A 72,089-nucleotide genomic window follows, 5' to 3' on the forward strand; every position below is an offset into this window, starting at 1 on the left:
GGGGGACGCATGGTCTTCCAGGCAGCAGCAGCATCTCGCGACCATCGTGGAGTTCACCTGCACAATCAAGTACCTCCCCGGCAGAAAGAACCCTGTAGCAGACACCCTCACGAGGATCGAGCTCAACGTGGTGCAGCTCGGGATCGACTACAATGACCTCGCCCAGGAGCAGACCACCGACCCAGAGATCCCAGCCTACCGCACCGCCATCACGTCGCTCAGGTGGAAGGACGTGCACCTCGCCCCCGGGGAACCATCACTGCTGAGTGACATAAGCACCGGCCACCCCCGCCTGCTGGTACCTGCCTCCCGCCGCTGGCTGGTGTTCGATGTTATCCACGGGCTGTCCCACCCCGCCAGCAGGATGACGGTGAAGCTGTTGGCAGAGAAGTTCGTCTGGCACGGTATGCGGAAGGACGCAACGGCCTGGGCGAGGCAGTGCATCCGGTGCCAGACCAGCAAAGTAGAGTGGCACACTGAGTCAGGGGTGGGCGAGTTTCCCCAGCAGGGGAGACAGTTCGGACACATACATGTCGACGTGGTAGACCCCCTTCCCCATCAGGCGGGGCCAGGTATCTCCTGATGGTTGTCAATCGCTCCACCAAGTGGCCTGAAGCGACGCCCATGCAAGAAGCCACCACCAGTGCGTGCACCGGGGCCCTCCTCTCCAGCTGGATTAGCTGGGTCGGTGTCCCAGACCACATAACCACCGACAGGGGTCCTGCTTTCCTGTCTGAGCTGTGGACTGCCCTGGCACGCCTGCTGGGGACTTCTCACCACAGCACCACCGCCTACAACCCCGCAGCCAACGGATTGGTGGAAAGGTTCCACAGGTCCCTGAAGGCATCCCTCATGGCCTGCTGCACTGCTGAAGATTGGAAATATCAGCTGTCTTGGGTCCTCCTCGGGCTGAGGACCGCCCCCAGAGCAAACGGCGACCCATCCGCCACAGAAAAAGTCTACGAGGAGCCCCTCGTAGTCCCAGGCGAACTCATCATGGAAGATTGCCACAACCTGACAGTCCAGAGGCTCCGTGACACTGTCAGAAAGTTCGCCCCCTGCCAGCAGACGTATACCGATAAGACGTCGTCTTTCACGCCTCCTGGCCTGTCCTCCACCACCCACGTCTTCGACACTGTCCGCCCGACCTTAACCAGGCTTTACAAGGGGCCCTTCTGCGTGCTGGAGAGGAACGACAAAGCATTCCGGCTGGCCATCCACGGGATGGACGACTGGGTGCCTGTAGACCGCCTCAAGCCCACCCTGTTGGAGGAAGACGTCAATGGTACCACGCAGCGCCCTCCGCAGGAACCGTCACCCCCACAGCCAGCCCAACCCAAAAGAAAGTCATGGCCGCTCCCGGAAGGACCCGGACCCAGACAATGCCAGCCAGCCAGCTCTCACTGCACCCCCCAACTGACTTCGCAGAGCCGTGGCACTCTCCAGTGGCCCAGTAGATACCTAATTTGATCAGACGTTACTTACGTCTTGGTTGGGGGGGGGGGAGTATTGTAAAGTCCCCGCTCAATGGGTTTTCTGTAGTGAACCTCCCGTTTTCTACGGTGCTTTTCCCACAAGCTTAGGTCAGGCTAAATAGCCACATTTTTATCTATGTAAAAACGTATCTGTTATTGATTCATTTGTGCCTGTTTACGTTGTACATGTGTCAGAACATTATTGGTCAATTCTTGTAATTATATCTTTACATGTTATTTGTATTTATCTGTCCTGTTTCACATAGAGAACAATTGACTTCGAGTCACCTGTATCCTATTGTATGCCTTTGTATGACGTCCGCACACCGCTTTATAAGCGGCCTGCTTTCTTAATAAACCAGCATTACATGTCCAACCTGCTCTCTTTTTTGCACCCCTTGCAATTCTAGTGTATATGCAGTGGCATATATGTTTCCACAGCCTTTACGTTTACTGTGGCATTTTGATTTCTTTTGAAGTGCCTTTTATCATTTCCTGAAAGTAAGTTCGTTCCTTGTTACCTATTGTTCTGAATGGGTTAAACCTTCAGTCAAGAATAACAAGCTACACAAATAATCCAAAAGAAAAGTTATAATTGAATAGGAAACATGTCGAATTAAACAATCATCATGTCTCTAAAATATGTGACCAGTTTGGAAACTTTTAAAATCGTGAATGTTTTTACAGATTCCAGTGACTATATACAAAGAAGTCTGCAATTCAGACAGTGACTCAGTTTTCATGGAAAGACGACACTGTCACATGAGATGCATTCCAGCGAGTGTCTCAAGCACGACCCTCCGTGGGGAATAAATTCGTTTAGCCTCTCTTGTAAATGCCATATGAAATGGTTTCTGAAAACAGCTGACTTTTTTTATATATAAGTCTTGCACTATAATTTTCTCATAGAAAATATAGCCAATGAGAACATTATTTTCAATTTCCAAAAAACTGACCATTTAAATAGATCATTAGAGACTATGTTGTTAAGTCTGCGATAATGATTCCAAGGAAAAACAAGTAAAAAATGAGCAGAAGTTTCTTTGGCGCAATCGAGTCTTCTATCTTTAGTGGTCTCAGCATAATGCTCTACAGCGTATAATCAAGGCCATCGGTGCCAGAAGCACAAATAGATCTATCTTTTAGTGGTCTCAGCATAAAGATCTCGGGAAGAAAAAGAGCTGAGCCAATAGTTTTCTTTTCAGAAAACTAAAAAGAAATAAAATCGAGTATATGAAAGGATAATGGAAAATGATGATAGCATTATTTACCTTTCTTTGTTTAATATATCGTTATATCATTTGTGTCTGAGACAACTGTAGTAATAAAATCCAAGTGGATATTTCCTTTTTGTCTGCCCTGGGGGAGGTAGGGAACTGGGAGAGTAGGGGAGACATGACACATCCACTCTCCTCCTGCAAACCTGTTTGTCCATCCCAGTTGGGGGCTGGGTAGGTAGGGGATAGGGAGGGTAGGGGAGACATGACACATCCACCCTCCTCCTGCAAACCTGTTTGTCCGTCCCAGATGGGGGCTGGGTAGGTAGGGGATCAGAAGAGTAAGGGAGACATGACACATCCACCCTCCTCCTACAAACCTGTTTGTCCATCCCGGATGGGACTGGGTAGGTAGGGGATCAGGATGGTAGGGGAGACATGACACATCCACCCTCCTCCTGCAAACCTGTTTGTCCATCCTGGATGGGGGCTGGGTAGGTAGGGGATCGGGAGTGTAGGGGAGACATGACACATCAACCCTCCTCCTGCAAACCTGTTTGTTCGTCCCGGATGGGGGCTGGGTAGGTAGGGGATCGGGAGGGTAGGGGAGACATGACACATCCACCCTCCTCCTGCAAACCTGTTTGTCCGTCCTGGATGGGGGCTTGGTAGGTAGGGGATTGGGAGGGTAGGGGAGACATGACACATCTACCCTCCTCCTGCAAACCTGTTTGTTCGCCCTGGATGGAGGTTGGCTAGGTATGGGATTGGGAGGGTAGGAGAGACATAACACATCCACCTTCCTCCTGCAAACCTGTTTGTCCGTCCCAGGTGGGGGCTGGGTAGGTGGGGGACCAGGAGGGTAGGGAAGATATGACACATCCACCCTCCTTCTGCAAACCTGTTTGTCCACCGTGGATGGAGGTGGGCTAGGTAGGGGATTGGGAGGGTAGGGGAGACATAACACATCCACCTTCCTCCTGCAAACCTGTTTGCCTGTCCCGGGTGGGGGCGGGGTAGGTAGGAGATCGGGAGGGTAGGGGAGACATGACAGCCTGCTCCAGGTTCCAGCGTAGTATAGCGCTTGCCATCAAGCTCGTCTTGATAGAAACGCCGGGGATTCCTGAAAAAGATCATATGGATGAAAGCATTAATCACTTCAGAAACTAATATGGTCAGCAGCGTGTCAATACGTGGGAGACAGTAGATCATAAATCACAAAGCCCTCGACACCTCCATTATTTAGAGGGCGGAGATTGCGACATTTAACTAATTCTTTATTATTTATATTTATACTTTCTCATTTTACTGTCTTTTTTGCTAAAGATTTCAATTCATCCTTAACACCTCCAACGCCTTGTCAGGTAAAGAACCACTGTGGAATTCCGTCACTCATCATGTCATCTTGTTCTTTCTCGTCCATAAATTTCCATTCTGTTGCAGCCTCCCTTCTCGTAGATCTCATCCAGAAATTGAATATGATCCACGAGTTAACAGAAAACGTTTAAGACAGAATGAGATATTCATTATGGAAGTTCTCGAGGTTTTATTTAGTATAGAAGGCAATTTGTTCCGAGTGACAATATGTGAAGTAGTATAAAGGCTTAGTTTAGGACATTCAGATGGGAGAACGACAAAATTTGTGAGAAAGCGATTCACACATAAAAATTGTGACGATAATGCGATTTAGGAGTTGACTTAGGAGCAAGTGTTATGGATGATGATAGACTTAGAGCAGAGTAAGTGATATAAATAGTAAAAACGATAAAATGCCGAAAAACTGTGTGTGAGTGTTTGTGCATTTGTATTCCACGTACATAAATTTAGATAACTCTGATATATCTGTCCTTGTGCATGCAAGTCGCACTGCACAAACTTCCTGAACCAAGCAATTCACCTCTCTGATATATCTGTCCTTGTGTATGCAAGTCGTACTACACGAACTTCCCTGAACCAAGCAATTCACCTCTACCGCTTCTACAAGTGCAGGCATCACCTATCATCTGTGAGAGGTCAATATCCAATACATCACCTCCGAAATTGGATTCATGTGCCGCGCGCTTACCTCTGCATCTCTTCCTCCGATACCGTTCTTCGATGCTAATCAGATTTCAAATGGACGTTCGGGTCATATTCCCACATATACATTGATTTTGGCCGAATAGTTTTCACTTAACCTACTAAATAGATGATACGTCTATCTTACTGAAGCCTAATTGCTTATTTCTTCCCTTATTTTATGATATATGGCGGTGAGACAATTATTTCCACAGGCAGGCTCAGTCTTTCTCACATGAATGGAGAAAGATCTCTTATATTAATTGTTCTATCTTTGAAATAAAACGCGATTTATAATCGTAACTACAGGCAAACGAAGAAATGACAGGAGAGGATTTTACTACCAACGGAAAAGGGCAAACAGCAAGGGTGAAATAGTATTCCCCTGTAGCACCCCATCATTCACTGCATATTTGCTTGAGAGGACCGCATCAGTATTAACTCTGCATCTACTTTGATCGTGGATAATTTCAATTAGTTTTGCATACATGCTTATTAAGGTTATTTGATGTAAACTGAATAACCATAATATTTCTTCTTTTATATTCTCTATTCCTTTGAAGAGAACAAAGGAGCAAATAGTTTCTCCATCCGAGGTACTTTCTTGAGAAGCTTAATGTACAAGGTTATAATTTTCCGTTTCATTTCCTTGTTGGTCATCACCTTCATTTATTGCATTTCCATTTGTTTCATGAATATCCAGTGAACGTGACAATACAGCAGCTTCGCATATCGAAGTATTTTCTCTCTGTTTTGTATCCACGTCCTCATTATCCTTTATTGCATCTTGGGATGTAATGTGCCTGTTAGAGTCGCTCTTTTCCTGTCGTCCAGTTTTTAGTTTTCTGTAAAAGAAAGCTATTGTGCCGGATCTTAAAAACTACTGAGGCTAGAGGGCTGAAAATTGGTATGATGATCATCCACCCTCCGATCATCAAACATACCAAATTGTAGACCTCTAGCCTCAGTAGTTTTTATTTTATTTAAAGTTAGCCATAATCGTGCGTCTGGCAACGATATAGGACAGGCCACCGTACAGCATTATACCGAGACCACCGAAAGATAGATCTATTTTCGGTGGCCTTGATTATGCGCTGTATAGAAAACTCGATTGCGCCGAAGAAACTTCGGCCCATTTTTTACTTGTTTTCTTATAAGTTTTCATACTGTAAATCTTGTTTTTATCGTTTCAGCTTAACGGAAAATCCTGTATTTTCTTCATATCAATTGTATAGTTTCCCTCTATTTTTCTTTTAGCAACCTTAAGTGTGCAACTTTCACATACGTAGCAAATTGTCCTCTGTATGTACTGAAAAACAATGGCAACTCCAAGAACGATAATAATCGACAATGGAATGTTCTAATTTCTTTCCATTTCGGCCGTTCTGGTTCCACTCGAGAGCACAGTACTACAATTCCCAACCTTTCCTTTCCTTGCTTCTTTCCATATTTAGAGAATGCATTTTCCAGCGTATCGTAATTCATTTTAAAGGGCAAAGCTAATAGACACGGGAGGGCCGTTCAGATGGTTGATAATATTAGCATTTCTTCCACTACAAAGTTAAATGTTTTGCCACCGCATTACTGTAATTAGAAAACGAATAGATATAGCACTATTTCTGAATTCAATTTACCAACTGATTTTCAAGGCCCAGTTTCATGCTGGGAGTGTAACCAATGGAGAGCTTGCAAAGAGGGAACTAATTCAGTTAAGTGAATAATTTCAGTTTCCTCTTTACACTGGCATCATTGGGCAGTCTCTGATTACTTTTCTGTGAATCGTTTATAGCCTCAAATATTATCACATTTCCAAGTCAGTTTGATAAAGACACCTGGACTTACAGGTGAATTGTACATTTTTAATTTTCTGCAAAAGAAAACTATCATAGAGACAGCTATTTGTCTGTCTGCCCTCAGATCTTAAAACTACTGAGCAGGCTAGAGGGCTGCAAATTGGTATGTTGATCATCCACCCTCCATCATCAAACTTTCCAAAATGCAGCCCTCAAGCCTCAGTAGTTTATATTTTATTTAAGGTTAAAGTTAGCTATAATCGTGCTTCTGGCAACGATATAGGATAGGCCACCACCGGGTTGTGATTAGAGTTTCATGGGCCGCGGCTCATACAGCATTATACCGAGACCACCGAAAGATAGATCTTATTTTTGGTGTCCTTGATTGTACGAAGTACAGAAAACTCGATTGCGCCGAAGAAACTTCGGCACATCTTTTACTTTTTTTTTACTTTGTAAAGATTATATACCTTCAAATTACTTCTGTTCAGAAGGAGATTGTTTACCAGATTCAATTATTTTTTCCATTTATCTTGTTATCCTTTCCTTTGTCAATAATCTGTGAATGTTTTCGGATATGGATGCAATACAGTCATCGTAATAATAGTACATCTTTGAAATAAATTGTTTCAAATAATGTATTATAAAGTTTGCTATTGGCTACATTCCATGATTTTCTTTTTAGTTTTCTGGAAAAGAAAACTATTGTGCTGGCTTTGTCTGTCCGTCCGCACTTTATTCTGTCCGCACTTTTTTCTATCCACTCTTTTTCTGTCCGCCCTCAGATCTTGAAAACTACTGAGGAGGCTAGAGGGCTGCAAATTGGTATGTTGATCATCCACCTTCCAATCATCAAACGTACTAAATTACAGCCCTCAAGCCTCGGGTCGTGGTTAGAGTTTCATGGGCCGCGGGTCATACAGCATTATACCAAGACCACCGAAAGATAGATTTATTTTCGGTGGCCTTGGTTATACACTGTAGCGGCTGCACAGAAAACTCGATTGTGCCGAAGAAACTTCGGCGCATATTTTACTTGTTAGTTTCTTTATGAGAACCTGCATAAAAAAAGAAAAGAAAATAAAGGCTTATCATTGCTACACGATTTCTGAAGAATTAAGTTCTATATACCATTATTTTTCTGATGTTACCAGTGACAAATCGACTTCATACCAGACACAAACATTTCAGGTGACAGAAATTTAGTATGGTAAATGAATAGCCTAATATTCTCTTGAAACGGTTCGACACTACACATTCAGATCTCATGAGTAGTGTAGATTTTCATTCAGTGAAAGAAAAACGAGTTCTTGAGGTATCTGAGATCTAGCACACACACACACACACACACACAAGCACATAACCACACACATTAACAAATTTTGGAATGCTGAGTGGATACTGTAAGGACGGGATTAAGTGACATACTGACTGGGGGTTAACTAGTTTATTAGTGGTTCCTTACTGAATGAATGTACAGAATCTTCGAAGTTGTTATTGGCCCGTGCGGGCGGTAAAGTAGCGTCTACACACAGACAGGGCAAAACAGAGGTAAAGACTCAGACATCTGTGTTTGTCGGCAGACAAACAGATGGCGATATTGAGAAGCATAATAAACGTACAGTGTTAAAACATACATTAATGGAAAGGCCAGGAAATTCTACATATGGCCAATTGCAAGAGATTCGAGACAGATTAATGAACAGGCTACAATGCAGTAGCATAATATATCTGAAATGGCGAGACGTTTGGCGTCTTCACAAACAGAAGCACACATACAGTTTGGTGCAGAAGATTCGGTGGAACATTATGAGTACATGGTTGGAATGCTTGCATGGCAATGCAAGTAGTGGTGATTGTACATAAATCAAGACAACAATGGTTAGGGAGAAACAGACGGAAATATTGTATGGTTGAAGTGGCGTTCCGTCAGAGAAAGAAAACGAGATGCTCTTGTTCTGTCTTGTTCCCTGTGATGGATGACGAACACACATGTGTTTGGAAGAGACGGCGTCGGGGCGACGGGCTCTTACAGGTTAAAGCCCGTATATTTTTAATTGTTTATAGAGAGCCGCACGCAAATGAACTATCAGAAATTTACACCCCTCTATTAATGACCTTCAGCTAATAGAATTAATAAATGTGTCATATAAAATATTTACGATGATCATGATGACAAAACTAGAAATTCATAATAAACATATATTGAAAACACATAAGCTACAATCAGGTTCTACTGCACATAGACAAAGGATAGATAATTTGGATATAATAGAATACCGTATTCAAGAGACATAGAAGAAAGATCCCTATTTGTTGTATCAGTAAATTTCTAGAAGTTGTTATGGAAGGGAAATTGAATTTAGATGTAATAAATGTAATTGTAAAATATATACTAATGATTTAATTGCACTATGTTTAAACAAAATGGAACAAGAATAATAACTAGCATAAGGCAAAGGCTCAGTAAGTCAACCACTTGCATCCTCTTACTGCCATACCTGGTCACAGAAAAGCTAGAAGATCTGAGTTACGACTCAGAAACGAGACTGAGAATTCTGGTTTGTCTTATGCAGATGACGGTATGATGCTAAGCCGTTCTTTGGTGAAAATAATATTGAAAATAAATTTGGGACAAAAAGGCTTGGGTAAGAGAGTAGCCTTTGAAAACTATTGGAAACTCAAGAAGAGTATAGGAAAACGAACTTGGATGATAACACCGAAATGGCAATTTTGATAAAAAACCAAAAGGCAAGACTAAACACGGAAAAATACTGAAGAAACTTACCGGCAATTGCCTAACACATAATGATATTAGGACCAGACTTAGTTTCATGCAGCAGGCATGCGAAAAAGAAAACGTTGAACTAACAGGTACAGTCTACTTTTCACAATACGATGTTGAGAAAAGTAAGGAATTTACGAGAGGCATATGGTAGCACAGAAAGTAAACTTAAACAAGCATAATCAAAGGCAAACTAGAACGAAAAAGGGAACCCCATCAAAAGCCACACATGTTGCTCGTTGTCTGTAATGAAAGAATTTTAGTAATGTAACTAATAGTGATTTCCATAAAGTGATAAAGAGAAGAATAACTATCATGTGAAGAAATGCAGAGCACCATGAAGAAGTAGATGCTCAGTCGAGGTGAGTTCAATGGGTTTGCGTTAATGCAATTGTAATTTGTTCTTTATCAGGCCACGTCTTTAGGTTCTACAGGACCTCACCCTTATTTTCCTGTATGCATATTTATAGCAACATTCGCACTGCCCTGCTTTTAAAATCCGTACAACTTGTTGAATCCTCAGTATCACACCACTCTTCTCAAAAGACTAAATAACCTTAAGACAGTTAACACAGTCAGGAGAGAGGTATAAATTATCATCTCTACACAGAATATTAATATAAAACTCTTGTCATTTATCAGCTCTAATCTGCAGTGTTCCATTTTGACTGACAGTGTAAGACGATGCTTATATTCGTAATCAATATCTGTGGCTCCTCTCTTTACTTTCACATCCATAGCTTACAGCTTTTCGAATTCACCTTATGTTCAGTACTTTGCCTTCTCTGTCTCGTACTGTCAATACATTTGCTAAACTCCGAAGTGCATTATTACCAGAATAATAACCAAAACCATCACTTTTGATCCTACATACCATCTCTGAGTAACCATATCTTCATCTGCATAAACAGGTCAGCACATGCTATCCATCACGTATATTGTACATACCCCATAGTAATATAACTTTTGTCATGAATAGCCCCTCGCATTTCCGGATCAAGTTTTAGGATGATGTGGATAGTCCCAGCGCTGTAGGTTTCTTGAATAATTTGCCAATCTTCTTTTATGCTACAGCATCTCCCACCATGCTATGTATCTTGGTTGCAGACCCATCTTTACTGTCTGCATCAGCGAAATTAACAACGACTTTGCCATTAGACGTAGACCTCGTATTGGCATATCTTTAAATGCATTAGTATCCTCAATTTTCTCACTTGAAACCTTCTTGTTAAAAAAAGTATACTTTAGTTTAACCAGACCACTGAGCTGATTAACAGCTCTCCTAGGGCTGGCCCGAAGGATTAGACTTATTTTACGTGGCTAAGAACCAATTGGTTACATAGCAACGGGACCTACAGCTTATTGTGGAATCCGAACCACATTATAACGAAAATGGATTTCTGTTACCAGAAATAATATCCTCTAATTCTTCATTGTCCGGTCAGAGAATCGAACGCGGCCCCAGCAGAGTGCTAGCTGAGTAAGATTGTTACCCATATATATATATATATATATATATATATATATATATATATATATATATATATATATATATATATATATATATATATATATATATATATATATATATATATATATATATATATATATATATATATATAATATATATATAGGTCTTTTCCTTGACTTTCTATGTAAACGCTACATTATCTAAATTCAGAATAGTCATATCCTTCCAAGTAAATTTCAATAATTCAGCCTTTTTCGTGAGATTCGGTTTTCTTCGTAAGATTACAATTTTTAGGTCAACGCCCAAGGACAAATGTGCTGAGTCACGAACTGGCTTTTACTGCAAATTTTCAAGCTCAGCAATCCTGGCATCGCGTTCAGTAATCCCTTTATCTTTCAACTCAGCATCATTCCTGAACACAATTAATGATTTCTTTGTTTCTTGATATTCATTCACTATTAAATACGCTTCACTAAAATAACTGGGACAGAACTACTCTAAGGTCTCGATTTTCGTCATTCGATCTTTGAAAAATAATAGGGTTAACCGTAAACAATTCAGTAAAATGACAGTTTAGATTTGGCCGGTTTAATGCCAGCACAGCCTTACCCTAAGTCTGTTAAGGTGCTGAAGAGGATACAGGGTAAAGTTGCGGCCTCAGGACTCTGTCCGACCAGCAGACTAGCAACTCGACGAACATAAGGCAAATGCACTAACAGGCTCAAGACACCCTGTGGTATAACACAATTAAAAGAGAAATGAATGAATATTTGTTCTAATAACCTGCTGATATCGCAAAAACGGGCAATTCTGTTATTTTATTTTACACAACCAAATACAAATCTCCAACAGCATGACTGTCATATAGCAAATGCTTATATCTGCCGGGTCCTTTCCCATCTTATAAATGCTTGGTCATCCTCTTCACAAGAATGAAAAACTTGTGCCATCACTCTTGATTGACATTTGTTGTATTTGACAGCGTCTTGCATGAGGCACCGTCAGGAAGTCTTCGTACGTCTCCTTTCTCTGAGCTTATTTCTATTTTCTATATCTCACCAAATTATAACTGTTGTGTTTGACAGTGCAACATCCTTTCCTTCCCTATTTATAGTGGTGTTCCTAAAGGGTTTGTTCTACCCTACCATCTATTCTTTGCGTTCTCTCGCCAAATAATGTCCTTTACATTGCTTCTCCAGTGCATAATTTTATTGGTCATTGAACAAGTACATTTTTTTTTGTATAACCTAACGCCCCCGTCATATTAAGAATGTTTTTTTGTGATGGGTGACCAGAATTTAACGAGCTGATTTTATTGTTGCACAGAAACTATGTATATTCGGACAGAATTAGCAATATTATTTTCTGCACTTCTATAGGCAAATAAGTATCTTATTGTAAAATGAAAACGAAGCAAAGTGTTACTTTTAAACATACAACATTTCCCTTGCTTTAAAACTTTAGTTTTATACAAACAAGCGAGCCAAACCAATTTTTGATTCATGAAAAACGAGAAAAATTCAGTGATACGCTCAACCCGGTAATGCTCTCATGCCAAGTCACGCGTTTATTGCATACAAAGACAGAAAGCAGGAAGTATATAGAGTACTGTGCGCGTTCATACCAGTGAAGGAGATATAAATTGAAGCTAAATCTCACTTAACTGAATAAAACCTCGAACTTGGAGAGTAATATTGAATTATAAATCAACATTCTCTTTCTCAATTCTTCTGTACTGGTGGCATAATAGCTTCGTCATTAAGGTGCAAAAAGCAATAAAGCAACTCATTTGGGTGTAATGAAATAATGAAGGAAATTACCTTCACTTGTTTTAGGAAGCTAAGAAAAAATTAAACAGGATTTTCTGGTGAATATCCTAACCTCATACAAATGTACAAATATACTTCTTCTGAACGTAATGTGTAATGCTACCTAGCAGTGTGTGTGTGTGTGTGTGTGTGTGTGTGTGTGTGTGTGTGTAGGCTGTGTATTGCTTGACACTGATTTTCACACATAAAATTGCGAAGATCAAATAGGGCAAAAGTAATGAAAGTGATATTATTATTATTATTATTATTATTATTATTATTATTATTATTATTATTATTATTATTATTATTATAAAGTAATTTAACCAGACTACTGAGCTGACTTTCAGCTCTCATGGGGCTAATACCAGGTCTAGGCCTGAGGCCTAGCACTAGGAGCCAATAGATCATTCAGTACGATGGTGAACGAATAAAAATGATATTAAAAACTGCACATAGTCACATGTTATCATATACATACAATAAATACATCAACTCATGATTCCTTACATACACTAAAAAGGCTATATTAAAATTCAGAATTTAAGTTAAGCAATATTTTAAAATTTTGTTTTTTTTTTTTTAAATTCGTCAAATGCTATAAGGGTTTTCATGTTTTTATTTATTTAATTATTTTTATATTTTATTAATTAAATCACAGTTCCTCATGAACATCAAAATCGGAACGACTGAAAATGTAAAAGGTTCTGACAAAATTTCCTCCACTGATTTATTTCCAAAAGTTGACAGTCGCTGTTGGTCATACTTTGAACACACACAACACATGTCTGACCGTTATTATCACCTGGAACTCTGAGCACTCGGGTGTCAGACGAGTATGGCCTATTCTGAGACGTGTTAGAATTACTTGTGCGTGTCTCTCTCTATGATATGATGAGCTCCATTTTTCAACATTGGGTTTTATTTGTTTCAATTTGTTACTTTCAGGTTCTTCATTCCACATACATTGCCATTTATTTATGATACCCACCGTTATATGTGTTACGTAATCAGCAACAGGGATATTCACATTTCATCTTGTCTTGTGGGTTGATTCTTTGGTTGCTTTATCTGCCTCTTCATTTCCTTTGATCCCTACATGGGCAGGGATCCAACATATTTCTACATTTTTTCCATTATTATATAAGTTATGGAGAAATAATTTAATTTGATGTACTATATTATTTTTTTATTTGTAACTCTAAATAGCTTCTATAGCGCTTCTCGAGTCACTAAAAATCACAAAATTATCGAATGATGTTTCTTTGATTATTTTTATAGCTGATGCAATTCCACACAATTCTGCTGTGAATACTGAAACATTATTAGGAAGAGAGAACTGACAAGTTTTGTTTTGGGACACAGCAGCATATCCCACTCCATGCTCTGATTTAGATCCATCTGTATATATTGCGTAACGTGGACCTTTTCTGTTCACATGCTCTATTGTATGTTGTCTATGGTATTCTGGTGTATATGAGTAACTTTTTGATAAATACTTGAGGTGTGTACAAATTCTCATTTTATTCATTGTCCAGGGAGGAGGTAATTTTACCATTAAAGGCACTTGTATATTTACATTCAGCGACTCAAACAATCTTCTAGCTCTAATTGGGAAAAGTGGTGGGTGGTTATTTATAAATTCATTTCTTAATCCATATAATTTTTTTGTTGGAGAATCACTTGTCTGAATTCTTAGAGCACTTTTCATTGTTACTAGCTCTCTATGGAGAGACAGAGGCAGTTCACCACATTCAACTTGTAAAAATGATTTTGGTGATGATCTAAAGGCTCATGAGAATATTCTAAGGACTTCATTGTGAACAGGGTCTAACATGGTCTAACATTTTCACCGCTGCGTCAGATGCTGAGCCATATACTTCGCTTCCATAATCAACGATGGAGAGAACTGTTGCTTTATACAGTGAAGTAAGGGTATGTTTATCGGTTCCCCAAGTAGTGTTCGATCATTTTCTAATTAGATTTAATGCCCTTTTACATTAGGATTTTATGTATGTTATGTGGGCTTTCCAGTTCAAGTGAGTGTCAAATACTAATCCCAAAAATTTTGCTGTTTGGCCAATTGGTATAATTTGGTTTCTGATTTTTAAATCTATTTCTTCACCTTCTTTCCACTTTTTATTTATATAAAACATGATTGCTTGAGTTTTATCTATGGAAAATTTAAAGCCTACAGATAAGGCCCATTCATCTATTTTTACTATGCTTTTATTAACGATTCGTTCTGCATGTTTTATTCGAGATGCTGAATAATATATGGCAAAATCATCCATGTACAGGTTACTTTTAATGCCAATAGGTAGATTATTACTGATATCATTAATTGCTAAAGTAAAAAGTGTGCCACTAAGGACGCTTCCCTGTGGAACACCATTTTCAAGTGGAAATGTTCTAGACAGAACATCATCAATTCTCAGCTGAAAACTGCGATGTGTCAAAAAGTTTTGTATAAACCTAGGTAAATGTCTACGAATGTTGTTGTTTTGTACTGTTTTTAATATAGCATACCTCCATGTAGTATCGTATGCTTTTCCAGTGTCAAAAAAGACGGCTACAGTAATTTGTTTTCGTTCAAAACCTCTACGTATATGGTCTTCTAAGTTAGAGAGAGAATCTAATGTAGATCTGTTACACTGTGACCCGAACCGAGTGGGAGTCAAAATTTTATTTTCTCGATTGTCGCGAAAAAGTTCAGTGCACGGAATTTTTTCGCTTCAAACTCCCGCCGATTCTATGGGGCTGACAGAATGGCGGGAACTTATTGGACAAGGCATGTCATAAACACGACTATTATTGCACATTTTGCTGAAATGCACGTATACATACGGGCCGCCGTATGCAACGTCATATTTCGTCTTGTTGTTGTTTGAGTAGTTTGTTATTAGTTTGGAGTCCTTAATCCCAAATACGTAAAAAATAAATTAACCCAATCAGCAACCGCCTGAACAGGGAAGAGAGACTGTCTCGCGATAATATTGCCCTTGTCATTTCAGGAATCCCGTTGGTGACAGAAGCGTGGGTTGGGCTCCTAAAGGTTTGTGTAAAGTTAGCAACTGTGAGTGCTCCTATTTAATTGTAGTGAGAATGATTGGGTAAGAGTAACTGTTTTTGACTGCAGTGCGTTGTGTTGGTTGTGGTTAAATTAAAAAGGCTGAGGGCATTGTGTAACCCACGTGTTTCGTGTCGCAGGTGCGGAGATTGTAAGTTTGTTAGTACGTTTTTTGGGGGTTTGTGTGATTGTTATGTAAGGGTGATGGTTGAGATGGTTTTATTTTTGTAAATAAATTGAAAAAACCTGATACATGACTCTTTTATCCTTGCATGGGGGCTAAGTCGCTTTCGTAGTTTACCATTTCTCTAGCAATTTGCATTAGCAGTTTGTTAAAGAAATTGGTCTGTAATTATTTACATTACTGGGATCCTTTCCAGGTTTGGGAATAGTGATTATTATAGCTTTATGCCATTCGTATGGAAATAAATTTCGAAGCCGTAAATGATTATAAAACTGTAATAAGTATGACTTTGCCAACGGTGATAAGTGGCAGATCATCTCAAAACAAATATTGTCACCTCCAGGAGCAGATTTATTGGTGTTCGAGAGAGCAAATTCCAACTCTTCCATATTAAGTTTTCTATTATAATAAATATCTCCTATGGTTTCAAAATTTATTGTTATTAATTCTATCCTATTCTTCTTTGTGCAGAAATGCTCATCTAAATTTTTTGTTGCTACTTACTTTTGCTAAATTTTCTCCTATTACATTCTTATTTCTTTAGGATCAAGTATTCTTTTCCCATCTTTTATTATGGTATGTCAAGGTGGTTTAACATGGGTACCATTTATTTTCCTGAATTTTCACCATATATTTTTGTAGGGGAGTATTGTTAGAGAGATCTGATACATATTTCCTCCATGAAATGATTCTTCCTTGAATACTTCTCTTTTAAATTGTGCACATATTTTGTTATATAGAGGTTTTAATGCATCAATTTCTAATAATAATATAGTGATTTATTGTAAAGTTCCTTCTAATATTGGTAATGTTTTCTTTATTTTACTGAACTTTCTATTCAGATGATCTAATTGTCTTCCAATTTGGTGTCTTATTTTTATTAATTCTGTTAGTTATTCAGACCACCATGGGACTTTGTGTTTTGTTGGATGAGATTTGAATTTTGGTATTGTTTTATCAGCAGCATTTGCAATGAAATCAACAAGAAATTTATTAGTTTCGGTGTCGTCTTTTAAATATTCAAATGGTGGGATATTCCTAGTGTGGAATTCATATTGCTCCCAATCTGCTTTATAAATGTTACGTTGGGGGACATGCTTGGTGGGATTATTTTGTAATAATGAAATTAATATTGGGAAATGATCACTTGTATGCAAGTCGTCAACTGTATTCTAATCCAGTCTGTCAACTATGTTTGTTGTACATAGAGTTAAGTCGATTGAGGAAAATGTTTCATGTGTTTTAGAAAAATATGTGCTGATTTCGTTATCATTTATACAGCACATGTCATATGAATCTATGAATTCTTCTACTTTGTTTCCTTCTCTATTTGAGTCTACAATTACAGTCCCACATCGGGTTGTGAGCGTTAAAATCACCTACTATTAATGTAGGTTCCTTGACATTATTAAGTAATTCTTGAAGTTTGTCAAAGTCATTATTTTTATTAGGTTTGTTGTATAAATTATAAATTACATAATTATCGTTTTTTATTCGTTTTCTAATACTCGGTATTTGCAGATCAGTAAAGTTTACAGGTACTTTGTCATAACATACTTTGTTATGTACATATATAGCAGTACCCAAATTTCCTTCTTCCTCTCTAGATGTAGATTCTAAGGTGTATTTACCTATTGTTGATATTGTTTTGTTGACATGTTGTAAACATAATATCGTTGGTTCATATTCTTTTATTAATCGTTGTATTTCTCCCAGGTTTAATCTGGTCTGTAGACCATTTACGTTCCATTGTATAATATAGCTGTTGAAAATATTTTATCGTAGTGGTCGAGTTTTACTCTCTTTTATATTATCAATTTGGATTTTTTCTAATAATTTACTCACGACTTTCACTTGTTTTTCTTTGTAATATACTAAGTGTTCAATGCACATGCAGCCTTTTTTATGGATACTGAAATCTGTGGTTTATTTTTTTCTTTATTTCATAAAATTTCTTATAATGTATGTTAAACCATCTTTTGTTATGTTTTTGTCATTATTGCACTATTCTACAAAACAATCATTACATCCACATGTGTTTTCATGAACATTCCTTGTTTCATGTCTCTCGTACCAATTATTGGTGATGGAGTAATCTCTTCTCCCTTGACATAATCATTGTTATCTTCAACTTCAGTGTTTTGGATATCTGTATCCATAGGTTTTACTTTTATTTTAGGAGATGAAGTTGTATTCTTAGTTCGTTTTTGTTCTTTCTTAATATCCTTTGTCTTTGGTTTAACCGATGTTGCTCTAATTATAGTTGGTTTTTTCGCTTTGGGTGGTGTTCTCTCCAAAGGCCTTTTTTTTATCTTTAATTTCCAGTCCATCACGACCTTCCTCTGTTACTTCTGTAGTAGTATCATCATCTTGTGCTATTTGCATTAACATTTCAAATGAGTTGGATAAAATGTTGCCCATATCCTTTGTGCTGTTTCTTGACTCTTTACCATTTTAGTTTTTTTTCTGCACAGCATTAATTTCTTCTTGATTTTTATTTTCCCACATTTTGTTATTTCTCTCTGTTCTTGTTATCGAGACATATGTAAGTTTCTTAGCAGGATCTTGAATTCCTCTCACTTTCAATTCTAATTTAGCCTCTAATAGACATCCCTGTTCTTTCTTGTAGCATTTTCAATTCCGTATTGTAGATGAAAAGCATGCATTCTTTGGATCTTGCGTGATGATTCTGCTCACAGTTTATACATTTTGGTTCGCTGCAATCTCATTGCGTTGCATGTTCTTCAGATCCGCAATACGCACATACAGGTTTGTTTCGACAGTATTTTTTTGCATACCCATATTTACTATAGTTTTGCCACTGTGGTGGCTTTGGGACATAGGGCCTTATTTCTCTGTTTTGCCCTAAAACTTTTCTTTTCTGGGGTAGATCTTGATCCTCAAATTTTATTTTTGTGATTTTTAAATTTTTTTTTGTTTTGTTTACTCGGTATATTATATAGCTCACAATCTTGGACTCTGAGATATCTTTTTTTTAAGAGAGTCCAAGAGAATATTCTTTTCGATTGGTTCGTCACTGTTCTCAGGAAGCACAGTGGTACCCTGAATGCTGTTCATAGCGTCATGTTTTTTTAATTTTTACATTTATATTACCGATTGTTGTTATAGACATATAGTCCTCAGACTAACTCTTTGTTGTGGCTTCTATAAGCCACATCTTTTCTCTTATTTGTCTAAACGACATTTCTGTCGTTGAATGTCTGTTTAATAAGTAGCTTTCCAACTTTAGGGCTGAAATTTTCCGTTCTGTTTCTAAGGTTAGAAACCTTGACCAACTTCCACTCCCAAAGAGGGAGTCGAAGTGAGTCAAGGTTGGGTCAAGACGATGTTTACTTCTTTTGGGTTTGTTTTGTACTGGAACATAAGGTTCCAGTGTAATTACATTGGGATTTTGTTTTGATTTTTCTAAAGAAAGGTTGTCAGAGGAGGTTCCAGCGGTTGTCAACTGTGCCGAGACGCTACCATCAAAGGGTCCAGGGGTACTCGAATCTTTATAATGACTTGTCATAAAGATTAAGGGGAGAAAAAAATTAAACCTGAAAACCTTAAAAAGATATCATCAGCCTTTCATGGAGTTTATTCTTCCACCAATGGCACAAGTGAGAACCGACTCCCAAATGTCCGCCCCCTACCCTACCCCACAAGGGGATGGCACAACATGATTAGAGTGGCCCAAGTGTAAGCCAAACCCACTTGCTAGGACTGAGAGTATTACAGGAATACAATCGTCCCCACCCTAATCACATCATGGGCAAACTAGATAGAATGCCGAGATTCCTATCCCCAGAACCAGACCCCACTGGAATCCGTAGTCCAGCCCTAATGAATAGTTCTGTCTTTGAGATATCAATCTGATATCTCTCAGGTCCGAACATTATCGGGTAGTTGATGGTCCTACCACGGTTCCCACTATTTAGATTCGGATATAAAACCAGTCCCAGCTATGATATCTTTCCCTATTTATCAGGTTCAATAAATTTCTCAAAAAGTGGAAAATTCCTCAAAATTACTCCAAATAAATAAGTATATATAAGATAATATATGAGACTCTTGGACTCAAACCCGGGAACAAATCCCTGGGGTTCAAGAGCCCCCTCACCACGTCAAGGTGGTCCCACATCGAGGGGGAATGAAAGTGATAAAGAGACCGATTAAAATCTGAATAATATTTTGAATACGAACAAGAAATGCATTCCTTACAAGGATATTCAGGTCATTTACTCTGATGGTATTGGTACATACAAGAATTACAGACATACAGTACGGACGAGGTGGTTTCAAATTACCTGCCAGGGAAATAAAAAACCACGGTCTTTCAAATTCTTCACCTAATATCCTTGGGTATGAACGGTTGGGAGTCACCTAGAATGATTATAGAAACACGCGGACGTGAAACTGTGAAAATATCGGTATAACAGGAACGTGAAAGGTGATGCAATAAAACTAAAGGCGAATATACAATAAATATTTGTATTCTTTTAATAGTACAACTACATCTCATCATCTACAACAGAACTTTCCCGTTCTCTGTCTTTGGCACATGCAGATCAGGATATATATACAGACATTATATGTCAACGAGTAGCTTTAGAAAAACGGTAGTCATTTCGCTTGTACGAACAAATTCAAGATCCTCGATGTAATCGCACAGGTGGAACAAGCGCCCTCTCGCCGCTCTGAAAGCAGTGACTTCTTTTCAGTGTTTTGGGCTGTTGAATTTGACTGTACAGTGCACTCTCTCTCTCTCTCTCTCTCTCTCTCTCTCTCTCTCTCTCTCTCTCTCTCGGTATTGCACAAATGACCGTTTAGTTTCGATAAAATAACTCATCAAGCACGAAATAGGATTCAGCTCGGCTACTACCCAGCAGCAGCATCACCGACAAAAATAGCAACGTTCATCAGATTTGTGCTTTCACTTATCACTAAACCCTGCAGCGGAAAGATAAAAAACACGTGGTTTTGAATTAGGTAACAAGTTTCTAGTTTAGAACAAAAACACTACGCACACTAAATATACAGGCATGTATAAATAAAGATAAAATCCACGAAGGAAAGGGAAACACTGAAGTGTTGCGAGGCCTTTCTACTGTCTGTCGTCCTTTACTTACTTTCCTTCGTGGATTTTATCTTTATTCATATATTCATCACGTTCCATATTTTCGTGATTCAGTTTTACATGCATACATACATACATACATATATATATATATATATATATATATATATATATATATATATATATATATATATATATATTATTGTTTTATCATCTCAAAAACTTTGTAAATCATCTGCGTAAGAATTTCATTATTTACAGATGCTGTATCTAAAGCTAAATGAATACATATGGAACAGTCAGTTGAACATTCTGAACACCCTACTCATTCTTACACACACACACACACACAAACACATTATTATATATATATATATATATATATATATATATATATATATATATATATATATATATATATATATATATAATTTATGCGCATGTTCCCTTATTTACTACACGTCACAAATAAATGTCTAAATGGCCGTATCTAACCTACTCCAGGCTAAATTTAGTAAGGCGATTTCACTCATCAGCCTTGACCAAACTTATAAGTTATTATCGACTTACTAAGAGGACACAACTACAAAAGTAACGGTTAATCACCTCAGTCTGAACCAGTTATTTTCCTAATCACGAAGAAAATTATCAGTCTAAGATACACTGATAACTGACTATATACACATGAATAGTTTACTTTTTTACTTATAAAGCATTTTACAAGATGAATTCAGTGTTCGGTGGATACTCACAAAGACATAATAATGCTATAACAACCATATTGCAGTTTTCATTGTAGACACGAATCCTCACCTCGTGTTCCTATTTTGGTTATAACCAGTCGTCTAAAATGCAGTCCGAATAACACCAAGGGATGGAACTTTGCGTTAAGAAGGTTATTTTAACAAAGGCATTAGTGTGCCTTCGAAGTAATGCTTCAGTTCTGGCACAAAAATTCGAGGAGTCCTCAGGCACTGGAGCCAGAGCAGTTTAGCTTTAGTTTGACCTTATGACTTCAAGAGGCACTTCGTCCTGTAATATTTCTTATGGATTATATTTGTGTATTACGTTTTTTAAACGAACATCATTCTAAATAATGGACTCTGCTTTCCCAGATTCACTGAAGTAATCAAGAACTGGAATCGCCCTGATTATCGTCCACATCTTCGCATGGCAGGCTAAACGATACGGATTCTTGATGATACCCACAATTATTTTATAACAGGTGATTCCTGTCAAATAAGCTTTACGTCACTGTTAGAACAACGTATATCCACTATTATCCAAAAACAAAAGGACCTGAACCATATTTATGGCACCCATAAGAGTAGTTCTTTTTCGATTTTGCTTTATTTCTTAACTTGAATATCAATCTCTTTAAAATATATTCACCATCTTTCAATAAAGTGGTCACTGATTTTCAAAATATCATATGCTTATTACACTTCATATTTACAAGTTTTCAAGTTGATTAAACTTTCACGTAACCTCTTTCATAATATAAAGCAGAATTGTCATTGAAACACTACCAGATGCCGTAATACGAGAGACATCATGATACTACCTTTCCTGGGCACATATTGCCCATACGAAGACATGTCACCCTAATCTCACCGAGAGAAGAAAAAAATATGTACAAAAATCGATCATTTCAAGCATTTTGTTTTTATGAAGTTAAGGCAATGTGGAATACCTCAGCAGTTGTTTGTCAGCGAAAAATGAAATGCCACGCGATGCCTAAACTCTGAACTTGTTATTTTCTAACTGTTTCTATCATAAGGTCTGAAGAAACTTGCATCTTACGACGAAGACGAACCATTCCTTCTCAGCCTGTGATGTGTGACGTTGTTTCCGCTTTTCTTTAATGAACAGCCATACCACCAGTTTCATACTGATGTATAAGGCAGCGGCTTGTTGCCTCTGTTTCTAAAACAGTTTGACAGCTGCAGGTGGCAGTTCAGTTTGCATTAGCTACACCATGAAGGTATCACAAAATTTCTGAAAGCGGTTCCGTCTTCAGCACTTATTTTGGTTGTTACATGCCAGCCGTGTCTTGATTTCTTGGAGGTATGACAGAGAGGTATCCTTCATTGACCTTGCCTGATGGATCTTTGTTGGTTACGACAACAGGGTCAAAATGGGCTGGTGGTACCTTTAAGCCTCCTTCGTCTTTACCACCTTGCTTTGTGCCTGTCGGAGATGAAATGGAAGTCAGTTTACCATTAAGTCCTTCACTAAGTCTTGATATCCAACTTTACACAAAAGCTGTTTAATGACTGCAAAATGCTACTTTAGTTAGTCAGGAGTCTGCTTAAATGGTGGGAAAGCAAATTAGATTCTAGACATTTTATTTTTACAGTTTTTGTTTCTAAGAAAACTGAAAGAGTGGGATTCCTAAAGGCAATTATTTTCATGCTTACTGTTAAGGAAAATAATAGCTGGTGCAGACTGGTTCTGATCCTCTGGGCCGGGTCTCCTTCCCGAACCTCTGTACGACGAGGTGCGGGTGATGCTCATGACCAGCATCCCGGGTATTTTTCTCAGGTTTGAATAACACGATGTGGATTTTGGGGAAGAACAGGCATCCCAACTGTACAAATCCCCTAGTAGAAAGAAAGACAATTTTCAGTTTCAATAAATTACCTGACAAATTGTAAGGGTTGAAAGAAATAGGTCTCTATGAACTGCGTCGAAAATAAATGCTTTAGTGCAAACAACTTAATATTTAATAATCTGCAATTGTGCAATTGCCAACTTCATGTTATCAAAATGCACCCACAAAGTGATAAATAATCCACATCTCATTACAGTTACTATAATTGAAAAATTTGTTTGTTATACATTGGTTATTAAAGTAGTGCGTGTCACGCAATAATCTAAAGTTCACCAGGTGAAAGGTCTGTCTTGAACTTTGCTTCACTCACCCTAACGAAAGAGACATGGCTAAAGTGACAATCCTGACATCGTCTGTGGCCCCGGTTGATATGTAGAGCGGCACAAAGACCAGCCAGATCAGGCACGTCGTATAATTGGTGAAAGCGATATAACGGGCCTCATTGAATCCCCCTGGACACTAAGGAAATAACGGCATATAAGGTAAAATGTTAGTTAACATGTAAAATAAGGCTGAGTACGTAGATCTGCAACGAAATGAAAGGTAAAAACTATAAATAGCTATATATCGTCCATTTTTGACATCCCACAGATGTAAACAGAATGTAAACTTAAAGAAACTGAATTTCGATGAGGCAAATCTGTTAAAGACTCGGTTTTAACTGTAGCTCTTGAGTCACGCTGGAAAGCCTGAATTCAGTTCAGGTGTAGCTGATTGTTTGAGTAATTGACTTATGAGAACCTAAGCTATGTAAACTGGCGGGATGCTGCACCCTTTGATACGTAACACGGTAAATGCTACTGCCACAAAAATGTAGCAATCACTGTTTGTGAATTTCATTACTGAATTCTTTTTCCACATTAAAACAAATTGCTGAGTGGTGATTGCCCTGCTCACCTTCCGAGTCTTAATGGCATAGACAGTGCAGAAACAGACGAGGACAAGAGGATAGATAAGTCCAACGATGTAAGAATAGTCGTCCAGCCCATTGCAGATTCTGATCCGGTAGTCCGATGCCTGGTCACACAGGTGTTTAGTGGTTGGTGTATAGTACACCAGCCAGGAAATATTGATAACCACTTCAACGCTCACGAGGAGGGTAACAATCACAAGTTGAGACAGCGGCGATGTATAGCGAGCCTGTAAGCGGGTAGAAGGATGAAATAAAGAACATATTCGGCATGCGCCATTAATGGTCTGTGCGTATGAAAAAGAACTTTCAGCATCGCTTGAACTAGGTACTCTTCTCTGTCCACTCTGTCACTCCCTCACCTTAGTTGGCTTCGTAGGGTTCTTGTTGAATATCCTCGAGATCCTATTGGTCTTGGTAAGGATGGCGGCGTAGCAGACAGTGTAACTAAACCCAAGGAAGAACCTAGTGAGACCGCAGGTGAATTGTGACGGGGGAGACACGATGACGAAGGTCATGACGAAGGACAGCATGATCCCCGCCAGAAGAATGTACGAAAGTTCCCTTGACGCCGCCTTGATGACGGGCGTATCAAGGTGTACCCAGAATATAACAGCTACGAGTACTGTGCTGAAGATCCCTGAGAATGACCAGAAGGATTAAAACTAATTTTCTGTCGAGATGAGGAAAGCTAACATCTGCTAGGCCTACATGCGTGCATGAAGAATATGGTTTGGGATTAAAACAAATTGAGTTTTGCAAAGTGAAATGTTAGTTTTCACAGACAAACTGGCGTTACCAGAGCAGTACTGCTAAAAAAAAAAAAGATGTAAAAGATAAGAACATTACAAAGAGACTGAAGAGCAACAATCAGTGATCTGCATTCTTATTTTCATTGTGAAGGTTCTCAACATCTTTCCTAATCTCTTTCTTTTCAAAGAAAAGACTCACCGGTGCTAGCGAAAGCCATGGAGGTTATAGCCCATCTGTTCTTATAATCAATGAATTTTTCTTCTTTTTCGATACAGCCGTTGCGGTTGGCATTTGGCGTCTTGCATTTATCGCAGTCGTTGCACTGTTGTGTGCTGCTGTTTAGGTACTGATGCTGATGGCAGTTTTCACAGCGCCAGCAACAAGTGTCTTGTAGCTGAAAGAGACATCAGGTATCAATCCTTGTAATTTTTTCATTATTTTCACACATTTGTTGTCTTCTTATGCAAGTATTGGGAAGACTGTAAAATGGAACTTTATCGAGAGAGACTTATTGTCCTTCATATATGTTTTAGACCAAACTCAACACTGCAAAAATTGAATTGTCAATGACGAGGAGTACACTTCCTTCAGAGAAAGGATGGATATATATATATATATATATATATATATATATATATATATATATATATATATATATATATATATATATATATATATATATGTGTGTGTGTGTGTGTGTGTGTGTGTGTTGTTGTGTGTGTGTGTTGTGTGTGTGTATACATGTATGTATATATGTATATATATATTATATATCTATATATATGTGTATGTATGTATATATATACGCAATTTCTATCGAAGTCAATGGCATTGTTTGCAGATATTTACTTATGAAGAATCTGAACAGTCTCTACTTCTTTTTCTCTTCCGGCAAGCTTCGCAGGGATAATGAAAAATTATTAAAGGTTCTTTCCAGTTACTTTTTCTTTTTCTAGTCAATGGATTGTTCCCCCAGCTCTTGGCAGTATCAAGGAAACCACAAGACAACTGTGAGAATCTGAAAGGAACCACAAGTGACAGAACGCCCCTGGACACGACTACCGACAATGAAGTAAATGAAGTCTATTGGCCAGAGAAAGGAATCACGGCCTTGGCGCAAGCTTCGACATAGGATGCGCCCTACGGAGTACCAGGAATGCCCATGCTGCTGTGCCGACTAATAGAAATTTAGCACCCCAATGACATCACATTTGAAAATCAAACATCCGTATGCAGTAATAAAAACCTTATATGCCAATTTGTAATCCAGTCCTGATGATGCTGCCAAGAGGTGGGGAAACAGTCCAGTGACTAGAAAAAGAAAAAGTCATTGCAAAGAACCTTGAATAATTTTCCCTTGTTGCTGAGAAGAGAAAAGGAACTAAAGACTGATTCAAAGTCTTGATGAGAAGATTATATATATATATATATATATATATATATATATATATATATATATATATATATATATATATATATATATATATATATATATATATATATATATATATATATATATATATATATATATATATATATATATATATATAATATATTTATATTACATATATGTATATAATATATATATATATGTATATTACATATATGTATATATATATATATATATATATATATATATATATATATATATATATATATATATATATATATATATATATATATATATATATATATATATATATATATATATATATATATATATATATATATATATATATATATATATATATATATATATATATATATATATATAATATTGTTTTTAAATACTCACGGGAATCTTAGCTTGGCCAGGTTGACAAGGAACACCACACGAAGACTCGGGGAATGGCAAGTCGTGACGGTACTTCATAACCGACTCGCTCAAAAACAATTCTGGCTGATCTGCTGATGTTCCTGTCGAGGAGGATGATAATGTAAACTGACAACGAGAAGTAAGAAGGTAAAAAACAGAATTCTCACATATTATCTGATATATCTTCAGATGGGCTCATGCTAAAGGAGAATGGAACCTTTTCAGTGTATGTCAGAGGGTAAAATCAGCACCAATCATTGAAAAAATACCTTTACTTTGGTGTGAAAATACTGCTGCATGTAATAACCAAATATAAAAATAATATTATTCGGTCATTCACTGTCTGATTATGTTCCATAAGTGTATCACACTGCTGTATATATATATACAGTATATATATATATATATATATGTATATATATATATATATATATATATATATATATATATATATATATATATATATATATATATATATATATATATATATATATATATATATATATATATATATATATATGTATATGTACATATAGACATATATGTGTATGTATGTATATATATATACATATATGTATATATATATATATATATATATATATATATATATATATATATATATATATATATATATATATATATATATATATATATATATATATATATATATATAAGCATAAAATACTCAAGTTCTATCAACAAAATTACCTTTTGAGCTAAATTCTTCACAATTTGACAGTCAGGGGACTTACTTAAGGGAAATTCTTATGTGAGTGGTTAAGAAATACATCTGGTGACAAACCAGTCTAAACGATTCCTTTAAACTAAAGCATACTGTTCCAAAATATGTGTAACTCCTGCATGCACATATATTCACACCTATGTACGCGTGAACCTAACACGTGTAAATGCTGCAAATGTTTAATACATACACGTATTACAGATCATCAAAACTAGAATAGTCGAGTTTGGATTGATATATATCGCTTTTGTGTTCAGTTACCTAAGGGAAGACTTGTACGCTGTCAAACGTTACCATTTTTCTTGAGTAACTTTAACAACGTCTGTCATCCCACATGACAAATGATGACCAGTTTGCCACCAGTAGTGGCACAGGCTAAGCAGATGACACAAAAGATGAGACGTGTGTACTTACGAGAGTAATTTCCAACAGGTACCCAAGAATAGTTGAAGCTCTTAACCCTTTGGTAGTTCTGAACGGTGTATCGTGGGAGGCCTGCTCCGTTTTCCAGAAATCGGAAGGCTTTACCCGTGACGTCTGGAGGGAGAGAAAATAACTTGAGGTGAATTTGTTGGAAAGGTAGCGCTCTCCTTCTCAATCTCTCTTTAAATATTTAAACTTAAGCAACGTAATTTTGACGCCCTAGCTTCAAACTGAAGCGTCAAATTTTACTTGAAAGATAAAAATAGCTTTGATGTAGAAGTTATTACAAATTTTAAACATAAAATTTTCAAAAGAAATATTATTGAAGAACGTTCAAACTTACCTGTAAAATTAACTTTGAGAAGCTGTTCAAAGAGATCGTCTCCGTGAATATGTCCATCATGACCCATTTTATTGCAAAGTCCCTCTTGGCCATTGCAGTTCATTAGCCATAAGTTGTGGAGCGCATGCGCGAAGGCGTAGACGGCGTCCCTTACAAAATGTAGCCACTGCATTTGGCGGTATGGTTTCCCCCTTTTGAAAAGATAGCGACATTCAAATGCAAGACATGTCAGAGTAACTGGGAAAGGTTTCCCTTTCCTTTTCTCTTTCTTTGCATTGTCCCCATTTTCACATTTGGACTCATATTTTAATTTACACGTTGATGCAATTTTCCCTCGAGTTTTTACATGATAAATGCTTCCAGTTGCAACAGGTGCTCTGAAATTTGCGTAAGCGGTTTATTGCAACATAGGTCAATTATTCTAAAAATGATCATCAAAATTAAGAGTTCTCAAGCACAGTAGATCTTACTTTTGCTGGTTGCGGTTGTTCCTCCAGTATTCAGCGAACCAAGGATTCCGAGTGTTGTTGTCAGGCCTCAGGGACTGAAAGTACTCATCGAATCCAGGTAGAGGTCGTGCTAAGGGCTCAACAGTGATGGCGCCCTCTAGAACGCTTTCCATTTGCTAAAAAAAAAAAAAAAAAAAAAAAGTTACAAGACCTAAAGGTTTCCCCTGTAATGCTTAGAGTGGAGAGAAAATCGATTTTGTTCTTCAAACACAAAAAGGCTGAACAATCCACTTCTTCTTAAATGATAGTGTTGACTGTCTTGAACTTATGGCACCTGAACACACAGACTCATAATTGATAATAGAGAATGAATGTAAATTTATATTGAGGTTTATGGATACTGTTCTCTCAAAAGCATCATTGCCATCATTGCAAATTCATCTGAGGCTCAACACCATTTGTCATCACAGTTCAAATTAAAAGAATGAGAAAACGTGATAACAACAACGACTCTGATGGACTAAAACAACTGTTGCGCAGGGGACTAAGACTATTGAGGGTCAAATACTGCACATTCACGGAAAATCTTATTAATTCATTTTTTTCAAGATTCCAGTTACTATTTTTGCATGCAGACCTGAATGGTTTAAATACATCGCTGTAAAGTTAAAAGGCTCTAAGTGACGAATGCAAAAGTATCACAAGGTAAAAGATCAAGTCACAATATATTAGCCAAGCACACATGAAAACCCGAAACATTTCCTATTTACTAGGAATATATGTTATGGAAATCAGAACCTCCTTCAACTTTTTTTTTTTTTTTTTTTACTCCAGGGACATATTACTCCGAGAAATATCGAAGTTCTTACCTCGGGAGTGCTTGAGCTCCATCCATCGGATCCCACCCACATAAACCTGGAGTGAAGACCAGCCAGCTCAACGGTTCTCATCAGGTTCGAAAAGATTTGACGGTTGGCAAAAACGACAACCACTGCCAGGGAGAAATTGCGAAATTTGTTGATAAATACTGTAAGTGAACAACAGCTAGTAATCATCTAAACTGATTAACTGAAACGTTGGTGGATTAATGAACTGATCAAAGACTTCTACCCCAACATCTGAAGCAGTGCTGTTTGAGCACAGTGCCTTTTGCTTTTGTTGTCAGATTGATCTGGATATACTCCAGCACTCTTCTTGATCTGTGAGCACCCATAATAATCAAGCATGATAAATGAAACTGATGTGTGCGGGCATCTTTTAATCATGCAAACTTTTTTTTTCGCAAAATTTACAATACCACTCTGATAATTATGCTAATTAGGAGATTAATAGATAACAATACCTACTAGTATTAAAGTTTGCGTGATACCGCCTTATTAACTGAAGCTACAGGAGAAGTTTAAAAAGAAATGAGAGATTGCCAAGAACTTTCGTGTAATTAACACATCTTCTGAGCACAAAGACTTTGTACCCAGTTACACGAAAAGTAACTGAGCATTCGGTCGTTTCTTTTTAAACTTTTCCTGTGGCTTCAGCTAATAAACAAATCACGTACATAGTTGTGATTTTGAGTAACACCACCTTATGTTTGAGCTGTTAAGTCCAGTTCGTTATTGTCGAGCAAGAACTACGCGTAACATGGCAAGGACAAGAAATTCAGCAGAATTGGGATTGAGGAACCAAGTGTCTTCGTACCTGTGGCTTCGCTGGTGAGGTCCTCCACGACTCTTCGGTAGTGAGAGTCAGTGTCGTCTCTGGAGATTTTGTGAGGAGGGGAGGCAAAGCACACGTCAAAGTCTGCTGCTTTGGCCATCAGCTGGCGGTGCCCATCTTCTCCGTAGTCATCTCCGCTGTAAACAAGGCTTGCGTATGACCAGCCGAAATTCCTAGATATGAGAGAGTTATGGTAAGCAAAAGCTTAAAAATAAAAATACTGATAAAGGCTGGGATTTCGTACAGTTCAAGGAAAGCCAAGGTAACACTATTTATTTATTTAATTTTCTATAGTAATGTCAGTTCAGTTCTACACAAGTGGTATTAAAAATTCATTGTAAAAACATTTGGCGTTAACGATTTCAACTACAAGTTGCATAAAACGTAATAAACCCAGATTAAATAGTATTTGTATCTATATCTTAGGCTCCTATAGCATTTTTTTTTAAATATCGTATGTAAATTCAATCAAGAAAATTACTGGTATTATAATGATGTCGCGCATGAATCTCATGACAAAACATCTTGGTAAAAAAATGTAATTTAGATGTTGACTGTTTTATTCTATCAAACTGGTCATATTAGCACGGTCCCTTGCTTTGTAGGAGGGGGTCGCTACATATCTAAATTATATCAAAAGCATAATTATGAATTAAGAGCAGCACTAGAACAATTTGGTCCAGGAAAGATATGGACATATTAAAAATTCAGCTTTCATTTGATTTTCTTTATTAGGCAAATGAAAAGTAAAGGAATGGAATAAAAACAAGAACTGAGGAGAATCGTAGGTGAACCATTTTACTTTGTCTCCAAGAAACGAGAAAGCTGGTTTTAGAGTATTCCCCGCCGCATGATCACGGAAAAAAGAAATAAAATTTAAAATGCAATAAATCATCATTTTATTTCCAAATCTCTCTCTCTCTCTCTCTCTCTCTCTCTCTCTCTCTGTATATATATATATATATATATATATATATATATATATATATATATATATATATATATATAATATATATATATATATATATATATATATATATATATATATATATATATATATATATATATATATATATATATATATATATATAAGACCTTGTGGTTTTTATTGTTTCCTTCTTGTAAAAGTTATATGTATTTTAATATATTATTTATTCAGTTTGTAATTGCATTCTTGTACCTTCTTGCCGTCAATAAAACCATAGAAATCCAAACACCATACAGAGATTAAATCCTTTATCAATATAAGTTACGCACCAAGAAATTTCCAAAAGCATGTCAAAATTCCGTTTGAAGTTTCCCTGTATTTCACGCAACCTCACCTTAAAATCTTTAGTATAGCTTCAGCTTGGTTCGAGTCTGACGGGACGGTCCTCAGAAAATATGGGTATCTCTCCTTATTGCTGAGTGATGCTGAAGTACTCAGGTAGCTGATCTGTGGCATCTCGATCACTCTCAGAACACTGGCCATCTGGAAGAGGGAGGGGTCGTCATCTCTCTTATATTCTGGTATAAAAAATCTTGATGACTACGCAGCAAGTATACTTTTGAGCTTTCATAAGAAGGCTTTTGGGAGAATTCTCTGATACACAATACGGCCAAAAAGATGAAGGCAGCCGCAGATCAGTGAATGAATATAAAACGGAGCGAAGTGAGTGAACCGAGAAAAGACTAGACACCGGGCATGCGATTTTACAACAATCTTTTCTTTCTGTGTCTCTCTCTTTTAGTCTTGGGATCCTGTCAATGACTCGTCTCTTCCATTTTTCTCATACGTTAAGGCATCTGACTTCTGGTGATAATGCTGTCGTGTGAACGGTTTCTGGGTTGTCTCCTCAGTGTTAATATTTCTTATAGTGTGTAGTCTTCACCACTCAATACAGGCGATGCAGAAAAAATACACCATTTGAATAAACGTCTTACTGTAACATTGAGAAAGAAATGGCATCCACTGATACAAATGCATGCACATGAACCTTCCACAATACGTATGTGTAAAGGCATGCAGATGAGCGTAGGTGCTGACACTTACCTGAACGGAAATCGAAGACTGCTGAGCACCGATGACTCCCACCACTTTGTCGAACTTTCCACCTCTGAATAACGGAATGCTGCCATCTCCGCACATGAACTCAGACGTGTGGTACTGGTTCTGCCCAGCTAGGAACCCTGTGAATAGCAGATGCAATGCAGTTTAATGTCTGAGTAAATCTACATATACAGAAACGCTGTTCGAATAGAGGACCCATTGTAACTGATATCACTTGACACTGAATTGTATGTCACTGTAATACCCAAAAGGCATATTTCAGATGTCTCTGATCTTTTGTAAGTTAACTGTTCTTTGCTGCTCGGCCAACTCACCTTTGATGAAACCAAGGGACTGATCTAAAGCTATACTAGGCGAATTACAGGAGTCCATGATGAGGGCTCCAAGCTTTATCCCAGGGAGGAAGTCTGCATTAGAGTTGATTTCATCCAACGTATATAACATTGCCTCTAGGGGCTGAATACCATCCTCGGCCTGCAAAATAAAATAAAGACATTAATAAGAAAGACTTACGGAACAAAAGGCACGTATTGTCTATATCTGATAAATGAGTGCCCAATACTGTATACATAAGAAGTGCTTTCTTTCAGCCACGAACGGCGTCTCTTCTGTAGGTCTTGGCAGCAAGTGTTCCGGAGGACGCCCCCTGGTTGTCCGACCAGCAAAAATGAGCATCATACTACCTGTTCTGCACTTGGATGAGTGACTGCCAAATAACATGAGATGTAGTTGACACTTAATAAAGTTAGAAACTTGTGAGGCAAAGGCATAGAGCGTTACTAACATGGATTGGCGATCTCCACCTCGGGTGGCCATACTGAGACTCCCGGTTTAGCATAACAGTACCTTAGTGTAAAAGCAAAACACTAAGGAAGCACAGGTTTTTTTTTCGAGTGGGAAGTCTATTACACCAGGGTTAGACGGGATTACATATAATGCTATCAGGTTCCTCACAACAGTGAGTGGAAATCCAGCTCTGAAACTTTACAAAATGATATGGTCAGGACAGCCCATACCCAAATCCTGGAAGAAGTCACTCATAATACCAGTGCCAAAACCAGGAAAGCCAGGTGAATTTCGACCTGTTTCATTGACATCATGCTTGTGCAAGGAATTTGAAAGAATTTTACTAGACAGACTTAATTTCTTTATTAAGAAAAAGCTCTCAAAGAATTTATAAGGCTACATACCTGGGAGGAGCACACATCACTGTATTCATAGAGTAAGTGCAACCTTAGGGTTAAAATACACAGTGTTCATAGATTTAAAGGGGGCCTTTGATAGGGCTAGCCATATAATTATTTTGACTGAGCTGGCAGACTCGTAATGGATTACCTAACAGATAGAGTAAGTTGTGTCTATTTCGAAGGTGTTCAATCAAGATGGGAAAAAATGGAATTGGATACTCCCCAAGGAGGGGTTTTATCACCTACTCTTTTTAATATTCTAATGAATGTACTAGGAAAAATTAATATACCAGGAATCATAATAACCATATATGCAGATGACATAGTAGTACAAGCAAGCACAGATAAGAGAATAAAAAAGGTAATTAAGACATTCGCATAATTATGTAATAGCACAGGATTAGTCATATCACCTGAGAAGACTAAGATGATAGCAGGAGGTACACACAACCCCTTGATACTGCACATACAAGGGCAGAGAATAGAGAAGGTAGCCTAGTACAAGTATATGGGTGTCATACTCAATAACAGGTACCATAAACTGTATGAGGTTAGGAGAATAGCACAGGTATCAGCAGCAAGGTTATGCCTTCTTTGGAAAGTAGCATGTGGCTCTGTGGGTGCTAGTGTACCTATGGTAAAACGACTTTATACATCTATGGTAAGATCATTAATTGACTACAGTAGTAGCATATTGCTGCCTTTGAGGAAGAGCTATATTGGTATTCTAGAAATCATACAGAACAAGGCAGCAAGAAGCATACTGGGGCACCTAAAAGTGTCAGGCAAGAAATATTGTGGAATGAGGCAGGGCTGCATCCAATACATCACAAAATAACAAGAACAGCAATCATCCAGTTGTATAGGTCCATCATGACGGATGACGATGGATTGACAAGAGATACTCTAATTCACAGCTATTCTAAAAGATTTAAGAATGGCTGGGTTACTGCAGCAAGACAATTAATAGAGGATTCTAGCATGAAAGAATACCTAGACGCAATCAGGATAGATGTAGAAGGCATTCCTCCATGGAGCATACCAGAGATTGAGACGTCACTATCAACATTAAAAGGAAAAAGGAAGAGATGAACCCGGCATTGATGAAGAATGACTATTTTCAGAGGCTGGACAGTATTCAGGGGAGTGAGTACATTATTATACAGATGGTTCACTTATGGAAGATGGTAGAGCAGGAAGCGGGGTAACTGTGTATCAGAATGGAGAGGAGGTATACTCTCTATCATTACGATCATCAGATGGATGCTCCATATTACAGTCAGAACTGCTAGGTATTACAACTGCACTGAGTATCAGAATAAGGAATAAGGACAATGCCATAACAGCAACAGATAGCCTGAGTGCCCTGCAATCACTAACACCAAGAAAGGCTGAATCAAATATCAGAGTGAGAAGAGCTATAGCCCTGCTATCACAGATCAGCCAAGCAGGCAGAATGGTCACATTCATATGGGTGCCTTCACACGTTGGAATCATTCAGCTAAGTAATTATTTGCATATTGTGCATAAACTAAATTGTAGTGCATCCTGATCTGCAGCTACCTGTTAGCATCATTAAAACTTGTTGTATTTCTAAATTTTTTTATAACATTTATATAAAATTTGTTGTGTTGACCTCAATTAAATGTAATTCATTCTGCTATGTAATTACTTGAAGTTTTAATGTGATATAAAGTAACAAATTGTACATTAATTACTGTAAATTATACCACATGCTACTCCGTCGCAATTGTGTTCCTTGACAGAAACCAGATAAAATGTATATCTTTTATAGCAGTTAATTTTAATTATTTTCTTAATGTCCAGTATATATAAAAGTTGTATACTTTGTAATGCTTAAGACAGATTTTGCAGTGCAATCATTTAATGAGTAATTCCCACTTAATATGTTATATTTCCCCTACATAGTTATCTGTAAGCACTTATATCTTGTAATACTACCTGAGTACCATATCAGCCCTGATGAACGACGTTTGTCTAGTAATCAGTAGGGTGGAAAAGGTATGTATAACACCACAGCCAATCCAATCATTTCAGAGGGCGTTCCCCTATACGCATAAGTCGTCCGGGTTGCCTGTTGTGCTGTACTTTGTATTTTTTTTGCACAATAAAATTGTTTCTCTCTCTCTCTCTCTCTCGTTTAATTTTTGTAAGAATATGTTATTTCATTAGAGGTAAGTTTATCATTTCTGTGCAATATATTTCGAAAAATTATTGTTCTGAGGTTTATTGTAGTTGAAGTAAAGAATTTTGCTTTGTTTCTGTATTTATCTCAAATTATTAGAAAGCGTCTTGTAAACAAACCAACGGCAGAAAAGGCCACGGTCCAGATATACCAGGTCTGCCAGACAGAGAACCAAAATAAGCCTCGTCTGCGCACTACGTCACGCATCCCAAGTCACTAACCCAGACATCAGTCTATGTGTCAGCTGAGACCTACCCAATACTCGTATTATTATTATTTTTTTTTTCCTGTCCGGTTTTCATTAAACTTTAAAATCGTATTTTTATGCAGTTAGATAATGGTTTGAAGGCGCAGTAATTGTAAATAATGGTTATAGTATTTGGATTTACATTGTTATTTTCTAGAAAAAATGGGGAGACTTGTATTGTAAAAGGCGAGTAACACTACCATTTAAACTATATTCTATTTTGTTGTAATATTCATTTTTTTCCTAATTGCTCCCCTAGCAAAGTATTTTCTTTCTAATGTAAATCTTTGGAACGATACTGACATGAGAAAATAATTTTGACTTATTTGAAATTCAATTGTTCTTAAAGAAGGGTAAAACAATAAAAATATCTGTCGAATCAATGAACATAGATCTAGCATTTGCTTGGTTAAGATTCTTTTCCTTGTTACCATTCTCATTGGTTATTTTTTCTTTGGCATGATGATTCGATAACTTTTATCATACAGAAATTATTTTTGTATATTCGAAAATAATTTGTACCTAAAAAAAAGGTTAAAATGATATAGCACCTTACCAAATAAACAGTTTGAGGGCATAGGTCTACCCTAAGCTGCCAGATTGAATTTTTTTGTTATCACCAATCTGTGAGACATATCGGCTGATGAAAACCATAAGTTAAACCAGGATTTGTTACACACATAGGAAATATAGCTATTTTTATTTTGAATCGAATAATAGAAGTTATTTTCTATGTTTTGTTACGTCGTTCAGACATACAGTACTCTCACCGAGCGTGGCGTATGGGAATTTCGGTAAGAAAACACGTCTGGTGATATGCATTTTTCTAAACAACTTTAACGCTTTCTGGGTGCCTGAAACTGAAAAACTGATGGCATAGATGGTATCCTACAGGACTACATAGTACAGATAAGTCTTAATGCATGACAAAACACGGCAGGTGTCCTTTTGCATCACTCTAACAGGTTTAAAAGACGAGACTTGTTGACAATTTTATCTTCACAGAAAATGAAAGCACAGGTGGGAATATGGATCAGTGTGTTTAGGTGTTTGGTGATACTGAAAGGTTCACTGAAGTGTGCATGACTGATCCGGAAGTGTTATGATTGGGGATGAGAGCTACGCCTGTAGTGTGTATTTGAAGTCACGGCAGATACGTTAACCTTTAAGACCCGGGAACTAAAATGACAGTTGCTTGTTTACATCTATTACTGCCGGGAGGTCCACAAGCAGAACTTTTGCATAGAACTTTTTGACAGTACTAATTCCTTCCCGTTTGCTAGAAGAATATTTTGGTAAAACTTAGAAACTGAAGCAATTCGAAAATCTAATGAAAGTATTGACCCTTTCTCTTTCTCTGGGGAAAATTACCTGTAATTCGCTACAGACATCTTCTCCATTGACGCTATTGCTATTGTGGATGGGGAAGAGCGCCCCAATAAGTACTGTCGCATCTTCTGGGTATACCAAGGTCACATTCAAGGTCGCCCTGCTGTTTGTGCGTACCCTCTGGGAAGAGACATGTTGCGCCTGTCCTATGATGAAGAGCAGACACAGAAGAACAGTAGTCAGCATCATCTGAAAGACATAGATGATAATATTAATGAAAATTAGAGTGTGAATAGTTAATTTTGCATTCATTGCACAAAGGCTCCATTAAAAGCGAAAGAACCAAATACTTCAGTGACTTGGTTATTCGAAAAGGAAATGGTCTCTAAACGTTAGCAAATGTCTCTTACGTCAATAGTTATTTTTTCTTGATTTTGGAAAGTGTCTTGAGCTCCATCGTCTTTCTTATGCTTTGTTGACGGTCGAAGCATTAGGATACAAAGAACCAAGTGATCTAAGGGAAATGAATAATGGCGTCATTTTCAACAGAACAAAACAAGGCTATAATATTCAAGGCATTGCTAAGTGTGCGGACGTTCAAATGGGAGCGGATGAAACCTCCTCTACTGTACTTGTTTAAAGTATGTACAGCACTAGCAACCATTTTTGCACATTTTTTCTGCTACTGTTAAGCTTAAGGAATATTTGTTTGCGATTTTCGTTGGTTAATATGGTAATGTAGTATTCCTTATTAAAGAATGATATTACCAGGTATGTTGTCGTGAAAAAACTGGATCCGTTTTTTCTCGACAGTCCTTCACAACGTTCAGGATAAGCGAGGGGGAGTAATAAGCAGGCGGCTGAGTTCGTGGTTCACTTTTTTTTCTGTAAATATGTTTGGTTATTATTTGTGTCTGGCGAATTGCCTGTGTTGTCTGTGTCGGGAATGTCGGAGAGACTCCTTTTTATATAATTCGAGTACCTCCTTTAGTAAAATAACCTATGTATAAATTTTGAAAAGGAACCGAGGTGACGACGAGACATGCAGAGGGGCAAATCCGGCAAAATGCGTCTTTCTCGAGGGCACAGCATTGAGGCAAGATAAGCACTCTCCATGTCGTCACTTCCCCAGCCAAATCGTTCATTTTAGAGTCAAGAGCCGGTTCCTTTAGTATGCTAAATTAATCCCTTCACATTTTTGCCATTCGGGGCTTGATATAGTAAATGTTCATTTAAAGTGTAGCCTGATTGTTCGGAAATAAATTTTGTGCAAAACTGTAGCTTTTAGAGGCATCTATTTTCGAGTTTTATTGGGTTTTGTATAGCTTTCAGTATTGTCTCTTGTACCCGACCGCGCGGTCCTTGTGTGTTAATGTATGTTAAATTTAATTAGTCTATTTTTTTTTAAATAAAATTGTAAAACCCTGCCTGATCTTGCTGGACCTTCGCTTCCATGTTTGCTGGTAGTGCCCTTCAGGCCTGACCATCCCAGTCCCATACCATCAGGGACTTGGAACCTTCCCAGTCGTGGGGGAAAATTCGCGACACACGTGAAGGAAAAATGTCACTTATGAGTCAAGTCCGCTTTCTAGAAATGCCTTTATGTAAGAACGCATAAAATTAACCAAAAATAATTAGCAAGATAAAAAAAAGAACCCTTCCTGCGTACCCACTCGTCATGGGGTCTTCGAAAAATTGTCCTTTTTTAATTCATAATTGGATTTTCGAAAAATATCAAAAGAAGCCATAAGATCCTAAAAATTTTTAGCACCACGTCTATAGAGTATGAGGCACAACAACAAATAGACGGGGAAAACAAACATGACGAAGCGTCAAAGAAAGAGCGTGGTGCTGATAACGTGCTCGAGCGAGTCCCTGTGACGTGCACGCCTGTCTTTGTGAAGAGCTGAGGATGCGTCATTTGGAGTTGGGAAAGTTCCCTCAGTTCAGACGCTGTTCTTAAAAGAGGCTTGTCAATGGCTGTAGGTCACTTGATACCGAGAATTTTGCATTGTACAAATAAACGTGAGATCACTGAGGTATTTGGTGATAACCTGGGAGACTTATTAGTTCAAGTAACACTTAAGTATATGAACTCTCAGGTAACATTCGGAACAACGTCAGTCATGGTAATTGTGCAAGGCTTACTTTAATAATAATTTGGGACTGATTACCACTTACGAAGATATTGAATAGTGAATTTCATCAATCCTTCTTGCCATGAAAATAATCCGCTGATAAGAGAGAAATTCTCAAGGAAAAGCTGCAGACGATGAGCCGATTAATTTAATTTCAGACAACGATGAAATAAAATATGACGGTAATTGAATTATATGAATTATAAAAATGTGTAAATAATTAGTCAAGGAAAAAACAATGATATATATCATTAAATTTCCTCCCCTCTTCTTTCTACCACTACTACTGCTCCTACTACTACAGATGATAAAGGTAATACTGCAGAAAAAAGAATGAAGACTTTCCAGCTGACTACTGGGAAGTTTACCCTCAAATAAAAGAGAAGTACTTGAAAAGGCTTAAACATCTATTAGCATCCAAGGTAAGTAAGAGATTATCAGTTTTATGAGCACCCATATTTTAAATTTACCCAAGCACAACCTTTACAATACACAGCAATATTACTTTTGCTGTTAAAACCTCAGGGAAACCAACTGGGCCTACCTTGCCATATTGCACCCTCTTATCTAACTTATAATATTATTCAAGGATTATATAAACAAATATAATATATATATATATATATATATATATATATATATATTTATATATATATATTTATATAATATATATGTATGTATATATATATATATATATATATATATATATATATATATATATATATATATATATATATATATATACAGTATATAATATTTATATGTATATATATAATATATATATATATATATATATATATATATATACATATATATATATATATATATATATATATATATATATATATATATATATATATATATATATATATATATATATATATATATAAAAGTAAATGTTTGTATATTTGTTTGTCCACTACAGATTTCCAAACTGCTTGATAGACCCAGACAAAATTTTGCACACGGCCTCTGTCACCCCAGAAAGGTTTATAACTCAAAATCAAACCCCTACCCCGTGACAGACATACAAACAAGATCAAACAAATGAAATTTTCGTTTTTACGTCACCTTTTCCTCCAGTTTCCTGAGTTTATTCTCATTTTTTACCTGACGCTTCACCTTTTCTTCTGGCGTTGCCAGAAGTGTGATTAATCTACAACAATAAATCCCCTATAACGTCAATCTTTTATTAGAATTGACATGAATTTTGATCATAATTTATGATAATAAATAATATAATTTTTATTACCTCAATAAAGAATAAATCTAAAATTTCTTTCCGTAGTAAGCTAAGTCTGCTCATGCATAGTAGTAGCTAAATGCGACACTCCCAGCAGTTGATTGGTTGGAATCAATCATCGTGCGAATTGGCAAAAAATTTCACTGCATATGGAAGGTGAGTGTCTTTTCACATTGCTTGATACCGATTACCTGGAAGATAATGGACTGAAAATTCTATTTTCAAACTTTACAGGAATGTAGATCATTATATTTGGAAATCTTTTCTGAAAGGCACTTGGAGGGTAAATGTATTAGATGCAAATAGGGATTAAATTAAGAAATGGCAACTACTGCACTTCGATTAACTCAATGTGTTCACAGCTTACACAACACGTTAATTCATACTTTTTGCTGATGTAACCATACACAGTAAGGAATAATATTTCCATCATTTAGGAAAATTGAATTATTGTTTATGGTTATATATTAGAATGATATATATTCATTTCTATCTTAATCAATGCATATTTATTCAAAACAATAAATAACCAATTGCCTAACATTCCTTCGAGAAGGGAAAGATTTTGTTTGATTCATGACTATGTTATTGTATAAATTGACCAAGTTTATAGATTCCGTACGTGTAACTTTATGAGCAATTCTACGTTAAGGAATTTGATGTCATCATAAAACCAATATAAAAAATACATATCATGAGTTGAAGTAAGCCGTATAGGAAAGTGTTTTGTTACTGTTTTTCTTAATATGATGAAGGGGTGGAAGGCTAACTCTTGCAGCAATTCACTTAATAGTAGGAAAGAAGTAAAAAGCTGTAACAGAGTATAGACTAAATATTTCTTATTAAAAAAAGATGTCTATTTTCATACAATATTAATGAATGAATTTAAATTAAAAGTGAGGGGTTGGTTGAGTTTTTTTTATGAATAAGACAATGAAGTTTACTTTCATTATAGTAACACATATCATAAAAAGACATCACTGGTCTTGGCCGATACCAGATTGCCTATATCACATGGAAATATTATTTTAGATTTTTATTGTATGATTTGGACATATAACAGCCTACAAATAGCATTGAAGGTCTAACAGCGAAAATTAATAACGCCTACACATAATTTATTCATACTCTGATCAGAGCGTCTGAGATGCTTCCCAGATGAAATACAGCTGGGAAATTTCACGAAATTGGTGTTAACCTGTCAGTCGGTCGGAAGACATTTAGGTAATACCATCAGCTCATCCATTCTGGTGAGTGGAATGTCTCCGCCCACAAACTATTGTCTACACGTAAGTTTTAACGGCAGTTTCAATGAACTGACAGGAGAAATGACAGGTAAACTTGATCGTGAATACAAGGCCTTAGGTTGCTGAATTCTATAATAGTGAATGGGTGTGTTGGGAGAGAGTGAAAGGAGAAGAAGAGAGAGAAGAGGAGGCGTTAGGGAGGAGAAAGTGGGTGAGAGAGAGAAAGAGAGAGAGAGAGAAAGAGATAGTTTATCGAATGTCATTCAGAGTTTTTCTGGGTAGCGCCGGGTTGTTCAGCTAGTATACATATACTGTATATAAAATTCTTCTCTCGGAAAGACTTCTTGGTATATGAATAGCCTTTGTGTCCTGATCGATGTGAATACGTATTCATATAATGAAGAATGAAGTAATTAGCAACAAAAGGAAAGTAATCTAATGTTACAGTGTCAAGTTATAATTCAGTGCAGAAATAAGGGATCACATCTCAACTTCTGGAAGCAAGGTTATTTCTTTCTGAGGTATATGCATGTTAGTCATGTACCTTCAGTATTAACCTCCTGAAGTAGTAGCTGGCCAGTAACTGGCCTCTTTTCCTTCATATATATGAATCCACTGTGTACACATATCCTAAGTATGCATGCCCTTTGATGCGGACCTCTTTTTCGAAATAAAATCATTTATATCAAAGTATTTAGCACTTGTTCTTTGAAAAAAATCATGCTTATTGTTCGGTTATCAGCATGATCATGATCCCTTTTGTTGGATTGGAAATAATGAACTGGAAACAGGTTCTTGGATTAAAGAAAAAATAGTGGTAACACAGCCAGTCTGCAAGGACTATAAATGTCAAAAAAACAAGAAAGAAAAGAAATTTATTCAGCGTTAATCCATAGAGGTAGTGACTTGAAAATTTTAACTAATAGTCATCTTAAAGATAAGACGCCTAATTAGACTTTAGGGAAAAAAATGAAAATTAAAAACGAGAGAAAAAGCACAAGTCTTCTAGACACTGCTTTTTAGTTTTCTGTAAAAAAAAAAAAAAACTATTGAGAATTTTGTTTGTCCGTCCGCACTTTTTCTTTCCGCCCTCAGATCTTAAAAACTACTGAGGCTAGAGGGCTCCAGTTGGTATGCTGATCATCCACCCTTCAGTCATCAAACATGCCAAATTGAAGTCCTTTAGCCTCAGTAATTTTTATTTTATTTAGGGTTAAAGGTAGCCATGATCGTGCGTTTGGTAACGCTATATGTTCCAACAACACAGGCCACCACCGGGCCGTTGTTAAAGTTTCATGGGCCGCGGCTGAGAGTTTCATGGGTCGTGGCTGAGAGTTTCATGCAGCATTATACACAGTGCAGACAACTCGATTGCGCCAAAGTTTCTTCGGCGCTTTTTCACTTGTTTTCTTTTGTCTGAATCCATCTTCGCTAACGTAAGTGGGAAGAAGTCAGTGGTATCCCTTATTAGGAGAACTGAAGCTGATCTCTGAGTGAGCGTTGGTGGTGTACTGACATCCTAGTGTCACTCGTGGCCTCGTCATGCTTTAGTCAGGTTTTTGGTTAGTGGCGACGTAATCACGTAGGTCATACTTCAACCTTCCCTCGTCTTCTGTTTTTGTTTCTTTTAAGATTTCAAGAGCGGTTAATTAGTTGCCAGCGTCACTGAGAAGGAATATACAATTAACTCAAGGCAAAACGCTGGCAAAGATTATAGTTGTAAAAAGAAAAACTGGGGTCATGAGCTGATCAAAGGTAAAAGTCTCATGTAATTAAAGTTTCATAATTTAGAAGAAAACCCCGATGTAATATATGACAAATAGCCTCTGAAGATATCATTCAGAAAGCATTGCTCTCAACTTTCAACTACAAAATTTTAAATCTAACGAAATAAAAAGCAAAGTAAAACTTGAATCAGAAGTAGGAAGAACGAAGCAGGTGATATTATTTGACGAGCCAAATGTTGATATTTCTGTCACTCTTTCTGGTGCAATAACTCTTTCGGCCCAACATGTTATTGACGAGCAAGGAGGGATTCAAGCAGCAAGAAGGCGAGGTGACGAGTTCTAGGTGAGGAGGTATGACGTGTGGGATGTTTACAATATGGCCCGCGAAATTAGATGTCTGTAATTTTCTCCTGAAGATCGATAACTCTGGGTGAGGAATTCGATGGCGAGTGTGTCGTTTTTCGTTTTCTTCTTCCGATCTCTCTCCACAACATTTATGATACACTCTCTTGGCAAGTATAAATGCAGGAAAGAACTGAGCTTTTCAAAGAGACGTTCTCTGAATAAACATAGAAAAAATTACAGTAGAGCAACAATGTTGGATATTTTGAAGGTTTATGACGGCAAGCATAAAGTTTGAGCAACGCGTGACAGCAGGTGCCCTTCAGACCTTCCCCTTCCGTGCAGGATTTCAGGTTTCTGACACTTCTGAAATTTTAAGGCGACAACGGTCAAGGATGTCCAGGTAAAAACAAAAATATTAGAAAAAGGGGAAGATAATATAATAGTAAGGGATTTAAGCGTATAATTGATTTATCAGTAATGAAATAGTATTATATTTGGATTTGTAAAGATACTCAGCATTGTAGGCCCCCTATGGTAAAAATCCTTATACATTACTTCATGTAGTTATACAAATTCTATTTCAAAATCTCCTCTCTCTCTCTCTCTCTCTCTCTCTCTCTCTCTCTCTCTCTCTCTCTCTCCTGTTATAAGATTCATTCAGCATCAGGTGTGAACTACGACTGCTCCCTTTTCCAAATTCTTTTGGAAAAATGAACGAAAATGGAACGAAGAGTTTAAAAAAAGAAATTGACCTATTACGAAGATTCTATCCAGTACCATGACATCTGCACCGAACCTGCAGTGTAAGTAGTTTATCTAAATGGACGGGAATTGGATAATAATAATAATAATAATAATAATAATAATAATAATAATAATAATAATAATAATGTTCGAACTTTTTATGTACCGATGCTTAACATCTAACAATGATCTACAGTAATTTTATGTATGTATATATGTACGCATATAACGTATGCATATATACCACAGTGTCACAGAAGCTGTGTTTATTTCCACGTAGAATAGTGCGCACTTCCAGTCCAATCTCGACACACCCACGCATACACACTTCGCCTCTCCTCTGTCAGATCCCTCGATAGTGGATCCGGTAAGAAAATTTTCGTGGCTCCCAAAGTGCTGCCAGACGATCTCCCTACGTAATCTTTTCTCATGATTTCCTTCTGTACCAGGATGAGCGATGTCGATAGTTTTGCATCGCTATCCTCGGCACTGGTTATGCTTTTCATCTATTCAAGCCCATATAAATAGTAAGGAGGGTTGAAACCAGGACGGGCATCAGTCCGTCACATATTTACTAGAACAATATATGGAATGAGCCCTTCAGCGAGTGTTGGAAACACATGGAAAAGGCTCGTTGAAAAGAACAACCCCGACAAGGAGTTAAGCTGAGAAGAAAGAATTCAGATGAATTCCAGTAATTTGATATAGATTTGCCAACACAGTTCTCAAGTACTTTTTACAAGTCCAGGTTTCAGCCTCATTTCTGCCCTGGTGATGATCTGTTGCCTCCTCTCCTAGCGAAAGCCATGGCAGCACTAACTTTGACTTCTTAGTTAATTCGTTTTATTCATTGAATCTGATCAATTAAAGTTTTGTGATTTTGTTTAATAATTTAAGTCAAGAATTAATCAAATTTTGTATTGTTTTCAAGTAATAGTAAATTTTTTCCGATTGTAAATTCTAATTATAAATTTTGAATTTGAAAAATAAATTTTTGTGTTTAATGTTTTTAAAAACAGTTTCATTTGTTGACCACCAGTGAATAGGATTAACTGAGTGCATAAGGCAAAGTGATAAACATGTTTTGTTCCTTTAGTTTTGCTGCAGTGAATTAAGACCAGGGAAACAGTTAAAGTTGCTGGATGGATTGATGCTCTTTTGCTCTAGTATATTTCTTGTTTAATTGTTGATACCTCACACTTGTTTTGATAAAACTTAGTTTGATTTTTCACGTGATTAATAAGCTTTTTAAGGGATCACCGTTACCTTTAGAGTACTCAGTCGTAATTTTAATTGTTATGAGAGTTCAGGTATCTGGCTGAAGTGAGATAAATTTTTGAATTTTGTGATTAGTTGTGTAATAAACAGGTACTTGGTATACATTGTGACAACATACATACATACATACACACACACACACACACACACATATATATATATATATATATATATATATATATATATATATATATATGTGTATGTGTATGTGTGTGTGTGTGTGTGTGTGTGTGTGTATCTTTTAAAAGGTTAAATACAATGGAATGAAGAGCTGATATCATCAGTTTCCGGTGGGTCTCCAGTATTTACCAATGAGCATTTGAAGGTATAGACCATGGTTGTAAGGGAGATGGACATCATTGCAAAAAATAGTTACAACGAATGGCTTTTCTTGCAGAGTTATTTCATTGTTATACATAAATACCTTTTTACGTGAATTATATGATTTCGGTCTTGGATATCCAGATATTTACAGGTGAATATGTGCTTATGAATTACACATTCATTAGTCCGCCTCGTTGTTCCTTATCGAGCGAAAAGATACAGTAACTAAGAAGTTTTGTAAGGAACTGAAAGAAAAACTCTGGGCATGCATTTATATGCATCTCTACTGCAAATGGTGATGATTTAGAGCAATGATATATTTCCTTCGAGCAACAGTGTTCTTTATTAATTGTCGTTACCGGAAGACAGTAGAACTTTCATTGCTTTGCCCCGTACTGTACCAAGCGTCGCACACACACGCAAACGCCAGAAATACCGGATGTCAGAGCTCGTACATTTACATGAAATGCCCAAGTTGAAAAAAGCTGAGTTTGCCCACTGACGCGAAACATTCTTTGTGAATGAGCATCGCTTGGTTATGTGACCTTGTGACGTCACAGCGGAAAGGGTTTGTGGGAGTGAATCATACGTCTGGATTTGTCGAGCTGGAAACTGCAGGGGAGGCTCCGGGAGCAATTCTGTTGTGTTGATGTGCTCTTCTTAATCATCTTTGTCATTATCATTATCAGTATGCTAATGCCGATATGGCCACCACTACAATTAATGCTGACGCAGAGCTGAAATCTGTTCTAGTAATTTTTCTCGTTAACAGAACGAGAAAAATTCTGGACGCAACACATACACATTCTCTCTCTCTCTCTCTCTCTCTCTCTCTCTCTCTCTCTCTCTCTCTCTCTCTATATATATATATATATATATATATATATATATATATATATATATATATATATATATATATATATATATATACACACACACATATATATATATATATATATAAAATATATATATATATATATATATACACATATATATATATATATAGTATATATATATATATATATATATATATATATATATATATATATATATATATATATATATATATATATATGTATGTATGTATGTGTGTATGTATGTATGTATCTGTGTGTGGGCGCGCGTGTCTGCCCGTGTCTCTTTCTGTTTAAGTCTACTGTAGTTAAGTATATACAATTAATTTTACATTGTATTTACATATCCGGATATTATTGCCATCAATTCCTATGCATATGTAAGCTGCTTCTTGTACTACCCCTAACTTGACCCGAGCAAAGCAGCGGGGACGTAGCGTTACCTACATGTCGAAAAGTGACTGGACATAAATCAAATAATCATCTGCTACTGCTGTCTCTAATGGAAAAAGTAACCGGAAAGAGTTGACATGCAATGGAAGTGTCATCATTTGGCAAAGTTGCAAATTTTCATGCATGAAAACAAGTCTTCAGAATGCCAAAATCTTAAGCGAAATAAAATGAACACATTGCAACTTCATTTTAAAGAAGAGACTTGATATCTCTTACAGAGGGAGTAACAGAATAAATAATAATGAGCGGAACTTCGGGATGAAATAGTTTAAAAATCTACTGGGTCGTGTCTGGGTAAAAAGTTCTACATTCTCACTTGCTTCCTGAAAAGCAACTTTGTCGCCCCCAGCCGCCTCTCAAACTCCAGAGCTCAGCTTCGACTTTGTATGTGGAATGAAAACGGTCGTTGAACCTTTTGCTGAAAGATGATGCTTTCATATCTGAAGTTTTCGTGGTAGATGCTACATTACGTTTTTAGTATATTTCATAAATACGACTTGTACTGCTGTTTGCAAAAATATTGGTTCCGTCAACATCAATATGAAATATTTTGAGTCTTGAGGCTATTTGAATATGTAAGTATATATACAGTACATGTCTGTACTCATGTAGTTCATACTGGCGTTAATATTGTACATAAAGACCCCGCCATAATTAAAGTCTCTTAAGTGAGTGAGGGATTTTCTGGCAAAGTAAACTGAATGAGAGGAAGAGGAGGAATCTTCATAATGCATTGTTCAAAGAAAGTTGAAAGTCAAAAGAGGGCAAAGCACTCTTGAGGTACTGAGATTAGAATCTTTCAGGTTTTAATGAAATGCATAAGGAGAAAGACAAGGACTAGAGACACGTCCCTATAAAACATCAAGTTCCAATGTTTAACATAACGATGGTCATCACGCCTAACAAGGACTCCTGAATGTCAAAGCATCATTAGCTCTTCGACTGTGTGACTCACATCGTATCCTGTAGACAGAAAAAAAAGAATAAAAGACAGAGAAATGAAAATTACAGAGCGTGACCATTACGGGTGCCTGAGGGTGTAGGAGTCTAGATAGGAGGGGTCTATGGTTAAAATGAGAATCCTATAATAGGGGCTGGGGCGGGGGCGGGGGGGGAGGCGCCGATGTTGGCCTCAGAAGGGCATCTGCAGTCGAAATATCCTGTAACAATTCAAAGGAAATCTAAGGAGTGTCTAACAAGAAACTTGGTCTGAGTCTAAAAATAAAGGATGGTTTGCGTCACTGGATGGATCTACTTAAAGTGGGCCACTAGAGTTCCAATACTTTATGCATATATCTTTTTTTAAAACACACAAAAAATAAACAAATAAAAATAAAATTGCATAATAAAACTGCAGAATATTCTTATTCTCTTGTAAATTATTAATTATTATTAAAATTATTATTATTATTATTATAAAACTGCAGAATATTCTAACGTTTGAGGAATTCGTTCTTGTAATTATTTTTATTTTAAATTATTTTATATAATTGTGGGTTTTTATTATTGAATTATTATTATTATTATTATTATTATTATTATTATTATTATTATTATTGGTTAGGTCAAACAGACCACTGAATAGAACAGCAGTTCTGAGTTTGTATTGGCGCGAACAGGTATATTGCCAAATGTCCAAAGTCCATTTATTTTTTGAAGTAGAGGTTTCTATCATTTTTCAAAAGGCGGAGTGGCTGAACAGCCATATTTATACCCACGGGCGCGCTTATATAAAATTTGTTTATCGATTGGTTGTCTGACGGTGGTATTGGTTGGGAGAGAATGGTCATCCGGAAGAGTCTGGTTCAACGTTTAGGCAACGATATCCAGGTCCCGGTTGGATGGCGAGGCGCGCTGCCTGAATATCGGAGGTGGCGATGGTCGTTGTCATTCTCCTGACGGTGGTAGGGAGAAGAAGGGTTTCGCGTAACGTTTAGCAACGATTTCCATCGGTGGATGGTGGCCTCCTTATATCGGAGGCAGCGATGGTCGTTGTCGACTGCCAGGATTTCGCGCTCCTTATTATATGTTGGCATCGGGGGCACTGCCGTGTTCCCTGGTGTACCGCCCCTTCAAGGAGGTGAACGGCTATCCTCTTGGAGAGTCAAGTCGTAGTCATACCAGTGTATGAATGGCGGCAGCATCCATTCTCAGGGTACAAGAAGGTTTTTCGTGTTCAGTGAATGTGAAATTTGATGTACTGCAGGAATTCACAAGTTATTACAGAGTCATTTCTATTTTGGTAAAGCACTGAAAAATCTTCATAATTATCTTAATAATCGTTTTGTGGATTCTGGCTGGAGAAGCCCAATACTTTATCGTCAAAGTTTATGAACAAAGTCTATTATCCCTGAGGTAAATCCGGCCGTAGCAAATACTTCCTAAATACTTTTAGTTCAGTGCAATGACCCTGTTTACAGGACATTCAAAATAACATGTTCGAATAAGTTACGAGGAAATAGTTATTTACACTTCAGTTGTCGACTCATAAATCCAAACATGAGCCACAAAAGAAGTGTACGCAACACATTACACACACATAGACACACATGGAATGTTAAGTTACTCTGCCTCTCCAGAATACATCAGGGAGATTCCTGCTGAGTGACGCAAACGTTTCAGAATGAAACATTTTTATGCTTGAACGATCTCAGAATCACGGGTCAGGAAGAATTAATTGAGGTCATATGCATCCCATAGGTTGTGTCAGGTATATATATATATATATATATATATATATATATATATATATATATATATATATATATATATATATATATATATATACATACATATATACACACACACACACACACACACATATATATATATATATATATATATATATATATATATATATATATATATATATATATATGTATGTATCTGAATAAACACACACAGACACACACACACACACACACATATATATATATATATATATATATAAATATATATATATATATATATATATATATATATATATATATATATATATATAATATATATGAATATATAATAATATATATGAATATATAAATATATATATGCATATATTTATATACATACATGTATATATGTACATATCTCTATAAGTATACATATTCATATATACGTACATACATACATACATATATATTTATATTTATATAAATATTCATATATATGTGTTTATATACATATTACTTGTATATATGAACACAAATATCCTTTAGTATCGAATTTATTTCCCCATGGAATAGCATACATGCGAAGGTTATTTTAGCTTACATGAAAAATGCATCTGTCTCGACCAGGATTCGAACCTATGCCTTTTAGTTTTGAAGAAGAGATGGCAGTGACGTATTCATTTAACAATTATTGGAATTTTGACCTTGCTGTACTTAGAATGGACAAGCTAAGTGCTATTTATGATGGTTTTGTCTATAGCTCACAAAACTTTTTCAGGTTTTTTTGTAGCTTAATATTAAATTTGATATATAAATACATAAATATATATATATATATACATATATAATATATATATATATATATATATACATACATTATATATATATATTATATATATATACTGTATATATATATATATATATATATTTATATATATATATATATACATCATACACATATACATACATACATACATACATACATACATTTACAAAATATGCACATACTTCACAGCACTTGTACTTAGGCTTACCTTTATTCTCGTTGTAAAAGGGACATAAACTCAGATTGCTTGTTAGATCACAGGTGCTGTAAACGATTCAGAGTCACGAATAATACTTAGGTCATAATGTTAGTTTAATGTAGCTGGACAAATTGCACCTTGTCCTTAAAATACGAACTAACTTCACGACAGTACAAACGTCTTTGAACCTCACAATTAAAATAATCAAGCAAATGACGTTTTCACACTTGTAGCAACCACTTTTGTCACTTGATGAGAAAAGACTAAGTCTGTAATGGCTACGAGGACTCACTTCGCCGACGGACTGATGGGTACTGATGATTAATTGAGTAGCGCGCGCAACACACACACACACAGAGAGAGAGAGAGAACAACGGGAGAAACGGCAGATGAATCACGGAGACTTGCGTCAAAATCATTTCCTTCCGATTACGTGGCCAGTGCGGTTGTCCCGATACCGTTTGAGACAGCGAAAGTGGGAAACCTGTCGCTTTTTGTTGACGCTGGGAGACTACCCGGTCCCAGGGGTGGGAGACTATGCCCATGGGTAACCCATCTCAGAGGACACAAGAACCCCGCCCCAGGGCGATCTTTCACCAGGTATACGAAGTGGCGCAAATTTGAGATATACATTTATTATGATAGACATATTCAGCTCAGTTAAAGACCACAGTAAAAGACCTTTAGTAATCGATGAATGTTAGGCTAATTTGGCATTTGACTGTTTATGCGCATGTGCAGCTAATGATCCAAAGGCACCTACTAGTAAGGCGTAAACAGACGTAAGGGCCCCGGCGTGCGTGTTAGGGTGCGAGGTTAGATGCAGGTTGGGAGACTCCTGTCGGCGCTTTCATTTGTTGCTCCAGCGCTAAAGGGTCGTTTAGCTCTCTACCAGTTAAGGATATTGTTGCACGATGAGCAGTAATTCATAGCGGCCATTTATTCATTAGATTGAATCTATGTCTAGAGCATACTATTTTCTGACATTTGAGTTAGGTATACCTAATCCCATCTAGCTGCAAGGACAATGATGTACTGAACTTAGCATTTGCCATTCTAATACCAAAATTGTTATCACTCTAGTTCCCTTTATTACAGAAGGACAGGTAGCAGCAGCCAAAACAATATCACACACACACACTCACACACACACACACACACACACACATATATATATATATATATATATATATATATATATATATATATATATATATATATATATATATATACGAAAAATTCACACTGATTCAACTGATTCATGAGTAAAATATATATTGAGAACATTTACAACGATTTTTTATCATTTATTATTATTATTATTATTATTATTATTATTATTATTATTATTATTATTATTATTATTATTATCCATGATAATGAGTTAGCATTAATATAGAGTACAGTAAATGTCGCTGGGGAACCTATTGAGGTTCACCATCATAAGGCCAGTGTGTGAAAAGAGCAAAGTAACTAGAATATCTGTGAGGAGCGAAAACGGGACACGTCTCTGCCTTCTCTATAAATAAGCATTAGTTTCCGGTAAAATAGACGCGGCTCTTCGCCGCCCTAAACTAATATTATACAAATTCTTTTCCTTGCTATATATATATATATATATATATATATATATATATATATATATATATATATACATACATATATATATATACACGTGTGTACACAAATATACATATATACATGTGTATATATGTATATATTATACAAATATATTTACACTGAAATCAGAGTGGATTTTTCCACTAATAAAAGTACAATAATAATAATGGTGATGATGAAGATAATGATGACTGAATGCCCAGCATTAACTCAAGAGAAGCTCAAGAGAAGGCATGTTGCAGAAATCAATGACTTGCACTAGATTTATAGAGAGAACAGGCTTCCATGTGGAGACGGGTGTTAGAGCCATGCCAGAAAAAGAGTTGTCAAGTGAACAGATCAGGGAACCCTGCGACTTTGATGAAAGGACTGACCACGTGATCAGGCTTGAAGACCAGGCCTAATCCTGGTATTAAATAAAGAAACCTATGAAGTGTCCCTGGTAGATGTCGCCATTTCATGGGACACAAGAGTGTAGGAAAAAGGACGGGAATGATAGAAAGGTACAAGACCAAAAGACTGATGTAAAGAAACTATGGAAAGCTGAAGTGAGAGTAGCAGCTATCAGCCTGGGACCCCTAGGAGGAACCCCGAGAGGACTGGATATACAAACCTCGAACCAGACTTGGTCCCATGAGAACATCCTGCTGGCCACAGCAAGGAAAAATAAGAGAGTTTAGGAATCCAAAGGAAAAGTGCAGGGAGGCTCAAATCATTAGGAAGCAGGCTGCAGCCCAGATCCAGACTCGGAGATACTAACTCGACGAGGCTTTGTGAGGAAAATAATAATAATGATGATGATAATGATGATTATGAAATATGGTGATGTACCAAATTACTGAAAATAATCTCAGCCCTCTTCAGTCAGGGTTTGAAAGCCATGCACTGGTCACGCTTGGGCTGAGCTGTTATTATTTTGTATGGTCCCAAATGTCTTATCATTACTAAAAAGCAAAGTGTTATAAAACCTTGCGGAAATCAGTACCTAAATTTAGCAAATTAACTTAATTTATGATAATGAAAATAGCAAATAGCAATATCTCAAAATCCCACTCCCACACTGAGATGGTCACTGTGGAATAAGTATTCCGTTACCGTTACAAGAGTCAAGAATAACGACGGGGAGTATGTTAGACTAATACACCTTCAATTATGACCGAGAAAAGTAATGTGGCTGCACTTTCTACCTACAGGGATTTTACAACGATATTGCTCTCAATGGTTTAGTGACACCAAATTTCAGGAAAGGCCACGTCAACATTCAGGACTATGCACACATCGTGGTATAAATTCCGGTTTCGAAAAAGCTCATTTGAATATCTTGAAGGGCACAAATAACCGTGAACTTTCTACATCCGTAAATGAGACGCATGCTTAAAAGAGAAAGAGAGAAAAAAAAGGTTTGCCTGAATCACTCTTACTTGGAAACTATCTTTGTTCAAAAGTCCTTTGCGTTGCAGAATTCAGTCCAAAGCGGATACTAGGTGAATTTCGTTTGCATTTCAAATGTCAAGTGTCAAGAAACTGTGTACTTTTATTTCTTTTGTTATGCATAGCGCTACTCTATGTCTTCAACTTTTCCTTTTTTTAGGTCACCTGGAATTTTGCAGAGTATTATAAAACAAATTTAAATGACAGAAATTATAAGATAAGAGAGAGAGAGAGAGAGAGAGAGAGAGAGAGAGAGAGAGAGAGATTAACGAGTAAATTATCAAGAAATTCCTTCTCATATACAAAGCTAAATGTAAGTCCTTACGTGTGTCCATTTCCTTTAGGTGAAGCTCTCCTAGAATATAGGATATTCTAGGCTGATAGCGATTACTTAGAAACCCTAAGATGGCTCTGACAATGCCGAAGAGAGGATCTTTGTCGTTTTCTTTATTATTTTCTTTTCTGCTGAAATGTATCGAAAGAAAAAGATCTGCAACATCACAAAATGACTTTAAAACTCCATTTGACTGGAAGCGGTCACTAGATGGACACTAAATTTCTTTACCTAATACATGTAACACAAAATATACGTTTGTCGTCGATATTAAGTAGAATTTGGAAAACGATACGTTATTCTACCTAAACAATGAAGGTAATCTATTTTCGTCCCAAGGTTTCTGTACCACGGAAGAAAAGATCATCTACGGGGCTTGTCCCCCTCCGCTAAACATCAGCCATTCGTATATTTAGGACTCTGTGGTCATGAGAATATTCTATTATCTATCGCTTGAATCGGAATTTCGTACCTTTTGTTTCGTAGAATAAATATTGTTAATAATAATTTGAGATCGAATGATTAAAACGATGAAAAACAGATTTCTCTTTTGAGATACTACAGCAGCAGCTATTTATCGAAAGACAAATAATCTAACCTTTGAGAATCATTTCGAGCCTCGAGTTGTGGTGCGAGCAGTTGTCCCACGTTGAAGCTGACCAATTATTTTCTTCGTCTTATAGTCGCTCAGAGGATAAATTCCTCTCTTAAGGAATAAACAGTAACAAACACTAATGTCAAAACTCACCAGTGAGTATCTTAATTACCTGACAAATACTTCCCGTGAGCAGCGATTTTTTCACGGGCATCCCGACGAGCATCAGATCCCTTGGGAACCCCTCGTTTGTCTGTGGATTCCGACTCTTCTCTTTTCCTTTTCGGCTCCTCGGCTTTTTTCGAATGCATCTCAGGTGACCGTCCCTGAGACGTGGGCCACAAAAACTGCATCATTGTTCGTGGACGAGGAGCAGGGGAGGGGAGAGTCAGCGCACATGGAGAGAAGCCATTCATTTGATTTTCATTAAGAATCTCGTTATGTGACAAAAATCTTGAGTTACATAGATGATCGGGAGTGAAATATTGATTGTTAATATCAACTGTTATCTCATGTAAATAAAAGAAAGAAGCGCAAGAGTTTTCGCTTAACTGAACAGCACACCTTGTTATGAGAAACTCGGATTTCTATGAAGATACGCGCGTTTCCTGTCGGGAGACCCAACGGTAGGTGATGTTCTCAGATACTTCGTTATCAAATTGACGTCTGTAAATTTTAAAGAGAGAAAAAAATCCGGCTACCTTACATATTTTCCACGATAATTATTACAAATAACATTGGCTAAATACTGAGATCGACATTTCTACAAGATGTAAGAAATTTAATGAGTTCGGTTCCGGATTATCCAGATAGATAACCCTCTCATAATCCTCATAATCAGAGCAAAATTTTGTATAAAGCAGTTTTGTTTTGCTTAGTATATATTTAGAAAAAGTGCACTTATCATCCTCACCGGTATACCTTTGCAATTTGAATTTGTTCTGAAATGCCAGCAAGTATGATGATTTCAGACAAATAGACAAAAAAAAGCTGTTATTTTTCCAGTTAGCCAGCCGCTCCCTTAAAAAAGCATGTTGTTATTTTTCTCAAATTATGCAATTTCCCGCCACCATGCAACACATGTTACCGCTCTAAGAAATACTTTGTTCACGGAATTCTGAAATATTAAAACCAAGTAGCGGTGGGAAAGGAGATATCCTGTTTAAATGAGGTCATTTGAGGGTTCCCAGGTTTATGATCTGCTCTCTCCTGAAAGGGCCAGGTAGGTATCCCTCTGGTCCGCAAGAAATGAAATTTAGGCAGGAATGACGGGACACTCCTTAGGTTAGCAGTGACTGCCAGCAGCTTTCGACATGTAGGAATGTGCAGTATACATTATATATACATATATATATATTCACATATATACATATACATATGTAAATATATATATATATATATATATATATATATATATATATATATATATATATATACATATATATATATATATATAATATACACACACATATATATACATACATACATATATATATATATATATATATATATATATATATATATATATATATATATATATATATATATATATATATATATATAATATACGCACAGTATATATGACAACAGACGAAAAACATTTAAAATATAGGCGAAGTTCCAAGCGACCCCATTATCCACTGATATTCATCGTAGCCAGATATTAGAAGGGAATGACTCATTTCCTTTGCCGTTTTCGCTTTCTGCTCATATCAACAGCTTAGAACTGAGGGACAACTTTTCAGAATTCAATATATTCCCTGGTCATCGATTATCTGGTTTCTTCGCTTGATTGTTATTATCTTCCACTTCTCTACATTGATAAGAACATTACAATTGTCAATGTCCATTTAAGTTACAGAGAAATGGAATTATCGTAAGCGGGTTTTTTATTTTTTTTTTTTGCGATCTGCTCCAAAGAAAGCTACTATGATAGCAATAAATTCTTTGAGTTTAGATTTCAAGAGTGCTATGGAAGGGAACGGCTGTTTGATGAAAAATCAAGACGGGAGAGAGAAATAAGGCAACAGTAACCTTTACATTCATGGCTCATTGCTTATTGAAGGTCGAAAACTTGAATGCCCAAAAAACAGTGTTCATCCCCTCATGCATTTATGCACCAGCAATATATCAAGAGACCTACAGAATTTATTCAGTTTGGGCAAGAATATGCTGCCCTCCATGAGTTAAAATAAAATGGACGTTGTAGTGGGTGTTTATGCATACTGCGAACATATGCATATATTCATATATAACTGCACACAGACACAGATGCAGACAGACACATACACACGTATTCATTTCACTATATATATGTGTGTGTATATATATATATATATATATATATATATATATATATATATATATATATATATATATATACATACGCGTGTGTGTGTATGTGTGTATTTATACACATTTACCTCTTTCCCCTATGGAGGTGGGTGGCAACAGAAAGATACTGCTTTCTGGTTTCTCAGCAAGTCTTTATGGATGAGGCTGCTAGCCCCACGTCCTCTTCTTGACCCCAGCAGAAGTATTCCTGGACGATCAATAGACATAAACGTAAACCAAGCTGAACACCATCAAGCCACGGATGAGTTTGTCTACTTGGCCATCCATAGTGACCTGTTTGCAATAATTTGTAGATAGATGGGTTTTATTTGGGCAACTGGCTTCAAGAATTTTTTGGTGGACTCAGATTTGAGAGAAGTGGTGCCCGCGGTGGTCAAGTACTGAATTACTGCGGTTACTCAGACCTTAGGCCAGAAAACATAAAGGAATCTTTCATACATGAGATCAAACTGCAATTACAGGCTGTGTGAAGGCAATGGTTGCCTTTAATTGGGCAAAAGTGACTATTAGCGGGATTAAGAATTTCTGCATCGCTGCACTGAATGCCGCGATGGCCTCAGATTGGATGAAAGCCGTTCCTCAGTCGAAGCTAAATAGAATCGCTGGAAATCTCCGTATCTCACAGAGGAAGTCACGACTCGAATCAGTAAATATGAAAGATAACTCCTCTAATAGGATCATCTATATTAACTAAGTTATGTCTTGCAAACTCATGAAATTCAGAAGACAAAAGATTATCTGGTTATCGGGTGATGGGAAGATAAAACATACATCAGTCTTCATGATAATCACCTAACAAAGCTTTGTTGTCTTCTCGTACCGCCCTGCACCACCTAGAGTAACATGTTAGTTTTTTCCAGTTATCCTGTGCCACACCAATTTCTAAGGTTTCGGTTCCATCGCACGGGAATAAAAAGTTCCCATCTCTCTCACGAGCTTGAAAGTCTATGGTTGTCGATTAGCAGTCTTTAACACAAGACTGTCACTTGGAACAAAGAATATAGAAAACTCATTATTTACCGGATATCACTAGTGATCCAATGTAGCAGCAGCTTATGTGATTAAAAAGTAAATATACTTGCTTTTTACTATGTGTGTATTAGAATATCTAATATTTATTTCTGAGTATTGCTGGATACCTACCTCTGCGTGCACACACACACATACACATATATACATACATATTTTTGTATGTGTCTTTAGGTACTTGAATATGTCTTTATGCGAGGACATGTGCGTGAGTGTGTTTGAGAGCTCTCAAATTCTGGGTTCGATTCCTGAAAGAGGAAGAATGATATACGCACGCTCCATAAACACCCAGTGTCAAACTGTTGACTAAGCAAAGAACGATGTATCCGGTAGTTAGGTCTTGGGCATGGCACTCACAAATCATCCCAAACTGCTAATATACAGAAAAACATGCACACACATACAGTACATACACACACACACACACACCCTCACATATATTGCAACGAGGGAAACCTCTTCCTCGCCAACCCTCCTTTCACAATTACAGTAATATAAAGTATAAGAATAAATATTTAAACTTCTTGTGAATTCATAATAAATAAAGAAGCCGTGGGTAAACAATCTGCTCCTTTTGATTTCTCTATCACCCATCCCATGGGTGAGCTTTAACGTTAAACTCCCTTTGACTGAGTGATCTGCCAGAGGCCTTAATTCCAGGTGCTGTCCTACGGAGATTAATCCTGGCCAGCGTAGGAGTGGCTCACAAGAGCAAGCGAGCTGGCCTGTAGCAACTGGCCCCACGTGCTGGCACCATGACACCTGGGCGTGAATGACCCCGCAAGGCAGTCTGCCTGGCAAATGGAGTACCAGTGAAGACAACGCCATCTGGATGGAATGGAATCTTAATCCCCCAACGTTACAAAAGGGTGCTGCATGGGCAGACTGGCCTCAGAGACATTGGACAACCTATCCAGGACACTTGCAATCCTCTTGCTCCCTTCGAGCTGCCCCTCGAATAGTGACACTCCTGATGTCCTAAATTTAAGTCCAAGTTCAGCCCCAATAGGAGTCGGGGGTGAGAAGGGGTGAAATATAAAATGTCAAAAATGTTGGGCATTGTAACTGAAGCAACTATATTAACAGGAAAGGGAGAGAGTGAGAGAGAGAGAGGGAGTGAGAGAGAGTAGAGGGGGTGTTAGGGAGGAGAAAGAGGGAAAGAGTGAGGGATAGTTGGAAAGGAGAGAGAGAGAGAGAGAGAGAGAGAGAGAGAGAGAGAGAGTTTATCGGTTGTCATTCAGAGTTTTCCTGGGCAGCACCAGTTGTCAGCTAATAATATATATATATATATATATATATATATATATATATATATAATATATATATATATATATATATATATATATATATATATATATATATATATATATATATATATATATGGTATATATATATATATATATATATATATATATATATATATATATATATATATATATATATATATATATATATATATATATATATATATATATATATATATAAAGGCACTAAAGCAGACAGCTTGAACCCATGTACCAAGGTGTCTGCTTTAGTGCCTTCTTATGTATTTTGCCTAGGAATAGCCTCGCTCTCACACCATATAGAGGAAAGCAGCTTTATAATGTACGTTAACGCCAAGGCGAAACGTTAACAGAACTTTACATTAATCTTAGTATCAACAAAGCTAGTGTCATCATCAGACCTATGGAGAGAAGTCTAAGTGTGTGCAATGTCCCAATGCAAAATATAATCAACAGTTACAGAACAAAACGCTGAGATACTGTAGGCATTTTTGCTTGTGCAGTAAGTTCCAAAAGTGAAGATACAAATTTCAAAATTGATCGTACTTCTTTAGAAACTCGTGGGGTTGCCAGTTAGTATATTTTATTCCAATTATTGTTATACTCTTTATCTGATAATAAGTACCAGTGATTAACTGTAGAACCACAAAAGCTATTTCCCCAGTGAATGGTCAATGTTAGTTCAATAACTGTTTATCAAAAGAAAAAAATTCCAAAAAAAAAGAATTTCCCCTTAGAAACATCTGCGGCTCTCAATGTGTGATATCGAGTGTTCACCATTGAGTGGTAGCAGGAACCGAGTGCATAAGCATTGGCCTAATGTGATTTGTAAATTAACTTTCTACTTTTATTGCGTCATATCGAAAGTTATTATGATTTCTTTTGATAAAGCACAAAGAAGTTTAGCATCTGATTGAATGAAATATAAATAAGACAAGTTGGTGTAGAAAAAAAAGAAGAAATCCAAGTTATATGCGTGTTGAGCATTGTCTACATGGTTAGGCCTATTTCAGTAATCAAGGAAATATGTTTTCCAGGTTGTTATTTAATAAATTGAGTTGTTTGGATACCTAGATGGTTGTAAACATGATTTTCCATTAATTAGGTTTCATTATCAAGTCAGGGGAAATGAGGAAGTCTAGGCCTAAGTTAAGTCAGGGGAAATGAGGAAGTCTAGGCCTAAGTTAAGTCAGGGGAAGTGAGGAAGTCTAGGCCTAAGTCAAGTCAGGAAAGTGAGTAAGTCTAGGCTTAAGCCAAGTCAGGGGAAATGACGAAGTCTAGGCCTAAGCCAAGCCAGGGGAAGTAAGGAAGTCTTGGCTTAAGTCAAGTCAGGGGAAGTGAGGAAGTCTACGCCAAAGTCAAGTCTGGGGAAGTGAGGAAGTCTAGGCCTAAGCCAAGGCAGAGGAAGTGAGGAAGTCAGATAGATGAATTTTCAGTTGTTTTCAGTCAACCTTAGTGGATCTTAGACTTGAATGATTTGGGAACAATTTTATTATTTGGAGAAGCCCTCTGTATTTGTAACAGTTCTGTATTTGTAACGGAAAATCTGTCTGCAATCAAGTTTACCCTTTCAATAGTGGTTACTTTCTGTCAGTTATTGCAAACATAATGAAGGAGGGAACTGATTTACCTGTTTATTCAATATTACTGGCTGGCGATGAGGGTATTGGTCAAAGTCCCCCTCCCCCCTCTCCCCCCAGTAGGACACGGCTGGTGATTCATAGGTTGGGTAGATAATGTTACGTTTGTGTTGTGGGTCGAAACCGAGGCCAAAGCTGAAGTAGAGTCCGAATGGTCGGGTCCTAGAAGGTAAAATCGGAACTACCAACCACACCCAACTTCTTTGTTGAATGCAGGTGCATTCATGGTTGATTATGTTTAATGTTACGGAGATTTTCCCTTTATATTCTATTGATACTTGCATGGTTTTATGCATCTTCGCTAAAATAATTGATAATACACTATGGTATTAAATATTTGTTTCAACATTGCTCGAAATATACAACGGTAATGTTGGTAATCCTGTGGTGAACGAAAATTTCAAATTGTTTCGTTTCTATAGTTTGAAGTAATTACTATACTTTGAAATAATTACTATTACCGTAATTTTTTCTTATGATTGTTATAAATATAGATTTGATATTTGTGCATCATATGTAAACTTTATTTTGCTTGATAGAGCTTTCAATGTAAAAAAAAAAAAGTTTTTCAGCTATATGTTGTAGTTGCCAGTTAGTGAATTTCGAACGAAATCCTCTGAAATTTGTAGCTTCACTTTTGGAACTTACTGTACGTGCTTCCACATAACTTGTTTTGTTTAACATTAAAGTTAAATGATCAATGGAGGTACAGAAATATTGGCTGGCAGCAGCACCAAAGCTTCGTAATGTATACATGTGACGATACTTCTCATCAGCATTGTTAATTTTGTGGAAAAATTCTTGTGTTGAAGATGTTCAGAAAATAAATATTTTCATTATTAGACTGGTGTGTCCAAACACGTTACCATCCTGACTAGTGTTTTAATCGGTGTCGAAACAACAGAATATATATATGAGGAACGAAGGTCAGATCACGTAACTGCTGGGACTTGTTCGTCTCCCATTACATTTCCGATGTGAACGCTCTTCACCCAGAGCAGCCTTTATCCTTGATTTTGCTGTAGTATTTATGGTAAGGATACACCAGTTTCTAGTCAAATGTTAGGACCATAGGCCTAACCGAAAAATTTGATTAATGCAATAGACCTAACTGAAAAATTTGATTAATGCAATAGACCCGACCAAAAAATTTTATTAATGCAATAGACCCAACCGAAAAATTTGATTAATCCAATAGACCTAACCGAAAAATTTGATTAATCCAACAGACCTAACCGAAAGTGTAAATGCAGCATTTTATAGAAACCATTTGTGTATATAATCATTAATAAGCTCTGTTTTTCAACTTGGTGATTAGGGTTAAATTGTATTGTAAATATTTTGTCCGTTTTACATGTAAACATTGTTCAGTCTGTTTTGGATTGTTACTGCTGTAATTTGTTTGTTAATTGTTGTTGAGTAGTTCTTGAAAAGATTGTTTATCCTGGTAGTTATCAGTGTTGGAATTACACTGTAACAGTTATAAGTTTCTGGAAATAGGATCAAGGTTTTTTGATGACTGACAGAATAGAAGAAGTCTTCAAAGTGTAAAGAACATTTCTTTGGAAATTCGTTTCGCTTGTATTGGATGTAGCTTAGAGTAACACAGATGTAAGTTTATTTCTTTACTGAAATTTGTATATATTCTATTTCATGTTTGTGGTGTTTTGTAGTTAAATCAAACTATTATCAATTCTTTGTTTATTATGGAATTTCTTTTAACAATTTTAGTAAGTTTGTATTTTGTTGTTTTCAGTTTCTTGAACCTCGTCGCCCTGCACTACTAGCAAAGTACTCATCATTGGTTCTCTGGTCTTGGAGTACTGACCAACTATAAGCTTTTACAGTTATGGTCAACTTAAGTTGTAGTGCTTAGTGTTAAGTGATTTAAAGCTTTAAGTTGGTTTAAAGTGTCTTGTGATATCAACTTGAACTTTATATCAAATTTTTAATAAAGTGTGACGTGAGTAACAGTATCTGTGTCTTTTCTACATCTCATCCCTGTGGCTTTGAAGAAAACGGCAGCTACATTAGTTCAAGAAAATCTCGTGATTGAAAATGCAGGAATCTAGCGAAGTTGCTGTGTCTATAGTCAGTGAAGATTGTCTCGAAGTGATACAAGAGCAAATGAAAACTTTGAAAAATGCCCAAACTGCCGTGAAAAAGGAGAAATGAGATCTTTAGTAATGGATAATTGTGATAATCTCCAAAAGGAAGTCTGAAATGATTATTTTTGCAAATAATGTGATAAATATGATGAATGTTTTCAGCATCTGATTCCAGTGAAGTCAGTAAATAAGAGGCATTCAGAAAATTATCTATTTCGTTTCATTACAGAAATGAATAACTGGGTCAAGGAAAGTGAATAAACTGCAGACCTTGATAGAAAAAGTCTTTGTTTCATCCACTAGCAGGACCAAGTCCAGCAGAACTAGTGTAAGATCTTTCAAAGAGAAACTAGATGGCAGAATTGATGGCTCAACATGCTATGAGAGAAAAAGCAAAAGTGATGGAAACAAGAACTCAGACTTAAAGGAGAGGGAAGAGCAAGAATTTATATTTCATTGGAATTAGAAACAAAAATTGCAATGTTTCAAGCAAGAGAAAGAGTTTATGCTGAAGCTGACAATATCTGATATCGTGCCGAAAGTTTCATTGAACAAAGAAATGAATAACTGATATAACAGCAGATACTCCTCAGTTGAAAGTGAATTACAATTGACTGCAGACCTTGATAGAAAAAGTCTTTGTTCCTCATCCACTAGCAGGACCAAGTCCAGCAGAACTAGTGTAAGATCTGCTCGCCTCAAAGAGAAAGCTAGACTGGCAGAATTGATGGCTCAACATGCTATGAGAGAAAAAGCAAAAGTGATGGAAGAGCAAGAACTCAGACTTAAGCAGGAGAGGGAAGAGCAAGAATTTATATTTAGAAAAAAAAAGAGCAATTGGAATTAGAAACAAAAATTGCAATGTTTCAAGCAAGAGAAAGAGTTTATGCTGAAGCTGACAATATCTCGGATATCGTGCCGAAAGATATTCCTTCCCAGTTGAATCCAAATGTAAACCCGTTCCAACCACAACCTTCGGATATAACAGCAGATACTCCTCAGTTGAAAGCGAACGTTCCCTGTAGTTCTAGCCAGTGTCGGTTCCCTGAGCCAAATCTTGATATGCAACTACAGTCCCAACAAGAGATGCTCCTGAAGACACAGCAACACATGACTGCAGCAATGTTGCTTCCAAGCATAGAAGTACCAAAATTTAAAGGTGATCCTATTGAGTTTGCCAATTTCATGATGGCATTTGATGCCAGAATTGCCCCAAATGCTTCGGGTGATGCTGACAAACTGTACTACTTGGATCAGCAACTTGAAGGGGAAGCCAAAGACTTGATAGGTGGATGCTTGTATATGAGTTCTTCAGAAGGATATACTACAGCTAGGAATTTGCTCAGTCAAGAGTATGGCGATCCCTACAAGGTGTCGATGGCATATATTAAGAAACTTATTTCTTGGTCTGCACTGAAACACGAAGATCCTCATGGCTTGTATACATTTGCTTTATTCCTTATTAAGTGCAGACATGCCATGACCAACTTGTCACACATGGAAGTACTAAATCATCTTCCTAACCTTCAAGCAGTTGTTAAAAAACTTCCGACATTCCTTCAGAACAAGTGGTGTAGCCTGGCTGGACATTTGAGGGAAGAAAAGGGAGGAGTTGATTTTGCAGATTTGGTTGAATTTGTTTATAAAAAGGCAAAGGCAGCAAACGACCCAGCATTCAGCAAGTTTGCTCTTCAAAATAATTATTCAAAGCCTGAAAACAACTCTGGTAGCTTCAAATTCAGATCTTGTCAACAAAAGAGCAAAAGTTCAAGCTTTGCTACCCAAGCAGAACTGAATCCAGAAAATAGAAAGACATCAATAGTGTCTGAGAAAGAGAAATCATGTCCAATGTGCAAGAAAAACCATGATCTTGACGATTGCTGGAATTTTGCTAAGAAGACCTCTGAAGAAAAAATAGATTTCCTTAAGGAGAGAAGGTTGTGTTTTGGATGCTTTGGTCTCAACCATACCTCTAAAGGATGTATGAAAAGGAAGCAATGTAAGACATGCTCTAAGAGGCATCCCACATCACTGCATATCGACGGATTCAAGCTACATAAAGAGAATGATAGCTCATCTAGCAAAGAAGCAAGTGAAATTATTGTTAGCACATGTACTACCAATCATGTTAGTGAAGTAAATACAATATTACAGGCTATTCTCCCAGTAAAAGTATATCAGAAAGAAAACAAAGTAGTTTTGGACACTTATGCCTTTTTTGATAATGGCAGCACTGGTTGTTTCATCACAGAGAGTTTACGAGAGCAGATAGGTGCATCTGGAACAGAGACATGTTTAAAGCTCCAAACCATGCATGGCGTAAACATTGTGAATACTTTGGCGGTTAATAATTTGTGTGTTACAGATATGGAAGGAAACAACACTATTGATCTGCCAAAAACCTTTACTCGTCAAGATATCCCAGTGAGTCATCAACAGATACCAAAACCAAAATTGCTCAAAAAGGTAGCCGGTCTGAGGAATATTGCTGATCTAATTCCTGATTATAGAGCAGATCTGGAGATTGGTTTGTTGATTGGCAGTAATTGCCCTAAAGCACTGCAACCATTAGAGGTGCTTCCAGCCAAGGGTCAAGATTCCTTTGCAGTTCTTTACCACCATGGATGGACTGTTAGTGGCCCTCTACATTTTAAATACTCTTCAGAGAAGAACAGTATTTCATGTCACCATGTCTTTCTTCAGGAAGTTGAAAGGGTAAAGGAGTGTTTTCATCCTGCAGCTGTGGTCCATATGTTTGAAAGAGACTTTAGTGAGAAAGATGTTGGTAGAGTTCCTGATGAGAAGGGTCTGTCTCAAGAAGATCAACAGTTCCTCAAAGAAGTGGCAGAAAACATTCAGTTTACCAATGGACACTACCAGCTTCCCCTACCATTTAGAACCAATAAAGTTAACTTGGTAAACAATAGAGAACAGGCAGTGAAACGAGCACAATGGCAAAGAAGAAAAATGAAACTAAATCCAAAGTACCATGAAGATTATGTGGAATTTGTTGAGAAATTGGTGTCTGAAGGATATGCTTATAAGGTTCCGGAGGATCAGTCGTATGATGAACAGCCTGCATGGTATCTACCTCATCACGGTGTCTACCATCCAAAAAAGCCAAATAAGATTAGAGTAGTCTTTGACTGTAGTGCTAAATACCAGGGTAGTTCCCTTAATGACAAGTTGATGCAAGGTCCTGATATGACTAATTCCCTGATTGGAGTGCTCATCAGATTTCGTCTAGAAAGGGTGGCCTTGATGGGTGACATAGAATCTATGTTTTACCAAGTTCAGGTACCAAAGGTTCAACATAAATACCTAAGATTCTTATGGTGGCCTGGTGGTGAACTTGAAAGCGAACTTACAGAGTATCGAATGGGTGTTCACATCTTTGGAGCAGTATCATCACCTAGCATCGCCAATTATGCTTTGAGGGCAGCAGCTGACCATGCAAGAGATAAGTATGGTCCAGATGTAGAACGCACCATTAAGACTAATTTTTATGTGGATGACTATTTAAAGTCTGTACCTTCAGAAGAGCAGGCATTAAGACTTGTGAAAGACGTTACAGCAGCATTGAAGGAAAGAGGTTTTCGGCTGACAAAGTTTGTGAGTAACAGCAAGCTGGTGTTGAAATCAATCCCACAAGAGGACCGTTCAAAAGATCTTCAAACATGTGATCTTGACTATGATGAACTTCATGTAGAAAGAGCTCTTGGTCTTCAGTGGAATATTGAAAATGACTACTTTACTTTCTCCAAGCTTGGACCCAAAACCACTTACAAGGAGAGGTATTTTGTCAACAGTATGTTCCCTCTATGATCCTCTTGGTTTTGTGGCTCCTTTTCTTTTGCCAGCTAAGAGAATTCTTCGTGAAGTTTGTCAGGATAGCAGCTTGGGATGGGATGATGTTATTCCCGAAAAATACCTGAAGCCCTGGAGAAGGTGGCTTGATGATTTACCAATCCTGGGTAACTTAAAGATTCCAAGATGTGTCAAACCAAAGGAATTTGGTACAGTGACTTCCACACAGCTGCACATGTTTTCAGATGCTAGTAATGAAGGCTATGGTGCTGCAGCATACATAAGACTTTCCGATAACAGTGGGAGGATTTCTACTGCTCTGCTGATGGGAAAGTCTAGAGTGTGTCCTGTAAAGGCAACAACCATACCCCGACTGGAATTGACTGCTGCAGTGGTGTCCATAAATCTTGCACAACACATTTTGAAAGAGCTGCAGATTACAGTGGACCAGACATTCTATCACACAGATTCTACAACAGTTCTTCACTATATTTTTAGTGATAGAAAGAGGTTTCCTATATTTGTTGCAAATAGAGTGAAAGTAATTAAGGATTTCTCTGAAAATACACAGTGGAGATATGTTCAGAGTAAAGAGAATCCTGCTGATATTGCATCAAGAGGTTTCACAAGTCAGCAAATGCTGAACAGTAACATTTGGTTTGATGGCCCATATTTTCTTAGAGGACCAGAGGAGCTGTGGAAAAATGATATGCCCCAAGGTGTAGTTGAATTGGAAGGATCTACAAGTTTTGCAGTGCATCCAGAAGATGAGGAGGGAAATGCTGTTGATAAGTTTCTTAAGTATTATTCTTCATGGCATCGGTTGAGGATGGCTGTTGCTGTGTATCACCGTCTTTTTTTCATACTGAAATCTAAGAGACAAGCTAGACTTAATGGTTCAATTACAGCAGAAGAATTAGATGCTGCTGGAAAAGCAGTCATCAGATATATCCAGAAGAAAACTTTTAGTAAGGAAGTGACACTCTTACAAAAGAGCGAAGGGTCAAGGGGCCGAGGACTTTGTAGTAGCAGTAGCATTTATAAACTAGATCCCTTCATTGATCCTAAAGACAGGCTTCTTCGCGTTAATGGACGGCTCTCCAAAGCAGAAATTTCAGCTGGCGAGAAACATCCAATGATATTACCTAGAAAGAGTCATATTACCACTTTGATTATTCGTTACACACATGAAAAATTAGCTCATGCTGGACGCAACCATGTGATGGCAAAACTTAGAGAACTTTACTGGATTATCCGTACCAATGCAAGTGTCCGCCAGGTTCTACAAAGATGTGTCATTTGCAGAAAAATGAGAAACCCTGTTCTAAACCAGAAGATGGCTGATTTACCATTGGAAAGAGTAATTCCAGCTGCTCCATTCACACACACAGGTGTTGACTTCTTTGGGCCACAGGAAGTCAAAGAAGGAAGGCAAATCAGGAAGAGGTACGGTGTATTATTTACTTGCTTGTCTACAAGAGCAATTCATATAGAGACAGCCAATTCCTTAGACACATCGTCCTTCATAAATGCTTTAAGAAGGTTTGTTGCTAGAAGAGGAAATGTAAAGAAGATTTGGTGTGACAATGGGACAAACTTTCATGGAGCTGAGAAGGAGTTGAGGAAGTCACTGCAAGAGATGAATGATGATCAGGTCAGAGCTTTCCTCTTAAAAGAAAGCATCAGCTGGACCTTCAATCCCCCTACAGCTAGTCATATGGGAGGTGTGTGGGAACGTCAGATTAGAACTGTGAGAAAGGTCTTGACTCCTCTCTTCAAAGAACATGCTGGACGACTGGATGATGAGAGTTACCGCACTCTTCTCACAGAAGTTGAGGCTATAGTGAATGACCGTCCTTTGACCACAGTCAGTGACAGCCCAGATGACTTACAACCACTCAGTCCAGCACAGCTTCTCACACAGAAATCAAGTGTTGTGATGCCACCACCTGGTGTTTTTCAGAAAGGAGATATGTATCTGAGACAGAGGTGGCGATATGTTCAATTCTTGGCTAACTTATTCTGGACTAGATGGCGAAGAGAATATTTATCAACATTACAAGAGAGACAGAAGTGGAACAAGGAAAAGCGGCACCTTCAAGTTGGTGATATTGTCCTTGTAAAAGATGATAATCAGTTAAGGAGTAACTGGATGATGGGTCGTGTTATCAGCACTGGAAAGGACAGAACCGGTTTTGTACGAAGTGTAGTTTTAAAGACACAAACATCAGAGCTCCATCGACCCATTCAAAAGCTTGTTCTTCTCCTTGCAGTAGAGGAACAATGATTATAATAGTTATTTTTATTAGGATCAAAGGATTTGAGAGTATATTACATTTATTATAGATGTTATTTATATCACCTGCATTTATAGATATGATTGATTTTGATAAACAAATAATTTGTTTATAGGGCCGAGAATGTAAATGCAGCATTTTATAGAAACCATTTGTGTATATAATCATTAATAAGCTCTGTTTTTCAACTTGGTGATTAGGGTTAAATTGTATTGTAGATATTTTGTCCGTTTTACATGTAAACATTGTTCAGTCTGTTTTGGATTGTTACTGCTGTAATTTGTTTGTTAATTGTTGTTGAGTAGTTCTTGAAAAGATTGTTTATCCTGGTAGTTATCAGTGTTGGAATTACACTGTAACAGTTATAAGTTTCTGGAAATAGGATCAAGGTTTTTTTGATGACTGACAGAGTAGAAGAAGTCTTCAAAGTGTAAAGAACATTTCTTTGGAAATTCGTTTCGCTTGTATTGGATGTAGCTTAGAGTAACACAGATGTAAGTTTATTTCTTTACTGAAATTTGTATATATTCTATTTCATGTTTGTGGTGTTTTGTAGTTAAATCAAACTATTATCAATTCTTTGTTTATTATGGAATTTCTTTTAACAATTTTAGTAAGTTTGTATTTTGTTGTTTTCAGTTTCTTGAACCTCGTCGCCCTGCACTACTAGCAAAGTACTCATCATTGGTTCTCTGGTCTTGGAGTACTGACCAACTATAAGCTTTTACAGTTATGGTCAACTTAAGTTGTAGTGCTTAGTGTTAAGTGATTTAAAGCTTTAAGTTGGTTTAAAGTGTCTTGTGATATCAACTTGAACTTTATATCAAATTTTTAATAAAGTGTGACGTGAGTAACAGTATCTGTGTCTTTTCTACATCTCATCCCTGTGGCTTTGAAGAAAACTGCAGCTACAGAAAGATTTGATTTATGCAATAGACATACGTGAAATTTTGATTAATGCAATAGACCCAGCCGAAAAATTTGATGAATGCAATTGGCCCAACCGAAAAATTTGATTAATTCAATAGACCTAACTGAAAAATTTGAGTAATGCAATAGACCCAACCGAAAAATTTGATTAATCCAATAGACCTACCGAAAGATTTGATTAATGCAATAGACCTAACCGAAAAATTTGATTAATGTAATAGACCTAACTGAAAAATTTGATTAATGCAATAGACCTAACTGAAAAATTTTGATGAACCCAATAGACCCAATCAAAAAATTAGATTAATGCAATCGACCCAACCGAAAAATTTGATTAATCCAATAGACCTAACCGAAAAATTTGATTGATCCAATAGACCTAACTGAAAATTTGGTTAATCCAGTAGACCCAACAGAAAATTTTATTAATGCAATAGACCTAACTGAAAAATTTGATTAATGCAATAGATCTAACTGAAATTTTTATTAATGCAATGGACCTAACTGAAAAATTTTATTAATCCAATAGACCTAACTGAAAAATTTGATTAATGCAATAGACCCAACCAAACAATTTGATTAATGCAATAGACCTAACCGAAAAATTTGATTAATGCAATAGACCTAACTGAAAAATTTGATTAATGCAATAGACCCAACAGGAAAATTTGATTAATGCAGTAGACCTAATTGAAAAATTTGATTATTGCAATAGACCTAACTGAAAAATTTGATTAATGCAATAGACCTAACTGAAAAATTTGATTAATGCAATAGACCTAACTGAAAAATTTGATTATTGCAATAGCCCTAACTGGAATAATTTGATTAATGCACTAGACCTAACTGAAAAATTTTATTAATGCAATAGACCTAACTTAAAAATTTGATTA

The 72,089-nt window shown here is 36.9% G+C and overlaps 3 protein-coding genes across 4 annotated transcripts in view; 2 read left to right on the forward strand and 1 right to left on the reverse strand.

Annotated features, from left to right (window-relative positions):
• Positions 1–1,470, forward strand: part of LOC136827720 (uncharacterized) — a 3,823-nt gene extending 2,353 nt beyond the window's left edge. Inside the window, exons 5-6 of the mRNA XM_067085182.1 lie at positions 71–404; positions 806–1,470. Of these exons, the coding sequence (XP_066941283.1) occupies positions 71–404; positions 806–1,470 (999 nt within the window). The remainder of the gene's footprint in view (positions 1–70; positions 405–805) is intronic.
• A 20,816-nt stretch (positions 1,471–22,286) lies between these two features.
• Positions 22,287–52,084, reverse strand: LOC136827889 (metabotropic glutamate receptor 3-like). Of its 2 annotated transcripts, XM_067085360.1 has the most exons (17): positions 51,777–52,084; positions 37,763–37,969; positions 33,066–33,225; positions 32,734–32,870; positions 32,024–32,172; positions 30,684–30,874; positions 29,858–29,979; positions 29,010–29,164; positions 28,540–28,730; positions 28,188–28,310; positions 27,011–27,132; positions 25,414–25,609; positions 24,825–25,102; positions 24,450–24,692; positions 23,863–24,011; positions 23,359–23,541; positions 22,287–23,128 (listed from the first exon to the last, which is right to left on the reverse strand). In XM_067085360.1, exons 2-16 carry the CDS (start codon positions 37,967–37,969, stop codon positions 23,361–23,363), a joined length of 2,604 nt encoding a protein of 867 aa, XP_066941461.1. In that variant the 5' UTR covers positions 51,777–52,084; the 3' UTR covers positions 22,287–23,128; positions 23,359–23,360. The 2 variants fall into 2 exon arrangements, with proteins under 2 accessions (XP_066941461.1, XP_066941462.1); XM_067085361.1 differs by lacking the exons at positions 24,450–24,692; positions 24,825–25,102; positions 25,414–25,609 and having other exon boundaries at positions 22,989–23,128; positions 51,777–51,916.
• A 12,939-nt stretch (positions 52,085–65,023) lies between these two features.
• LOC136827721 (uncharacterized) lies at positions 65,024–70,256 on the forward strand. The gene is made up of 2 exons (XM_067085183.1): positions 65,024–67,970; positions 68,215–70,256. The coding sequence occupies exons 1-2, from the start codon at positions 65,024–65,026 to the stop codon at positions 70,254–70,256; spliced, it is 4,989 nt and encodes a 1,662-aa protein (XP_066941284.1).
• Positions 70,257–72,089: the final 1,833 nt, after the last annotated feature.

The sequence above is a fragment of the Macrobrachium rosenbergii genome, chromosome 42 (genome assembly GCF_040412425.1).
Source record: "Macrobrachium rosenbergii isolate ZJJX-2024 chromosome 42, ASM4041242v1, whole genome shotgun sequence".
NCBI classification, from domain to species: Eukaryota; Metazoa; Arthropoda; class Malacostraca; order Decapoda; family Palaemonidae; genus Macrobrachium; species Macrobrachium rosenbergii.

Bases quoted from the DNA above. Each gene is read 5' to 3' on its own strand.
- LOC136827889 (XM_067085360.1), bottom strand. From the start codon at position 37,969: ATGATGCTGACTACTGTTCTTCTGTGTCTGCTCTTCATCATAGGACAG. The intron at 30,875-32,023 runs GTGAGGTTGCGT...TCTCATATCTAG, and splicing joins GCTATACTAAAGATTTTAAG to GAATTTCGGCTGGTCATACG. The intron at 27,133-28,187 runs GTAAGTACACAC...CCTCCTCGACAG, and splicing joins ACCTGTTGGAAATTACTCTC to GAACATCAGCAGATCAGCCA.
- LOC136827721 (XM_067085183.1), top strand. From the start codon at position 65,024: ATGTTTCAAGCAAGAGAAAGAGTTTATGCTGAAGCTGACAATATCTCG. The intron at 67,971-68,214 runs GTATGTTCCCTC...ACATGTTTTCAG, and splicing joins GGAGAGGTATTTTGTCAACA to ATGCTAGTAATGAAGGCTAT.